The 72,089-nt window shown below is 43.7% G+C and overlaps 1 protein-coding gene, 1 long non-coding RNA gene and 2 pseudogenes across 2 annotated transcripts in view; 3 read left to right on the forward strand and 1 right to left on the reverse strand.

The window, feature by feature from the left end:
- Positions 1–952, forward strand: part of LOC123405846 (F-box protein PP2-B11-like) — a 1,145-nt gene extending 193 nt beyond the window's left edge. The window contains exons 1-3 of the mRNA XM_045099380.1: positions 1–56; positions 196–356; positions 463–952. The exon at positions 1–56 is cut by the window's left edge and continues 193 nt beyond it. Of these exons, the coding sequence (XP_044955315.1) occupies positions 1–56; positions 196–356; positions 463–952 (707 nt within the window). The remainder of the gene's footprint in view (positions 57–195; positions 357–462) is intronic.
- Positions 953–29,330: 28,378 nt separating this feature from the next.
- On the forward strand, positions 29,331–30,661 carry LOC123405847 (annotated as a pseudogene).
- A 13,911-nt stretch (positions 30,662–44,572) lies between these two features.
- On the reverse strand, positions 44,573–46,293 carry LOC123403620. The gene is made up of 5 exons (XR_006611516.1): positions 46,180–46,293; positions 45,636–46,023; positions 45,306–45,551; positions 44,803–44,880; positions 44,573–44,694 (listed from the first exon to the last, which is right to left on the reverse strand). It is a non-coding gene; the product is annotated as an uncharacterized LOC123403620 (long non-coding RNA).
- Positions 46,294–51,702: 5,409 nt separating this feature from the next.
- Positions 51,703–55,951, forward strand: LOC123405848 (annotated as a pseudogene).
- Positions 55,952–72,089: the final 16,138 nt, after the last annotated feature.

Raw genomic sequence — 72,089 nt, forward strand, 5'->3', positions numbered from 1 at the left:
AGGGGCTGTTCCGACGCCTCTCCGACCACCCAGCTCTCCTCCCACACAAGTTAGTGGTACGTTTTGTATATACCGACGAACTCAGCTAGCTACTCAGATGCTGCTTAATTCTCTTTCATCTTCCACGCGATACGTTCTTGCAGTTTAATAAGCTTATTAATTTAATGTCGTTTTCCGCTTAATAACCTCATGCAGAGCATGCAGCTGGACAGGGCTACCGGTGCCGAGCGCTTCACGATTTCGGCGAGGGCGCTGCAGATTCCGCGCTGCAACGGCTTGCACCGGGCCCGTGCATGTTCACTTCCGAACTGCAGCAAAGAAGACAAAAGGTTTCAAGCCGTCTCCAATCTCATGCTGTACAAACTCGTTTATTTTTACCATAGCGAATTTAGCTCTTTTGACTTCGATGCTTTTCGCTGCTGCTGCTGCTACTACTTACGAACTGCGGATTGCAACATGCAGCAGGTTCTTCTCCGAAGCCGCTCAGTTCTGTCGCGTCAATGAGTTGGATATCCGGGCCAAGATACAGAGGAAGATGCTCTCGCAAAACACAACGTATGCAGTATACCTGGTGTTCAAGTTAGCATATGTATACTCTGGGTTCGATTTCCCGCACGAGGTGGCATCCGTTGGCTTTGCCGGGAGGGAGTCGACCCGGCAAGTTTGCGTGCAAGGCTACGTCGACGATGTGGATGGGGCTGACAGTCCGCCTCGGAAACACATCTTTCAAGGTTGCACAGGGGGTCTTAGTCGTGACGCAATTCCTTCCAGAGAGGAAGTTCATTTCCCTCGTGAGAAAGCCGACGGCTGGATGGAGGTGGAGTTGGGTGAGTTCCATAACGAGGAGGATGACGATGGTGGCGAGGTGTCCATCAGCTTCATGGGAGAAAGCAAGTCTGGTCTTATCGTGCTGGGCATTGAGCTCAGAAGTAAGCAACAAAAGCCAACATAATTGTAGCATTAAGTAACGCTTGGGAGTAAAAATATTATCATTATTTGAAATGTCTTTGGTTACATGCATGCATGTGAAGAGGCTAAGAATTTAAGTTACAGTAGTGATTTTTGTTTCCTCTCGTGCTCTAGTATTTTGTTCTCAAAGCAGTTAGGAGAAATTCTTCCTTAGGCCTCGTTTGGTTATCAGGGAATAAATCCCCTAGTGGATACGATGAGCGCGTGGATTCGGTTGTCACCGATCCTGTGGCCAATCCCTCTCGCTACTCCAGTCAATTGTTTGTTCCACGGGTTGAGGGCGATTCCTTTTTCCACCGCGGATTAGAGTGGAACAGGGTGGATTGAGCCGTGGAACATCTACTCGCCAACTAAACCAAACAAGCCTTTTGGCCTCCACCGGGATATATTCCATGTCTAGGCTGATACACGTGGATCGAGATGAGAACCCTGCTGATACACATGGATCAGGCTCGAACCAAACAAGGCCTTAGAAAACATGTGGAGGCTTTAACTCTTTGAGCTTGGCTACAAAGACAAAGATAATGTTGGTTTACTGCTCGCAACACCCTCTTTTCCATAAAAGCAGCGCCAACCACTTGTCAGCGCATACGCCTCGTTCCCCTTCATTTGATGACTCAAGTGAATATGCGTTAGAGTTTCCCATGTCTCCTTACGGCCATGGTGGTACGATGGATCCCGCCCCTTGCCAGGAGAAGGGTGTGTTTTTCTTCCAGCTTGGTTAGGGACTAGAGACTGGGGCTCCACCTGGTGGCGCCTCCTGAGGCTGGTCTGTGCGCACTTATCTTTTGTCTGACATATTCTACTGTCATGTTCGATCCTCAGTCTCACTAAGGTACATCAATATGGGCTTATGCTATAACATTAGGATTTTTTTTCTCTGTTCGATGTAGCCATATAAAATATTCATTACAACCATCCTTTGATGAATCATTAAGAAAGAAAGAAAATCTGAATAAGCTTACAACAAAATCAATTTCAGTGTGTATATATGATATGTTGCTCTACTATCTACAAAATAGAGATGGAAAAGGGGGGAGAGAGAGCTGCCATTAGTTGGAAACCTATATAAGAAAGAAAGGGAGGGACGAACATGAGTGGGAACAATGAAGCTGAGTATAACTGGCCGCTGCTCGAGGTAGACTATGGGCGGAGGTGAAGGCTGAAGACCTAGGAGTGGAAGAGCTACTGCTTCCTGCCGTCGAGCTAATACTACTTCCTGTCGTCGTCCTCATCCATCTCTACGTCTCCTCACTCCACACCACCTTGACAGTGACCTTTTTAGGGAAGAGATCTACATGAATTGGGATGGAATTCAGTTGACCTAAGATATTCCGCAAAACAAAGTGTCAATGAAATTTTTAGAAGAAGAGATGTACAACAAAGTAAGCAGACCTTCTAGAAAAAAACGTCATATACAGGTACGTGATGGTCACAAAAGTGGTGAGTTTTATGTGAGAACAGAACCTCACAATCTATATCAAAAAGATATCTTAACTGGAAATTTAAGCAACACAAGAAGATAACACTTGAGTGCTTATAATTACTTGGGAATTCAGATTCTTACTTTTCTTGTAAGAGGCCCAATATCCTTAATTACTCAGAGCAAATTTAACTTAAACTAAATATCTACAAGTAAGTTCTGGTTGATTTATTTTACAGAAGTTCAGTTCCGCAAAAGTACCGAAGGAAAGGTCTCAAGCTTTTAGCATTCTACAAAGGCCTCATGATTGTGCAAATTACAGCTATAGGAATTGTGTAACCGCAAGCCAAAAGGAGATACAAAGTAACCACCGCCACCTTGTCAAACCCCACTCCCCAGTCCTCTTCATCGCCAGGCCTGGCGTAAGATGGTTAACATCACAAAAGGGCATGGATTCTGCCTTGTTTAGTATCTAAAACATGTAAACAACGAAAGATGGCATAGAGGACGAGAACAAAAATTTCCGCAGGAAAAAGATAGAACCAAAACTCCTTGACAAAATGCAAGTGAAAAAAATAGAACCAAACCTCCTTGACAAAATGCAAGTTACCTTATTTTCAGTTTACTTTGTGGTGTGTAAACCAAATAAAGAGACACAATCACTAGTAGAAAACAGGGCTACCGTTCGTCCCTGGCCAGCCCATTAGTCCCGGACCAATGGGGGGGTATTAGACCCGGTTCAAGAGCCCAGGGGGCCGGCCGGGGCCTCGTGGGCATTGGTCCCGGTTCGTGTGGAACCATTTGTCCCGGTTCGAGCCACGAACCGGGACCAATGGTCCTCGCTGCTGGCTCACAACCTTTAGTTTCGGTTCATGCCACGAACCGGGAGAAATAACTTGCCTACATATATACCCACCGCCGCGGCAGAGCACTCCACAGTGCTCTGTTTTTGTCGAGCCGGCGAGGGGAGGGCATTTGGGTGCTCTAGTTCACCTCCTATGCACATGAGGTGTTCGATGAAATGCCCGAGCCACACTAGTTAAGCTTTCTCCTCTCGAAACTCGACCTCCGAGCTCCATTTTCAACGAGACTTGTCTAGATTTAGCGGTCCGTCACGCCCCGTCCCCGCCCCGTCTTCACAGCCGTTGATCGCCCGCGCCGATCTCGTCGCCGGTACCACCGTGGTGAGCCTCTTGTTCTTATCTTCTTTCTGAAAGAAAAAAATTCTGACTTCAGATAGATACTTGTCTAATTTTCTTACTTTTATTATTCCTTGTTATTATATAGTGCGATGGTTTTGGTATCCGTCCCCGTCGGCCCTCGTCCTGTCTATGATTCAGATGTGGTATATATTATTTTTTCATAACTATTTGGTTCATTTATTGTTTATGACAATTATGATGGCCAACGTGACATATATTTTTAATCTAGGAGGTATGTGAACCGGAAATTCCAACCCACCTAGAAATGCTTCTCGAGAAGTTAACTTTGGTTGAAAAAAAAAATACTTGAAGGAAAAATTGAAAATAATTGAGGATAAGAATATGGAAATGGAGTTGCATGTTGCCGAGGTCATTGACGATCGCAAGATAAAGATCGATGCGATGCGGTTGAAGATGGATGCAATGCGCTTGAAGATGGATGGAATGCGCTTGAAGATTAGGAATATTAGAAAATATGCCATCGATAAAGAGGCTTGGTATCATTATGCTGTTGGGTCAATTGTTACCTTACTTGCGATTTTGATCGCGTTTGTTGTTGCATTTAAATGTTTTACATAGTTGTATATTGTTTTATGAGAGAACTTTATGTATTTATTTTTCAATAATAACATTTGATCACTATTGTGCTTTGGTTTTAATGTCATAATGAACTTGTATTAATTTGGTCATTTCTCTATTTATTTTGTTCTGCAATGGTTTTTTGATATATACTTAATTTCATAATAGAGATGAACCGCCAATGGATGTACGGTGACCGACGCACTTTGTAGTACATTACGAATCGGGACTAATGCCCGAGTCGAAAAGGGTTGTAAATTGATAATGTGGCTTTGAATGTTGCATTTTGAACACAGAAAAACTATGGAGTTCAAATAAGTTCAAAAAAATGAAATCCCTTAGTAACAAACGAGTTTTCGTATGAAACCCTAATACTTCGAAAGAGATTGTCCGTTTTGTACACGAAGTGCATCCAGTTTTTGCCGTAACCCTCTCAACTTTCTCGCACATGCTATGTGGGTGAAATGATGATACCATCCCAACTTGGAACCTTTTCAGAGTTCATTTCAAATGCTTTTCAATTTCATGGTCTTATAGCTCATAATAATCAGTAAATGCATGAAAAATAACAAATGAAGTCAGAAAGGGTTGTAAATTGATGATGTGGCTTTGAATGGTGCATTTTGAACACGGAAAAACTATGGAGTTCAGATAAGTTCAAAAAATGAAATCCCTTTGTAACACATGAGTTTCCGTATGAAACCCTGATACTTCGAAAGAGATTGTCCGTTTTATACACGAAGTGCATCCAGTTTTTTCCGTAACCCTCTCAACTTTCTCGCACATGCTATGTGGGTGAAATGATGATACCATGCCAACTTGGAACCTTTTCAGAGTTCATTTCAAATGCTTTTCAATTTCATGGTCTTATAGCTCAAAATAATTAGTAAATGCATGAAAAATAACAAATGAAGTCAGAAAGGGTTGTAAATTGATGATGTGGCTTTGAATGGTGCATTTTGAACACAGAAAAACTATGGAGTTCAAATAAGTTCAAAAAAATGAATTCCCTTTGTAACAGACGAGTTTCCGTATGAAACCCTGATACTTCCAAAGAGATTGTCCGTTTTGTACACGAAGTGCATCGAGTTTTTGTCGTAACCCTCTCAACTTTCTCGCACATGCTATGTGGGTGAAATGATGATACCATGCCAACTTGGAACCTTTTCAGAGTTCATTTCAAATGCTTTTCAATTTCACGGTCTTATAGCTCAAAATAATTATTAAATGCATGAAAAATAACAAATGAAGTCAGAAAGAGTTGTAAATTGATGATGTGGCTTTGAATGATGCATTTTGAACACAAAAAAATTATGGAGTTCAAATAAGTTCAAAAAATGAAATTCCTTTGTAACAGACGAGTTTCCGGGACTAAAGATCCAGTGAAACCACGTGGCGTGACGCGCAAACACGTGGCGTGCCGCATATGTTATTAGTCCCAGTTCAGGACAAAAACCGGGACTAAAGATCCAGCGAAACCACGTGGCGTGCTGCGCAAACACGTGGCATGCCGCATATGTTATTAGTCCCGGATTTAGATACGAACCGGGACTAAAGGATTGCCTATATAAACCCTCCCCCTCCCACTCCTCTCCTTTGTTTTTGGGTGTGGAGGTGTGAGCATGCATGGCATGCTCTTGCCACTCTAGCTCATGCATATGAGAGAAGAAGAATGTCGGGTGTTGTTATGGGGTCGCTCTTCCTTCTTCTCCTTGTGCTAGATATTTGTTATGCATTAGGGGGAGAAGGAATAGCGGCCATCATCGACGGTCGAAAAATCAGGTGAGGGAGTGTCCACCATATATGAGAGAAACTTTAATAACAAAAAGAATTATCATAAAATAAAATTAATAAGTAATTATAAACAAAATAAAATGAAATAAATAAGTATTTTGTTGTAAGTATAAACAAAACAAAATAAGCTAACTAGCACTTTGAATTTAACTAGAAACAAAACAAAATAAACAAAACAAAAAATAAAAGAAAAAATAATCAGTAAATGCAACTAAAATTATCAAAGTATTTTCTGTTAAAAATCATTAAAAGCAAAAAGAATTTTCGTAAAGAACTTTTTTTGTTAGAAACTTTAATGGCAAAAAGAATTATCATAAAATAAAATAAATAAGTAATTAGAAACAAAAAAATAAAAAAAATAAGTATTTTGTTGTAAGGAGAAACAAAACAAAATAAGCTAACTAAAAAAATAAACAAAACAAAAATAAAGCAAAAAACAAAACAAAAATAATGGAAAAAAAATAAAAAATAGATGTTCCTCTCCACGTTGGAGGTGCGGCGGAGCTTATAAACAGGCTCGGAAGCCCTTCGCTTGGCGAGGTGGGAGTAAATATTCCACCGCACCACGGCCACGGGACGCAACCGGTACCAATGCAAAAAAGAAATAAAATAAATAAAGAAAAAAAGAAAACAAAAAAACTGGAAAAAAATAAAAAAATTGCCACCAATTGTGCCACCACGGCCTGAATACGACTAGAAACCCATCCATGGGCCATGATTCAGGCCCGCAGTAGGCCCAGAAGGCCCATGAGGAAAAGCATTAGCAAGTAGGCCCGTAAGTCTGCAGTGGAGAGGAGCTCGAGAGGGGTGCGGCAGTGGGGCTTGTAAACCACTGCGCGCCCCTCTCAACTAGTGAGGTGGGACTAAACTTTGGCCGCGACGCGGGCAGCACACGGGCCTTTGGTACCGGTTCGTGGCACCAACCGGTACCAATGCCCACCCTTTAGTCTCGGTTGGTGCCACCAACCGGGACCAAAGGCCGCCGCTTCCGGCCCTTTGGGCTGCTGAAAAGTGACCTTTGGTCCCGGTTGGTGGAACCAACCGGGACTAAAGGGGGCATTGGTACCGGTTGGTGCCACGAACCGGTACCAATGGCTTTGCTATATAAGCCAGCAGTTGTGAAAATTTCGTCAGTTTCTTCGATTCCTCCGACGACGCCGCCTGGCTGCCCGAGCTCGCCGTCGTCGCCCCTGCCCCCGACCACGCCGCCGTTGCCCGACCCGACCACGCCATCGTCGCTCCTGCCCCCCGACCATGCCGCGCGCCCTCGCCGTGCCTCTACCGCGCCCCTACCCGCCCCGTCGACGCCGTCGCCGCCCTTTGCCCCGTCGATCGCCATCGCCCCTGCCCCGACCACGCCGCCGTCGCCGCCCTCTACACCGACGTCGGCGCCGTGCCTCTCCTTGGTCAGGCCGGCGCCGCCCACCCTGTCCTCTCCTTTGTTCATATAAATGATGATTTTTTTTACATTTTTATAAAAATGTATATATGTATGTATGTTCTGTGCATATAAAAGTTAAATTTTTAGTACATTTGGGTACATTTTAGGTTAGTTTTATCTATATATGTTCTCTGATTTAGTACATTTTAGGTTAGTTTCATTTTTAGAAAAGTTTTATATATTTAGGTAAAGAAGGAAGAGATGGAAGAAGGAAGAAGAAGAAAAAGTTTTATATATGCAAAAGTTACATTTTTAGAAAAGTATTATATATAGCTAGGAAGATAACGAAGAAGAAGAAAAAGAATGAGAGGAGAAAAAGGAAAATAAGAAGAGGAAGAAAGGAGAAGAAGAGGAGAGGAAGAAGAGGAGAAATAAATAAGAAGAGGAAAAAATAATAAAAAGAAGAGGAGAAGAAGAAAGGAATAGAGGAGAAAGAAGAAAAAAAATAGAATTCTATTTTTTTCTTCTTTCTCCTCTATTCCTTTCTTTTTCTCCTTTTTTTCTTCTTTTTTTCTTCGATTGCTTCTCTTCTATTCCTTTCTTCTTCTCCTCTTTTTATTTTTTCTTTTGTCTTCTTATTTTTTATCGGGTATGTCGTTATCGATATACCCCCTCCCGATCGAACTTCAACACGAGGGGGGGGGGGTACCGATATACCCCCTCCCCGATAACATTATTTTCCCATGTATATGTTGGAATTATGCCCTAGAGGCAATGATAAATATACTTATTATTATAATTCCTGTATCAAGATAATCGTTTATTATCCATGCTATAATTGTATTGAATGAAGACTCATTTACATGTGTGGGTACATAGACAAAACACCGTCCCTAGCAAGCCTCTAGTTGGCTAGCCAGTTGATCAAAGATAGTCAGTGTCTTCTGATTATGAACAAGGTGTTGTTGCTTGATAACTGGATCACGTCATTAGGAGAATCACGTGATGGACTAGACCCAAACTAATAGACATAGCATGTTGATCGTGTCATTTTGTTGCTACTGTTTTCTGCGTGTCAAGTATTTATTCCTATGACCATGAGATCATATAACTCACTGACACCGGAGGAATACTTTGTGTGTATCAAACGTCGCAACGTAACCGGGTGACTACAAAGATGCTCTACAGGTATCTCCGAAGGTGTTCGTTGAGTTAGTATTGATCGAGACTGGGATTTGTCACTCCGTGTGACGGAGAGGTATCTCGGGGCCCACTCGGTAATACAACATCACACACAAGCCTTGCAAGCAATATGACATAGTGTAAGTTGCGGGATCTTGTATTACGGAACGAGTAAAAAGACTTGCCGGTAAAGGAGATTGAAATAGGTATGCGGATACTGACGATCGAATCTCGGGCAAGTAACATACCGAAGGACAAAGGGAATGACATACGGGATTATATGAATCCTTGGCACTAAGGTTCAAACGATAAGATCTTCGTAGAATATGTAGGATCCAATATGGGCATCCAGGTCCCGCTATTGGATATTGACCGAGGAGTCTCTCGGGTCATGTCTACATAGTTCTCGAACCCGCAGGGTCTGCACACTTAAGGTTCGACGTTGTTTTATGCGTATTTGAGTTATATGGTTGGTTACCGAATGTTGTTCGGAGTCCCGGATGAGATCACGGACGTCACAAGGGTTTCCGGAATGGTCCGGAAACGAAGATTGATATATTGGATGACCTCATTTGATTACCGGAAGGTTTTCGGAGTTACCGGGAATGTGCCGCGAATGACGAATGGGTTCTGGGAGTTCACCGGGGGGGGGGGGGCAACCCACTCCGGGGAAGCCCATAGGCCTTGGGGGTGGCACACCAGCCCTTAGTGGGCTGGTGGGACAGCCCAAGAAGGCCCTATGCGCCATAGGAAGAAAATCAAAGAGAAAAAAAAGGAGGAGGTGGGAAAGGGAAGAAGGACTCCACCTTCCAAACCAAGTTGGATTCGGTTTGGAAGGGGAGACCTTCCCCCCTAGGCTCGGCCGAAACCCTTAGGGGTCCTTGGACCCCAAGGCAAGGCTCCCCCTCTTCCCCCTATATATACGGAGGTTTTAGGGCTGATTTGAGACGACTTTTCCACGGCAGCCCGACCACATACCTCCACGGTTTTTCCTCTAGATCGCGTTTCTGCGGAGCTCGGGCGGAGCCCTGCTGAGACAAGATCATCACCAACCTCCGGAGCGCCGTCATGCTGCCGGAGAACTCTTCTACCTCTTCGTCTCTCTTGCTGGATCAAGAAGGCCGAGATCATCGTCGAGCTGTACGTGTGCTGAACGCGGAGGTGCCGTCCGTTCGGCACTAGATCGTAGGACTGATCGCGGGACGGTTCGCGGGGCGGATCGAGGGACGTAAGTGTTGGAGAACGTCGCATGGGAAACAAAAATTTTCCTACGCCCACGAAGACCTAACATGGTGATGTCCATCTACGAGAGGGGATGAGTGATCTACGTACCCTTGTAGATCGTACAGCAGAAGCGTTAGTGAACGCGGTTGATGTAGTGGAACGTCCTCACGTCCCTCGATCCGCCCCGCGAACAATCCCGCGATCAGTCCCACGATCTAGTACCGAACGGACGGCACCTCCGCGTTCAGCACACGTACAGCTCGACGTGATCTCGGCCTTCTTGATCCAGGAAGAGAGACGGAGAGGTAGAAGAGTTCTCCGGCAGCGTGACGGCGCTCCGGAGGTTGGTGATGACCTTGTCACAGCATGGCTCCGCCCGAGCTCCGCAGAAACGCGATCTAGAGGAAAAACCGTGGAGGTATGTGGTCGGGCTGCCGTGGAAAAGTCGTCTCAAATCAGCCCCAATAACTCCGTATATATAGGTGGGAGGGAGGGGACCTTGCCTTGGGGCTCAAGGAGCCCCAAGGGGGTCGGCCGAGTCCAAGGGGGGAAGGCTCCCCCCCAAACCGAGTTGGACTTGGTTTGGTGGGTGGGAGTCCTTCCCTTCCTTCCCACCTCCGTTTTTTTTTTCTTTCTCTTTGATTTTCCTTTGTATGGCGCATACGGCCCTTTTGGGCTGTCCCACCAGTCCACTAAGGGCTGGTGCGCCACCCTTATGGCCTATGGGCTTCCCCGGGGTGGGTTGACCCCCCCCCCCCCGGTGAACTCCCGGAACCCATTCGTCATTCCCGGTACATTCCCGGTAACTCCGAAAACCTTCCGGTAATCAAATGAGGTCATCCTATATATCAATCTTCGTTTCCGGACCATTCCGGAAACCCTCGTGACATCCGTGATCTCATTCGGGACTCCAAACAACATTCGGTAACCAACCATATAACTCAAATACGCATAAAACAACGTCGAACCTTAAGTGTGCAGACCCTGCGGGTTCGAGAACTATGTAGACATGACCCGAGAGACTCCTCGGTCAATATCCAATAGCGGGACCTAGATGCCCATATTGGATCCTACATATTCTACGAAGATCTTATCGTTTGAACCTCAGTGCCAAGGATTCATATAATCCCGTATGTCATTCCCTTTGTCCTTCGGTATGTTACTTGCCCGAGATTCGATCGTCAGTATCCGTATACCTATTTCAATCTCGTTTACCGGCAAGTCTCTTTACTCGTTCCGTAATACAAGATCCCGCAACTTACACTAAGTTACATTGCTTGCAAGGCTTGTGTGTGATGTTGTATTACCGAGTGGGCCCAGAGATACCTCTCCGTCACACGGAGTGACAAATCCTAGTCTTGATCCATACTAACTCAACTAACACCTTCGGAGATACATGTAGAGCATCTTTATAGTCACCCGGTTACGTTGCGACGTTTGATACACACAAAGCATTCCTTCGGTGTCAATGAGTTATATGATCTCATGGTCATAGGAATAAATACTTGACACGCAGAAAACAGTAGCAACAAAATGACACGATCAACATGCTATGTCTATTAGTTTGGGTCTAGTCCATCACGTGATTCTCCTAATGACGTGATCCAGTTATCAAGCAACAACACCTTGTTCATAATCAGAAGACACTGACTATCTTTGATCAACTGGCTAGCCAACTAGAGGCTTGCTAGGGACGGTGTTTTGTCTATGTACCCACACATGTAAATGAGTCTTCATTCAATACAATTATAGCATGGATAATAAACGATTATCTTGATATAGGAATTATAATAATAACTATATTTATTATTGCCTCTAGGGCATAATTCCAACAGTCTCCCACTTGCACTAGAGTCAATAATCTAGCCCTCACATCATCATGTGAATTACATTGTAATAAATCTAACACCCATACAGTTCTGGTGTTGATCATGTTTTGGCCGTGGAAGAGGTCTAGTCAGCGGGTCTGCTACATTCAGATCCGTGTGCACTTTGCATATATTTACGTCCTCTCTCTCGACGTAGTCGCGGATGAGGTTGAAGCGTCGTTTGATGTGTCTGGTCTTCTTGTGAAACCGTGGTTCCTTTGCTAAGGCAATGGCACCCGTGTTGTCACAGAACAAGGTTATTGGATTCTGTGCGCTTCGCACCACTCCAAGATCCGTCATGAACTGCTTCATCCAGACACCCTCCTTAGCCGCCTACGAGGCAGCCATGTACTCCGCTTCACATGTAGAATCTGCTACGACGCTTTGCTTGGAACTGCACCAGCTTACCGCACCCCCATTAAGAACAAATACGTATCCGGTTTGCGACTTAGAGTCGTCCGGATCTGTGTCAAAGCTTGCATCGACGTAACCTTTTACGGCGAGATCTTCGTCACCTCCATACACGAGAAACATCTCCTTAGTCCTTTTCAGGTACTTCAGGATGTTCTTGACCGCTGTCCAGTGATCCACTCCTGGATTACTCTGGAACCTACCTGCCATACTTATGGCCAGGCTAACATCTGGTCTAGTGCACAACATTGCATACATGATAGAACCTATGGCTGAAGCCTAGGGGACGGAGCGCATATGCTCTCTATCTTCATAAGTTGCTGGGCACTGAGTCTTACTCAATCTCGTACCTTGTAAAACTGGCAAGAACCTTTACTTGGACTGTTCCATTTTGAACCTCTTCAAAACTTTATCAAGGTATGTGCTTTGTGAAAGTCCTATCAGGCGTTTTGATCTATCCCTATAGATCTTAATGCCTAGAATGTAAGCAGCTTCTCCTAGGTCCTTCATAGAGAAACTCTTATTCAAGTAATCCTTTATGCTCTCTAAAAACTCTATGTTGTTTCCAATCAGCAATATGTCATCCACATATAATATTAGAAACGCCATAGAGCTCCCACTCACTTTCTTGTAAATACAAGATTCTCCAACCACTTGTATAAACCTAAATGCTTTGATCACCTCATCAAAGCGTTTGTTCCAACTTCGAGATGCTTGCACCAGTCCATAAATGGATCGCTGGAGCTTGCATACCTTGTCAGCATTCTTAGGATCGACAAAACCTTCGGGTTGTATCATATACAACTCTTCCTTAAGGAAACCGTTAATGAACGCCGTTTTGACATCCATCTGCCAGATTTCATAATCGAAAAATGCAGCTATTGCTAACATGATTCTGATGGACTTAAGCATTGCTACGGGTGAGAATGTCTCATCGTAGTCAACTCCTTGAACTTGTGAAAAACCCTTTGCCACAAGTCGAGCTTTATAAACGGTCACATTGCCGTCAGCGTCCGTCTTCCTCTTAAAGATCCATTTGTTCTGAATAGCCTTGCGGCCCTCAGGTAGTACCTCCAAAGTCCACACTTTGTTCTCATACATGGATCCTATCTTGGATTTCATGGCTTCTAGCCATTTGTTGGAATCTGGGCCCACCATTGCTTCTTCATAATTCGCAGGTTCATTGTTGTCTAACAACATGATTGATAAGACGGGATTACCCTACCACTCTGGAGCAGCACGTGGTCTCGTCGACCTGCGTGGTTCGACAGAAACTTGCACTGGAGTTTCATGATCATCATCATTAACTTCCTCCTCAACCGGCGTCGCAACGACAGAGGTTTCCCCTTGCCCCGCGCCACCATCTAGAGGGATAAGAGGTTCGACAACCTCGTCAAGTTCTATCTTCCTCCTACTCAATTCTCTCGAGAGAAACTCCTTCTCGAGAAAAGCTCCGTTTTTAGCAACAAACACTTTGCCCTCGGATTTGAGATAGAAGGTGTACCCAACTGTCTCTTTTGGGTAACCTATGAAGACGCACTTTTCCGCTTTGGGTTCCAGCTTTTCAGGCTGAAGCTTTTTGACATAAGCATCACATCCCCAAACTTTAAGAAACGACAACTTTGGCCTTTTGCCATACCACAATTCGTATGGTGTCGTCTCAACGGATTTTGATGGTGCCCTATTTAAAGTGAATGCAGCTGTTTCTAATGCATAGCCCCAAAACGATAACGGCAAATCAGTAAGAGACATCATAGATCGCACCATCTCTAATAGAGTACGATTACGACGTTCGGACACACCATTACGCTGTGGTGTTCCAGGCGGTGTTAACTGTGAAACAATTCCACATTGTCTTAAGTGAGTACCAAACTCGAAACTCAGATATTCACCCCCACGATCAGACCGCAGGAACTTGATCTTCTTGTTACGATGATTTTCCACTTCACTCTGAAATTGCTTGAACTTTTCAAATGTTTCAGACTTGTGCTTCATCAAGTAGACATAACCATATCTACTCAAATCGTTAGTGAAGGTGAGAAAATAACGATATCCGCCGCGTGCCTCCACGCTCATCGGACCACACACATCGGTATGTATGATTTCCAACAAGTCACTTGCACGCTCCATTGTTCCGGAGAACGGAGTCTTAGTCATCTTGCCCATGAGGCATGGTTCGCACGTGTCAAGTGAATCAAAGTCAAGTGACTCCAAAAGTCCATCAGCATGGAGTTTCTTCATGCGCTTTACACCAATATGACCTAAGCGGCAGTGCCACAAAAATATGGCGCTATCATTGTTAACTCTAACTCTTTTGGTCTCAATGTTATGTATATGCGTATTGCTATCAAGATTCAACATGAACAATCCTCTCACATTTGGTGCATGACCATAAAAGATGTTACTCATAGAAATAGAACAACCATTATTCTCTGACTTAAAAGAGTAACCGTCTCGCAATAAACAAGATCCAGATATAATGTTCATGCTCAACGCAGGCACTAAATAACAATGATTTAAGTTCATCACTAGTCCTGATGGTAATTGAAGTGACACTGTGCCAACGGCGATTGCATCAACCTTGGAACCATTTCCTACGCACATCGTCACTTCATCTTTCGTCAGCCTTCGTCTATTCCGCAGTTCCTGTTTCGAGTTGCAAATATGAGCAACAGAACCGGTATCGAATACCCAGGCACTACTACGAGAGCCGGTTAAGTACACATCAATAACATGTATATCAAATATACCTGATTTTTCTTTGGCCGCCTTCTTATCTGCCAAATACTTGGGGCAATTGCGCTTCCAGTGACCTATACCCTTGCAATAGTAACACTCCGTTTCAGGCTTAGGTCCAGCTTTGGGTTTCTTCGTCGGATTGGCAACAGGCTTGCCGCTCTTCTTCGAATTGCACTTCTTGCCTTTGCCATTTCTCTTGAAACTAGTGGTCTTATTCACCATCAACACTTGATGCTCTTTACGGAGTTCTGACTCTGCGACTTTCAGCATCGCAAACAACTCGCCGGGAGACTTGTTCATCCCTTGCATGTTGTAATTCAACACAAAGCCTTTATAGCTTGGCGGCAGTGATTGAAGGATTCTGTCAGTGATAGCTTCTTGCGGGAGTTCAATCCCCAGCTCAGCTAGACGGTTTGAGTACCCAGACATTTTGAGCACATGTTCACTGACAGACGAGTTTTCCTCCATCTTGCAAGCATAGAATTTATCGGAGGTCTCATACCTCTCGATCCGGGCGTTCTTCTGAAAAATAAACTTCAACTCCTGGAACATCTCAAATGCTCCATGACGCTCAAAGCGACGTTGAAGTCCCGGTTCTAAGCCATACAAGACTGCACATTGAACTATTGAGTAGTCCTCCTTACGTGCTAACCAAGCGTTCTTAACATCCTGATCAGCCGTAGCGGGTGGTTCATCTCCTAGCGCAGCATTAAGGACATAATCCTTCTTCCCAGCTTGTAAGATTAGCTTAAGATTACGAGCCGAGTCTACAAAGTTGCTTCCATCATCTTTCAACTTAGCTTTCTCTAGGAACGTATTAAAATTCAGGATGACTGTCGCGTGAGCCATGATCTACAACACAAATATATTCAAAGTGGACTTTAGACTATGTTCAAGATAATTAGAGTTTAACTTAATCAAATTATTTGCTAAACTCCCACTCAAAAAGTACATCTCTCTAGTCATTTGAGTGGTTCATGATCCACTTACACTAGCTCAAGTCCGATCATCACGTGAGTTGAGTATAGTTTCAGTGGTAAGCATCCCTATGCTAATCATATCATCTATATGATTCATGATCGACCTTTCGGTCTCATGTGTTCCGAGGCCATGTCTGCACATGCTAGGCTCGTCAAGCTTAACCCGAGTGTTCCGCGTGCGCAACTGTTTTGCACCCGTTGTATGTGAACGTTGAGTCTATCACACCCGATCATCACGTGGTGTCTCAAAACGACGAACTGTAGCAACGGTGCACAGTCGGGGAGAAGACAATTTCGTCTTGAAATTTTAGTGAGAGATCACCTCATAATGCTACCGTCGTTCTAAGCAAAATAAGGTGCATAAAAGGATTAACATCACATGCAATTCATAAGTGACATGATATGGCCATCATCACGTGCTTCTTGATCTCCATCACCAAAGCACCGGCACGATCTTCTTGTCACCGGCGCCACGCCATGATCTCCATCAACGTGTTGCCATCGGGGTTGTCGTGCTACTCATGCTATTACTACTAAAGCTACATCCTAGCAAAATAGTAAACACATCTGCAAGCACAAACGTTAGTATAAAGACAACCCTATGGCTCCTGCCGGTTGCCGTACCATCGACGTGCAAGTCGATATTTCTACTACAACATGATCATCTCATACATCCAATATATCACATCACATCGTTGGCCATATCACATCACAAGCATACCCTGCAAAAACAAGTTAGACGTCCTCTAATTTTGTTGTTGCCTGTTTTACGTGGTGACCAAGGGTATCTAGTAGGATCGCATCTTACTTACGCAAACACCACAACGGAGATATATGAGTTTCTATTTAACCTCATCCAAGGACCTCCTCGGTCAAATCCGATTCAACTAAAGTTGGAGAAACCGACACTTGCGAGTCATCTTTGAGCAACGGGGTTACTCGTAATGATGAAACCAGTCTCTCGTAAGCGTACGAGTAATGTCGGTCCAAGCCGCTTCAATCCAACAATACCGCGGAATCAAGAAAAGACTAAGGAGGGCAGCAAAACGCACATCACCGCCCACAAAAACTTTTGTGTTCTACTCGAGAAGACATCTACGCATGAACCTAGCTCATGATGCCACTGTTGGAGAACGTCGCATGGGAAACAAAAATTTTCCTACGCGCACGAAGACCTATCATGGTGATGTCCATCTACGAGAGGGGCTGAGTGATCTACGTACCCTTGTAGATCGTACAGAGAAGCGTTAGTGAATGCGGTTGATGTAGTGGAACGTCCTCACGTCCCTCGATCCGCCCCGCGAACAATCCCGCGATCAGTCCCACGATCTAGTACCGAACGGACGGCACCTCCGCGTTCAGCACACGTACAACTCGACGATGATCTCGGCCTTCTTGATCCAGCAAGAGAGACGGAGAGGTAGAAGAGTTCTCCGGCAGTGTGATGGCGCTCCGGAGGTTGGTGATGACCTTGTCTCAGCAGGGCTCCGCCCGAGCTCCGCAGAAACACGATCTAGAGGAAAAACCGTGGAGGTATGTGGTCGGGCTGCCGTGGAAAAGTCGTCTCAAATCAGCCCCAATACCTCCGTATATATAGGTGGGAGGGAGGGAACCTTGCCTTGGGGCTCAAGGAGCCCCAAGGGGGTCGGCCGAGTCCAAGTGGGGAAGGCTCCCCCCCCATACCGAGTTGGACTTGGTTTGGTGGGTGGGAGTCCTTCCCTTCCTTCCCACCTCCCTTTTTTTTCTTTCTCTTTGATTTTCCTTTGTATGGCGCATAGGGCCCTTTTGGGCTGTCCCACCAGCCCACTAAGGGCTGGTGCTCCACCCTTATGGCCTATGGGCTTCCCCGGGGTGGGTTGACCCCCCCCCCCCGGTGAACTCCCGGAACCCATTCGTCATTCCCGGTACATTCCCGGTAACTCCGAAAACCTTCCGGTAATCAAATGAGGTCATCCTATATATCAATCTTCATTTCCGGACCATTCCGGAAACCCTCGTGACGTCCGTGATCTCATCCGGGACTCCGAACAACATTCGGTAACCAACCATATAACTCAAATACGCATAAAACAACGTCGAACCTTAAGTGTGCAGACCCTGCGGGTTCGAGAACTATGTAGACATGACCCGAGAGACTCCTCGGTCAATATCCAATAGCGGGACCTGGATGCCCATATTGGATCCTACATATTCTACGAAGATCTTATCGTTTGAACCTCAGTGCCAAGGATTCATATAATCCCGTATGTCATTCCCTTTGTCCTTCGGTATGTTACTTGCCCGAGATTCGATCGTCATTATCCGTATACCTATTTCAACCTCGTTTACAGGCAAGTCTCTTTACTCGTTCCGTAATACAAGATCCCGCAACTTACACTAAGTTACATTGCTTGCAAGGCTTGTGTGTGATGTTGTATTACCGAGTGGGCCCAGAGATACCTCTCCGTCACACGGAGTGACAAATCCCAGTCTTGATCCATACTAACTCAACTAACACCTTCGGAGATACCTGTAGAGCATCTTTATAGTCACCCGGTTACGTTGCGACGTTTGATACACACAAAGCATTCCTCCGGTGTCAGTGAGTTATATGATCTCATGGTCATAGGAATAAATACTTGACACGCAGAAAACAGTAGCAACAAAATGACACGATCAACATGCTACGTCTATTAGTTTGGGTCTAGTCCATCACGTGGTTCTCCTAATGACGTGATCCAGTTATCAAGCAACAACACCTTGTTCATAATCAGAAGACACTGACTATCTTTGATCAACTGGCTAGCCAACTAGAGGCTTGCTAGGGACGGTGTTTTGTCTATGTACCCACACATGTAAATGAGTCTTCATTCAATACAATTATAGCATGAATAATAAACGATTATCTTGATATAGGAATTATAATAATAACTATATTTATTATTGCCGCTAGGGCATAATTCCAACAGTAAGGACGTTCCACTACATCAACCGCGTTCACTAACGCTTCTGCTGTATGGTCTACAAGGGTACGTAGATCACACATCCCCTCTCGTAGATGGACATCACCATGATAGGTCTTCGTGCGCGTAGGAAAATTTTTGTTTCCCATGCGACGTTCCCAACAGTGGTATCAGAGCTAGGTCCATGCGTAGATGTCTTCTCGAGTAGAACACAAAAGTTTTTGTGGGCGGTGATGTGCGTTTTGCTGCCCTCCTTAGTCTTTTCTTGATTCCGCGGTATTGTTGGATCGAAGCGGCTCGGACCGACATTACTCGTACGCTTACGAGAGACTGGTTTCATCGCTACGAGTAACTCCATTGCTCAAAGATGACTGGCGGGTGTCAGTTTCTCCAACTTTAGTTGAATCGGATTTGACCGAGGAGGTCCTTGGACAAGGTTAAATAGCAACTCATATATCTCCGTTGTGGTGTTTGCGTAAGTAAGATGCGATCCTACTAGATACCCATGGTCACCACGTAAAAATATGCAACAACAAAATTAGAGGACGTCTAACTTGTTTTTGGAGGGTATGCTTGTGATGTGATATGGCCAACGATGTGATGTGATATATTGGATGTATGAGATGATCATGTTTTAATAGATAATATCGACTTGCACGTCGATGGTACGGCAACCGGCAGGAGCCATGGTTGTCTTTATACTAATGTTTGTGCTTGCAGATGCGTTTACTATTTTGCTAGGATGTAGCTTTAGTAGTAATAGCATGAGTAGCACGACAACCCCGATGGCGACACGTTGATGGAGATCATGGTGTGGCGCCGGTGACAAGAAGATCGTGCCGGTGCTTTGGTGATGGAGATCAAGGAGCACGTGATGATGGCCATATCATGTCACTTATGAATTGCATGTGATGTTAATCCTTTTATGCACCTTATTTTGCTTAGAACGACGGTAGCATTATGAGGTGATGTCTCACTAAAATTTCAAGATGAAATTGTGTTCTCCTCGATTGTGCACCGTTGCTATAGTTCGTCGTTTCGAGACACCACGTGATGATCGGGTGTGATAGACTCAACGTTCACATACAACGGGTGCAAAACAGTTGCGCACGCGGAACACTCGGGTTAAGCTTGACGAGCCTAGCATGTGCAGACACGGCCTCGGAACACATGAGACCGAAAGGTCGATCATGAATCATATAGATGATATGATTAGCATAGGGATGCTTACCACTAAAACTATACTCAACTCACGTGATGATCGGACTTGAGCTAGTGTAAGTGGATCATGAACCACTCAAATGACTAGAGAGATGTACTTTTTGAGTGGGAGTTTAGCAAATAATTTGATTAAGTTAAACTCTAATTATCTTGAACATAGTCTAAGTCCACTTTGAATATATTTGTGTTGTAGATCATGGCTCACGCGACAGTCATCCTGAATTTTAATACGTTCCTAGAGAAAGCTAAGTTGAAAGATGATGGAAGCAACTTTGTAGACTGGGCTCGTAATCTTAAGCTAATCTTACAAGCTGGGAAGAAGGATTATGTCCTTAATGCTGCGCTAGGAGATGAACCACCCGCTACGGCTGATCAGGATGTTAAGAACGCTTGGTTAGCACGTAAGGAGGACTACGCAGTAGTTCAATGTGCAGTCTTGTATGGCTTAGAACCGGGACTTCAACGTCGCTTTGAGCGTCATGGAGCATTTGAGATGTTCCAGGAGTTGAAGTTTATCTTTCAGAAGAACTCCCGGATCGAGAGGTATGAGACCTCCGATAAATTCTATACTTGCAAGATGGAGGAGAACTCGTCTGCCAGTGAACATGTGCTCAAAATGTCTGGGTACTCAAACCGTCTAGCTGAGCTGGGGATTGAACTCCCGCAAGAGGCTATCAGTGACAGAATCCTTCAATCACTGCCACCAAGCTATAAAGGCTTTGTGTTGAACTACAACATGCAAGGGATGAACAAGTCACCCGGCGAGTTGTTTGCGATACTGAAAGTCGCAGAGTGTGAACTCCGTAAAGAACATCAAGTGTTGATGGTGAATAAGACCACTAGTTTCAAGAGAAATGGCAAAGGAAAGAAGGGTAAATCAAAGAAGAGCGGCAATCTTGTTGCCAATCCAATGAAGAAACCCAAAGCTGGACCTAAGCCTGAAACAGAGTGTTACTATTGCAAGGGTATGGGTCACTGGAAGCGCAATTGCCCAAGTATCTAGCTGATAAGAAGGCGGCGAAAGAAAAAACAGGTTTATTCGATATACATGTTATTGATGTGTACTTAACCGGCTCTTGTAGTAGTGCCTGGGTATTCGATACCGGTTCTGTTGCTCATATTTGCAACTCGAAACAGGAACTGCGGAATAGACGAAGGCTGGCGAAAGATGAAGTGACGATGCGCGTAGGAAATGGTTCCAAGGTTGATGCAATCGCCGTCGGCACAGTTTCACTTCAGTTACCATCAGGATTAGTTATGAACTTGAATCATTGTTATTTAGTGCCTGCGTTGAGCATGAACATTATATCTGGATCTTGTTTATTGCGAGACGGTTACTCTTTTAAGTCAGAGAATAATGGTTGTTCTATTTCTATGAGTAACATCTTTTATGGTCATGCACCCAATGTGAGAGGATTGTTCATATTGAATCTTGATAGCGATACACACATACATAACATTGAGACCAAAAGAGTTAGAGTTAACAATGATAGCGCCATATTTTTGTGGCACTGCCGCTTAGGTCATATTGGTGTAAAGCGCATGAAGAAACTCCATGCCGATGGACTTTTGGAGTCACTTGACTTTGATTCACTTGACACGTGCGAACCATGCCTCATGGGCAAGATGACTAAAACTCCGTTCTCCGGAACAATGGAGCGTGCAAGTGACTTGTTGGAAATCATACATACCGATGTGTGTGGTCCGATGAGCATAGAGGCACGCGGCGGATATCGTTATTTTCTCACCTTCACTGACGATTTGAGTAGATATGGTTATGTCTACTTAATGAAGCACAAGTCTGAAACATTTAAAAAGTTCAAGCAATTTCAGAGTGAAGTTGAAAATCATCGTAACAAGAAGATCAAGTTCCTACGGTCTGATCGTGGGGGTGAATATCTGAGTTTCGAGTTTGGTGCTCACTTAGGACAATGTGGAATTGTTTCACAGTTGACACCGCCTGGAACACCACAACGTAATGGTGTGTCCGAACATCGTAATCGTACTTTATTAGAGATGGTGCGATCTATGATGTCTCTTACCGATTTGCCGTTATCGTTTTGGGGTTATGCATTAGAAACAGCTGCATTCACTTTAAATAGGGCACCGTCAAAATCCGTTGAGACGACACCATACGAACTGTGGTATGGCAAAAGGCCAAAGTTGTCGTTTCTTAAAGTTTGGGGATGTGATGCTTATGTCAAAAAGCTTCAGCCTGAAAAGATGGAACCCAAAGCGGAAAAGTGCATCTTCATAGGTTACCCAAAAGAGACAGTTGGGTACACCTTCTATCTCAAATCCGAGGGCAAAGTGTTTGTTGCTAAAAACGGAGCTTTTCTCAAGAAGGAGTTTCTCTCGAGAGAATGGAGTGGGAGGAAGATAGAACTTGACGAGGTTCTCGAACCTCTCATCCCTCTGGATGGTGGCGCAGGGCAAGGGGAAACCTCTGTCGTTGCGACGCCGGTTGAGGAGGAAGTTAATGATGATGATCATGAAACTCCGGTTCAAGTTTCTGTCGAACCACGCAGGTCGACGAGACCACGTGCTGCTCCAGAGTGGTACGGTAATCCCGTCTTGTCAATCATGTTGTTAGACAACAATGAACCTGCAAATTATGAAGAAGCAATGGTGGGCCCAGATTCCAACAAATGGCTAGAAGCCATGAAGTCTGAGATAGGATCCATGTATGAGAACAAAGTGTGGACTTTGGAAGTACTACCTGAGGGCCGCAAGGCTATTCAGAACAAATGGATTTTTAAGAGGAAGACAGACGCTGACGGCAATGTGACCGTTTATAAAGCTCGACTTGTGGCAAAGGGTTTTTTTCACAAGTTCAAGTTGTTGACTATAATGAGACATTCTCACCCGTAGCGATGCTTAAGTCCGTCAGAATCATGTTAGCAATAGCTGCATTTTTCGATTCTGAAATCTGGCAGATGGATGTCAAAACGGTGTTCCTTAACGGTTTCCTTAAGGAAGAGTTGTATATGATGTGACCCGAAGGTTTTGTCGATCTTAAGAACGCTAACAAGGTGTGCAAGCTCCAGCGATCCATTTATGGACTGGTGCAAGCATCTTGGAGTTGGAACAAACGCTTTGATGAGGTGATCAAAGCATTTGGGTTTATACAAGTGGTTGGAGAATCTTGTATTTACAAGAAAGTGAGTGGGAGCTCTGTGGCGTTTCTAATATTATATGTGGATGACATATTGCTGATTGGAAACAACGTAGAGTTTTTGGAGAGCATAAAGGATTACTTGAATAAAAGTTTCTCTATGAAGGACCTAGGAGAAGCTGCTTACATTCTAGGCATTAAGATCTACAGGGATAAATCAAAACGCCTGATAGGACTTTCACAGAGCACATACCTTGATAAAGTTTTGAAGAGGTTCAAAATGGAACAGTCCAAGAAAGGGTTCTTGCCAGTTTTACAAGGTACGAGATTGAGTAAGACTCAGTGCCCAGCAACTGATGAGGATAGAGAGCATATGCGCACCGTCCCCTATGCTTCAGCCATAGGTTCTATCATGTATGCAATGCTGTGCACTAGACCGGACGTTAGCCTGGCCATAAGTATGGCAGGTAGGTTCCAGAGTAATCCAGGAGTGGATCACTGGACGGCGGTCAAGAATATCCTGAAGTACCTGAAAAGGACTAAGGAGATGTTTCTCGTGTATGGAGGTGACGAAGAGCTCGCCGTAAAAGGTTACGTCGATGCAAGCTTTGACACAGATCCGGACGACTCTAAGTCGCAAACCGGATACGTATTTATTCTTAATGGGGGTGCGGTAAGCTTGTGCAGTTCCAAGCAAAGCGTCGTAGCAGATTCTACATGTGAAGCGGAGTACATGGCTGCCTCGGAGGCGGCTAAGGAGGGTGTCTGGATGAAGCAATTCATGACGGATCTTGGAGTGGTGCCAAGCGCACTGAATCCAATAACCTTGTTCTGTGACAACACGGGTGCCATTGCCTTAGCAAAGGAACCACGGTTTCACAAGAAGTCCAGACAAATCAAACGACGCTTCAACCTCATCCGCGACTACGTCGATGGAGGGGACGTAAATATATGCAAAGTGCACACGGATCTGAATGTAGCAGACCCGCTGACTAAACCTCTTCCACGGGCAAAGCATTATCAACACCAGAACTGTATGGGTGTTAGATTTATTACAATGTAATTCGCATGATGATGTGAGGACTAGATTATTGACTCTAGTGCAAGTGGGAGACTGTTGGAATTATGCCCTAGAGGCAATGATAAATGTAGTTATTATTATAATTCCTCTATCAAGATAATCGTTTATTATCCATGCTATAATTGTATTGAATGAAGACTCATTTACATGTGTGGATACATAGACAAAACATTGTCCCTAGCAAGCCTCTAGTTGGCTAGCCAGTTGATCAAAGATAGTCAGTGTCTTCTGATTATGAACAAGGTGTTGTTGCTTGATAACTGGATCACGTCATTAGGAGAATCACGTGATGGACTAGACCCAAACTAATAGACGTAGCATGTTGATCGTGTCATTTTGTTGCTACTGTTTTCTGCGTGTCAAGTATTTGTTCCTATGACCATGAGATCATATAACTCACTAACACCGGAGGAATACTTTGTTTGTATCAAACGTCGCAACGTAACTGGCTGACTATAAAGATGCTCTACAGGTATCTTCGAAGGTGTTCGTTGAGTTAGTATGGATCGAGACTGGGATTTGTCACTCCGTGTGACGGAGAGGTATCTCGGGGCCCACTCGGTAATACAACATCACACACAAGCCTTGCAAGCAATGTGACTTAGTGTAAGTTGCGGGATCTTGTATTACGGAACGAGTCAAGAGACTTGCCGGTAAACGAGATTGAAATAGGTATGCGGATACTGACGATCGAATCTCGGGCAAGTAACATACCGAAGGACAAAGGGAATGACATACGGGATTATATGAATCCTTGGCACTGAGGTTCAAACGATAAGATCTTCATAGAATATGTATGATCCAATATGGGCATCCAGGTCCCGCTATTGGATATTGACCGAGGAGTCTCTCGGGTCATGTCTACATAGTTCTCGAACCCGCAGGGTCTGCACACTTAAGGTTCGACGTTGTTTTATGCGTATTTGAGTTATATGGTTGGTTACCGAATGTTGTTCGGAGTCCCGGATGAGATCGCGGACGTCACGAGGGTTTCCGGAATGGTCCAGAAACGAAGATTGATATATAGGATGACCTCATTTGATTACCGGAAGGTTTTTGGAGTTACCGGGAATGTGCCGGGAATGACGAATGGGTTCCGGGAGTTCACCGGGGGGGGCAACCCACTCCGGGGAAGCCCATAGGCCTTGGGGGTGGCACACCAGCCCTTAGTGGGCTGGTGGGACAGCCCAAGAAGGCCCTATGCGCCATAGGAAGAAAATCAAAGAGAAAAGAAAAAAAAAGGAGGAGGTGGGAAAGGGAAGAAGGACTCCACCTTCCAAACCAAGTTGGATTCGGTTTGGAAGGGGAGACCTTCCCCCTTGGCTTGGCCGAAACCCTTAGGGGTCCTTGGACCCCAAGGCAAGGCTCCCCCTCTTCCCCCTATATATACGGAGGTTTTAGGGCTGATTTGAGACGACTTTTCCACCCACCAAACCAAGTCCAACTCGGTTTGGGGGGGGAGCCTTCCCCACTTGGACTCGGCCGACCCCCTTGGGGCTCCTTGAGCCCCAAGGCAAGGTTCCCTCCCTCCCACCTATATATACGGAGGTATTGGGGCTGATTTGAGACGACTTTTCCACGGCAGCCCGACCACATACCTCCACGGTTTTTCCTCTAGATCGCGTTTCTGCGGAGCTCGGGCGGAGCCCTGCTGAGACAAGATCATCATCAACCTCCGGAGCGCCGTCACGCTGCCGGAGAACTCTTCTACCTCTCCGTCTCTCTTGCTAGACCAAGAAGGCCGAGATCATCGTCGAGCTGTACGTGTGCTGAATGCGGAGGTGCCGTCCGTTCGGCACTAGATCGTAGGACTGATCGCGGGATGGTTCGCGGGGCGGATCGAGGGACGTGAGGACGTTCCACTACATCAACCGCGTTCACTAACGCTTCTGCTGTACGGTCTACAAGGGTACGTAGATCACACATCCCCTCTCGTAGATGGACATCACCATGATAGGTCTTCGTGCGCGTAGGAAAATTTTTGTTTCCCATGCGACGTTCCCCAACAGTATATGTCTGTCGCGTCGTTGTCGATATAACCCCCTCCCGGATAACTTCGACATGAGGGGCGGTCGATATATATACCCACTCTCGACCGTGATAAATTATACCACGGGAGCACCCCCTCGGCCCTCTCGCTCGACCAAAACTCTCGAGGACACCCAAACCCTAGAGAAAAAACGATGTTGGTCTCCTACCCCCTCCCGCCGCGCCCCTACCCGACAAACTCTCTCGAGGCCACCCAAATTTACCAAGTTAAAAGAGCGTTGTCATCGAGGCCACCCCAAACCCTTGAAGCGTTGTCTAGGCCACCCCAAACCCTAGAGAAGCACCGTCGAGGCCACTAACATGATTCCTTATTGTGATTAGCTAGCTAGTTCTACGTTTGCCACTAATATATATCCATCCGTACCATGTTAGAATAATAATTGACATGTTGTAAATATTTGCAGAAACTATGGATCACTCCCGAGACGAAGAGGAAGAAGCGATGTTGGGGGAGATAATCGCACAAGGAAGTGGTGTCATTGCATCGTTTCTCAGAGACACCGACGCTACAAGAAATATGCTCATACACGACGTTTTTAAGACGTCGTTGATGAATTCGTCATAAATCTATGACGATTTCATCCGAGATTGTCGTAAACCGTTTGAGGGGATCAAATCTGCATATAAATTACGACGATGTGAGTCAAAAATGTCGTAACTGCATAAGATGAGATCGTCATAAATTTTACGACAATTATAAAAATGTCGTAACATGTTCTAACTATGTTGACATGTTACTCGTGGGTCCATTCTATGTCACGCGTCAAACCGGCCTAGTTTGTGAAGAAACCTACTATTCTATCATTCCAAAAATTATCATAAATAGTTTGGATCATATATTGCTCAAATATGTGAAAACCCTTCCTTTCATTGTTCAAAAATAATTGAGCAATATTCATTCTCCTATTATGTTCAGAATAGCACTTTGTGAAGGAAGTGCTATTTCCATTTTTTTGATTGCCCTCAAAATTGTCGTGCACTCTTTTTTTCATTTTTTTCCTATCCAAATCATTGCCTCATGAAAACTTACGTAATCATTTGCCTAGTAAATCTTTCTCAGCAAATTTCCAAAATTTGTGTTTAGCTGACAGCTTTGTGAAGGAATTACTAGCTAGGAATATCGTGATGAGTTGAATTTTTTCCATATCTTCTATATGCCAAAACCATAGCTCTCCACCAAATTTCAGCCCCATTTAACAATCCATTTGAGCTCAGCATCCAATCTTTGTTTTTGGTAATATTTTCAGTTTATGAAGAAACTACATTTTATATTGCTTTATAGTTGATGAAAATTTACCACGAAATAAAACTAACCATATAACTTAACTCCACGAAATAAAATTTGACCTGCTTCCAGTTGAATCGGCAGAAAGTTTTGTTTTTCACGAGAGGTGAATAAAAGCTTTTGACACCCAACTATTTGGTCAATTGTATATTAAATATGTACTAGTATTTTAGAAAATTGATGGAGTCCAATTTTGCAACAAATATTGGTAGGTTCTTAAAAAAACTCATTTTTGCCACTCGGAAAATAATTAAAAATAGCTAGAAAGATGAGAAATGCATACAAATTGGTACTCATCCGTCAAATGTGATCTAACACTAGTGAAATTTTGTGTGATGCCCTTTGCAAATTTTTTTAATAGATACTTCACAAAATTCCTCTATTTTAAGTACTTCGGAACTATTTTAAATCACTGATATTTCGAACCAATCAGAACTCTTTCCACAGATCGATGACATGGCGCCCATCCATCCATCCAGCTCACCATCTCACATCCATCCATCCATGTATCTACAAGAAAAAAACATGGAAAAAAGATAACCCACCCGCAGCCAAACCCTAGCTCAGACCCCTCCCCCATCGCACCCTTTCTCCCTCGTCCCCATCTACTCGCCGCCGCCACCTCCTCCTTGTCCCCGCCTCCCTCCCGATCTAGTCCTCTCTCCCGATCGATGGCCTCCGCGACGCCGTCGCCAAGCTCGACGAGATCAGGTGCCCCGCCCCGACCCCCCTTGCCTCCCTCCACCGGATCTAGTGGCCAGTAGGCGCCGAGTCCGCTTCCGCTCAACTTTTTTCTGCTCTGTTTTGTCGGTGGTGATGCAGCGATAACGAGAAGACCGGGTTCATCAGCCTCGTCTCCCGCTACCTTAGGTGATAATGCGAATCTTCCCGGCCTCCATGATCTCGTCGCGTCTATGCTGTTGCTCTCTCGCGCGTGGGTGGGTGGTTTCTGATGGTTGTGTTGTGATGTGTTGTGCGTCCTACAGCGGTGTGGCGGAGTAGATCGAGTGGAGCAAGATCCAGACCCCCACCGATGAGGTCGTGGTGCCCTATGACACCCTCGCGCCCCCTCCCGAAGGTATCATCTCGTCTGAAATGCTTCTTCCTGTCCTCGATTCGGATTCGTCTCGAATTTTCAGTCTGTTTGTGTGTGTGGGTGTGGAAACTGAACGCTGGATCGTGTGTGTGCTGCAGATCTCGACGCCATGAAGGCCCTGCTCGACAAGCTCGTGGTGCTCAAGCTCAACGGAGGCCTCGGAACCACCATGGGCCGACGCGGCCGCCGAGGAGACCCTCGCCGCCGCACCCTCGACGCGCCGCCCGCCGGAGCGCCGGCCGGGTAGAAGCTCGCCGGATTCCATGGACCACGACATGCAAGCACGCGACACCGTGAACACTCCCTCCCTCTCGCTTCTGCATCGAGTTGTAGTTTTAGTAGATACTAGCACTGAAGAAGAGCGGCGACACGTCGTCGCTGCGCCCGTGACAGATGTGGTCTGTAATTTGTACTGGTCCTTGCAAGTCTTTGTATTTATTTACGGAGTTTCCTGCTATGTGATTTACCTTTGCATGTGTTTGGCTGTGTGATGCGTGGTTTGATCTGTGGATACATTAGTCAGTGCCATGTGCCAGCATCTGAAACGGGTTAACATCTCTCTTCTCGTAGTAGAGTAATCAATCATGCCAGCATCTGAAACGGGTTAACAAATACGAGCTTGCACTGTTCTCTGTTTTGTGATAATAGCATAACATACAGCTCGGCATAAACATCAACAGGGTTAGCTGAATAGTTGTTGTTACATCTGCAAATGTCACCATGAGTGGAATTTACTTATGATGTCAATGTGTTTCTTACTCAAGTTGATATTTTTCTTCGTTTTGCTTCATGTGCTGTTCAAACATCAGGAATTCGCATCCGAGAAGGCTACTACGGATACACTTCCCACCATCTCTTCTGCCGCCGACTCGAGCTCCTGACCACAAGAAGGGAAGGCATCGCGCAGGAGCACCATCGCCCTCGCCGTTCATCGCTCCGCCTGAGGCATCACCATCGCCATCGCTAGCCCCTCCACAAAGGCCAGGCCTGTGCCTTCTGCTCCACAGCCAAGCCATGATCCTCGGGTTGATTCCCCAGCCCATGTTGTGCATAAGCATTCCTGGAGAGCCTACGGTTTGGACACGGCAGGTGGTGCGGCCTTCCTTGTCATGACTACGACATTTGTTGTGTACTGCCGGGCGAAGAAAGTCGGTACTGTGAGGCCTTGGGTAACATGGCTAAGCGGGCAACTGCAGCGAGCCTTCATGACAGGTATCCTTCATTGTATGTGTGCATATCTGTTATCATATATTTTGTTCTTTGGTTGCACATTAACACATGATCAATCATTCTTCCAGGTGTGCCTTCGCTGAAACGATCAGAGCTGGAGGCAGCCTCCGAGGATTTCAGCAATATAATTGATTCTACGGCTAACTGCATGTTGTATAAGGGAACATTATCAAGCGGAGTTGAAATAGCAGTTGTGTCAAGTTTAATATCATCTATGAATGTTTGGTCAAAAGCATGTGAATCTTAGTACAGGAAAAAGGTAATCTGCCATTAACCTCCTTATATGCACACTTTTTTCTTTTGCGAAATACACATTAACTGAAATGGCTGTGGTCTCGTATCTCAAGTTTATCGAAAGTGGGCCACAAGAACTTTATAAACCTGCTTGGCTACTGTGAAGAAGAAAATCCTTTCACCAGAGCTGTGGTGTTTGAATATGCACCAAATGGGACTCTTTTCGAGCATCTCCATGGTAAGTGTGTACATAATATATCCTTTTAGTTTTCTCTCTGTCAACAGAATGATTCCTATAATGTTCAGACACCACTTCAACAATTGCAGTATTTGATAATGCTTTTGATTATGTTGCAGTTAGAGAAGCTGAGAACTTGGACTGGATGGCCCGACTTAGAATATCGATGGGGATAGCGTACTGCCTCGAGCAAATGCACAAGCTGAATCCACCCGTCGTGACGTGGAGCTTCAGCTCAACTACTATCTACCTCACCGATGATTTTGCCGCAAAGGTCTCTGATCTTGATTTCTGGAACGACACCAAGGGATCGGATTCCGTCACCGACGACTGCACCATGCTGGACATAGAGAGTATCGTGCATCGGTATGGCAGTGGTTGTATTTTGCCGAATAAAAGACAGCAAAACTGCAGGTAGATAAACAACCACAGTTTCATACAGAAGCCCATACAGTTTCAGTGAACTATATATATCTCGAGTCACACACACACACACACACACACACATTTCAGTCAACTATATATATCTCGAGTCACACACACACACACACACATTTCTTGTCTCTGTCTAGAATGAACATGCGCTTGTACATGAATATGAACTCGGATGTATGTGCATGCATTGGTGCAGTTCATGGAAGACATGTCTGCATCGGCTAAAAAGTTAGAAGAATAGATAAAAGGGGTAAAGAATGGTACAGTACAACAAACAAATCTACAACACGGCAGTGAAATAGGTCTCTATATGTCCTAGGAAGCTACACTCTAGCTTCCAGATCCTTCAATGAAAGCATGGCTTCCAGTTAGTGAAGCATAAGTCATACGTAGATATTTTTATATATGCCTTTACCGATAAACTCTGTCTGAAAATCCCCTGCAAGTAGTACAGCTCTAGTATTTGAGTACCGAGTTTAATCGGGCAAATATGATGTGTATGTCAGCATTGTAATCTAGCTATTCAGAATTTCAGAAATCTATCTGACATGTTCACTACCAGATATGTAGAGGTTTCTAAAGGACAATTTCTTACTATCGGCAAACAATAAGAATATGAGAAACCATTAAATTTTAGTAAGGACACTCTAACTGATTTTGAGGATAGAGGAGCCTCTGATACTGTCCATATTTTGCTGCCTCGAATATAAGAATTTGCACATTCCATAACTAGGTCATCATTCCATAACAATATAAGAATTATTTCTAATGAATTAATACATTTTTGTTGCTAAACAAAACTAGGGTAGAGGATCCGTTTGCTAAACAAAACTTATATTTCCAATGAATTAATACATTTTTTTTTCAAAAAAGGGGTGCTTTATTACTTAAAAGGTTTAAGTATTACATGGTTTTAGAGATTAATCTCTAGAGGGAGCACATATGGTGGTTGCCTGAACCGAGCCGTCTCTAGTTAGTTGAATGTGAGCGCCTACCAAATCTCCCAATTGAATTGGAACGCACATAAATAACAGTAGTACTAGTATTTTGCTGTAGGGAAAGGGGAAGGATAATAGAAATAAATGAACCTGGTTCTTGACATGAAGAATGGAAAAACTGACCTTATGTCTCGATTTTCAATCAATTATCTAGAACTGAAGACTAGTGGGACTTGAAGTCTCCCCAATAGTGGCTTTGTTGGTTTCTGGTTTGGTGGTGTTTGATTCTATCCATTTTATAGGATGCCTACATAGCATACACTTGATGTCTCAGTAGTACTACCTCTGTACAAAAATATAATGCATATGTACGGGGGGAGTAGTTATTTATTTGTTACTATTATCATTTAGTGATATTCAATCAATCACTTTGTTATCCTCTCACTGTCCTACTTAACACTGCCTCTGTTTCCTACTCAAAAAGCACGGGAAAACAGTGTTTGCATTTTTAAAGGACGGGTAGAAGGCACTCAAGACAAGTATTGCCAGTGACACGACGCTGTAATGACCCCATGGAGTATGGTGAGTAACAGATGATATCCTTTCTCCATCTAAAAGTTTTCCTTTTTTTCTTCTTCTAGTAGAACAGAAGTAACATATGCATACTCAACTTGTATCCGCCCTTCATTTATACAGGTATCCCATCATACAATGACCCCTTGAACTCTTGGTGTATATGCCATGCTGTTATAGCTTTCTTTTAGATGAAAGCAAATTCACAAATATCTAGATTTGGCAAAGACAGGATAAACGTGAGCAAATACATATGAAATTAGCTGTTCATTACGGTCTAATGTTTTTTGTTTTGTCTCTTTTTCTATTGCTAGGGAAGTGATGAGAAGATGTCGATGATGCCTACTTGGGACATTCAAATCAACACAACATAAAAATTTCTGAACCTATGTCTCACAGGAGAGTGGAATGAACTCCATTCTTAGCAGATGTGTCATTGTCTTGTTGTGCAATTTTGTCCGTTTTTGCTATATTATGTAAGGAAATGTATTCATGAGATGAGTTATTGTGTTATGTAAATCTGGGAGATGTATTATGTGATGTTATATGATGGGTGATTTTAATTTGACTTGAGTTTTCTTGATTTGAATATGAAATAGTGTTGGATTTAATACTGGACAAATAATTGGGCTGAAAAGGCATAACAAATAGAAACGAAACCAAAAATATAAAAAGGCCAAAACTGAATTGGACCAAACGTATTTGGGCATTAAAAGGCCACGACCCAAATTATAATGACAAAAACAATTCAAAAAAAAATACAAAACTGGTTGTAAATAGGCTAAGGCCCAAAAAGAAGCCCAATAAGAAAAAGCCCCAAAAAATAAAACCAACCCATGTGATCAATTGAAATGGGTTGGGCTGATTTCAGCCATGACGTTTTGATTTCGTCGTATTTTAATCACGTAGGACTGCCACGTAGGACTGGGTTTGATTGTCAACGACGATTTAAGATCGTCATAAAGGTTACGACAATCCAGGAATCGTCGTAAAAGTTACGACGATTTTGATCAAAACGTCGCTGCTGTTCATTTGTGACGCTCCGTTTTTGACGCTTGGTTTTTCGTCGTGAGATCGTCGTAAATTAAAAACCGTGACGATGTAGCGACGAAAAAATAGCGGCGTGTATTAGCATATTCCTTGTAGTGCGATGGTCTGGAAGGACCGGGTGAAGAAGAGGGCTATGTTCATGATGATCTGGAAGGACCGGGTGAAGAAGAGGGCGTTCATGATGATATGGAAGGACCGGGTGAAGAAGAGGGTGTTCATGACGGCTCCGTTGACCGAACCGAGTCCGGCGAGGTATATATATATTAGTTAAGCCCGTGCTGACTAGTTAATTGATGCATTCCTTGTTTTCATATGTACACATATTAAATAACTCTCGTCTTTCTTCTTTTTTCTCTAGCCCTCCGGATCGACCTCAACTTCAGTAAAGAAACGAGGCCCGAAGAAAAAGTTGCGCTCGGATGAAAGGTTTGAGATCACAGCAATCGTGTGCGATGGCAAGCCGATTGAACCCATCCGGACAAGGGATGCATTTCGTGCTCAGTGCGGGGTTCTTGTTAGGGACAAGATCCCGATCAGTATCCAGCAATGGTTAAAGCCAAAGAAGGAAGACCCTGAGGTGCCGACGTCTTATGTCTCCGATAAACAGAAAGAAGATCTTTGGACAACGCTTAAGGAAAATTTCACCCTACCGCCAGAGGAGGATACAGAGAAGCCAGTTAAAGAGGAATTGATCAAGTCTCATGCTCTTAAGAAGATGGTAGAACTATTCAGGAGGTGGAAGAATGAGCTGAAACGTTTGTCGACAAAGAAGAGACACCAGAATTCACGGACCGGTTTGAGAAGATCAGAGATCAATGGCCCGCATCTGTGGCCCACAAGACATCGGAAAAGAGTAAGAAGATGTCAGCGACAAACAAGAAAAATGCTGCGAAGAAGAAGCATCACCATCGCACGGGGTCAGGTGGTTACCTCAAAGCCCAACCTCTGTGGGACAAGGCTGAGAATGACCTGATTGCTAAAGGGGTCGAACCAGAGACATTGAGATGGCCAGACCGTTGCCGGACTTGGTTCTTCGGGGTTGGCGGAACCTTGGACCATGTATCAGGGGAGTGCGTTTGGACGGAAGAGCAACTGCGAATACTCGTCAGGAACCTTCAGCACTATATCGCCGCAGCACAGGAAGGGGCGTTCATTCCAGACAGAGAGAATGACGAGCTCACAATGGCCCTCGGGAATCCTGAGCACCCTGGACGGACACGAGGCACGCCAGGCTCCCTTTCGTGGAAGGTTGGGTTTCCGGACGCACGGGGTTACAAAACCCAGGAGAGGAGGAAGAAAGCGAAGCATAACCAACTGCAGGCGCTGCACGAAAGGGTACAAGGGCTAGAGGAACGAGAAGCAGAACGCACCAAACGACCTGCCGAAGCTTCCCCTAAAGCTACTCCGCCATCTCAGCGGAGAAGCAGCGAGGCTTCCACCGAGCAGACTCAGCAGCTGGAGCCTGTCTTCACGTGCTACCCCGTGGATGCTATCACAGAGTCTCAACATTGCTACCTTATGACGCAATGGATGACATTCAAAGTCAAGGTGGCTGTTGGCTCTGTTATACCTAATGAACCTGGCTCAACCTACCACGGCCAGCCGATTCCAGAAGGATATGCTAGGGTGATGGTGGATCAAATAACGGAAGGATTTCAGGACCTTGAGCTTGACCACCCTATGGGTGAAGGGGAGATTCGGCTGGGTTCTTCTCTGAAGACTCCATGCCTATGGCGGAAGGAGCTCATCCACCTTCCGAACTGGACGCTTCCGCCTCCTCCTCCTCCTCCGGCGAGTCAGGGCCCGCCTCCTCGTCCGCCTCCTTCGGCGAGTGATCAGGGCACTCAGCCTCCTTCTCCGACGTGTGACAGCACTCTGCCTCCTTCTCCGCCTGCGCCGACGCGCCCGAGCAGCGAGCTGCCTCCTCCTTCTCTGCCTCGTCAACAAGGGCTCAAGAGACCCGCCGCCGCTCCGGCTCCTCCGGCGCGTAGTCCTTCTCCTCCGCCTGGTAAGAAAGGAAAGACAGTCGCAGCCGCTCCGTCTGCTCCGACGTGTAGCAGTACAGCCAGAGGCAGGCAATACAAATACGGTCCTTCTCTGAAGCCTCTAGAGAAGTTACCATACGAGAGGAGCCCGGAGAAAAACGAGAAGATCGTGGAAGCCGAAGTGAAGAACTTCTTTGAAGGGGTGAAAGCAAAAAAACATCCACCTCCGGAGGAGAAGATAGATCCGGTAAAAGCAAAGCATACTCTGGCTGCCCTGAAGAAATCACCAAAGTCTCCGATGAAAGGCAACTATGAGCGCATTATTACAAAGTCATTTATCGAAGCGCAGCGGTCGGGAAGTACTGTGAGTGATCAAAGGTTAGCAGAACGACGAGCTGGGAAAAAAGTTGCCCAGCTCGGTGAACAAGCGAACGAATCGTTCCCCTCACTCAAGGTGTCTAGCGATATCGTCGCTAATCATCCGGGGATCTTGTTGCCCGGTACCAATCCTGCAGATTACCTGCCCGATGATGCACATTTTGATTTATTGGAGGTGTACAAACACAAATACGTGTACGGGAAGCCTCTCGTCAAAGATGAAAGATCTCTAACAACGATGTTGCGAAGATTCCATGATTGGTACATGAAAACTTGCAAAGAGTCTGGGGGAGTAATATTTTGACGCTAGGAGTTAGAAAGGAGCATGACCTCGTTGGACTTGAACTGTTGATGGTTCCATTTGAGGAGTTCTTCCCGTTTTTCAATCTAAAGGCCCTCGATAAATTAATGATCACTTGCTACTGTCTGTAAGTAGTACTACTTCTGTCATTAAGTCTCTATATATAGGTCAGCTCTTTCATTGCATGTATTTTTAATTATCCTCACTATATTATATGCAGATTGAAGATCGTCGAATTGAAGAAAAGACAAATCGGTGGTATTGGGTTCATTAACACAAATCTCGTAGATGCATTTATGATTAAATCTCAGGCCAAAGATACCGAGGCCAACCTGTTACAATCGTTTGTATTGAATCAAAACAAAGCTATAATACTCTTCCCTTACGCACTACAAGAAATTCGTGCAATCATGACGCTCCATTTTGGTCACTGGAAGGTCACTGTTATTGTTTTATGACCATGTTATGACCAAATATAGGAGGTCAACAGTTGGCCGTCAAGAATGTAGAAACTTGACCTTTATAATATTTTGGTCATTAGATCTATGACGAAAATGCTTTGGTCGTTAAATGTATGACCAAAATTTTGGTCATGGCCATGTGCCTAAACCACGTAGGATCTTACATGGCAAGATGACGTGGCACAGGTGAACCACATAGGATATGACATGGCATGTTGAGGTGTCGCTTGTGGTGACATGTAATCTGATATGGCATGGATATTCCTTGATCGATTCTACATGGGCCAGGCCTAATATTTTGGCCCATTAATTTTTAAGGCCATATTCATTTCGACCCAGTTATATGGTTAAACCCCATTTATTTTTACAGCCATTATCTGTTCGGCGCATTTATTTGGTCAAATAATGTCCATAATCTATTCCGACCAATAATTTGGTTTACATAGTCTAATTGAATTAGTTCTTGGCCTTATTTTGCATGGTTTGAGTGCAGAAAAGCATGTTCAGTTAAAACCAATTATTTACACACAAAACTGAAATAATTTACAATTGTATTGTATCACCGAAAATACAATAACATCGTCCCTCAACTACGGGCTTGATGACTTGGTCTCAACATGACCAACATGCACACAAATAGCATCAATCTTGTACACGTCCAATCTTCTTGAGGTATGAAGAGACTTCCTTAACAATTAGAACATCATAATGGGCCTTCGAGTACTTGGGAGTGGTGTCATCTATGCCAAAAGAACATATATCCATTAGAACACCTCACATGCTCAAACCAGTCAAAACAGTTGGATATTGAACAAAAAGTAAGTTCACACTGATGCAAGTAAAACATACTCAGATGAAAATGTAGTTAACAAGGTTTGTAAAGCAGTAGTGACAATGGATTGTGTTGACCTATTACAGTAAGAGAAAATGTAAGAGCAATTATAATGTGCAACACGAAACATACAACACAACATTTCAACAATAAAAGGCCGAAATTTAATTAAGATGCTAGATTACGTATACCTACACCTAAACATACATCAACTCAAAGCCATGCTAGATTATGTATACCTACGCCTAAACATACATCAACTAAATACCAAATAAAAATTGGACAAATTCATGCGATTTTCAACCATGTCAAAAAAAACATAACTGTTAATTCAGTCCAACTTTTTTAGAATTAATTTGCTTAAACGGAAAATTGAACATTGAAAAGCAAGAACTAAATCTGAATAACAGGTATAAATAGATCTACATCCAAATTTGTTTTATTACAAACTATTAATAAGCATATACAAACTACTATTAACTATATAGTCGCCAACCCATGCATTCGCACGATCTAGTTTTATAATTTTTTTTATCTTTTTCACTTTATATTTTACATGTATGTTATATAAAATATTATCCATAGTGCAACCCGTGTACTAAGCTTTTATATAAGATTTTTCTTGCAACCAACAATCGAAAGATATGTCAATATATTGGAACACGCTACCAAAGCCATGAAAGTAACTTGGAACATGAAAGTAACTTGGAACATGGGAAAACACAAATACATACGAGTGACTAAGTAAATTAATGTAATTTCATCCATTAATTTGTCATTTTTGTTGTTGAAAGAAAAACATGAAAACTTGTTAGGCTTCGATAGAAATGACTCAACAGATAGATGGTGAAATATTTATTTTGAATAATACTAAAAGGAGACCTTATGAAAATTTTGGAGGCAATGCCATCAACATGAGGCGGCAATCCAATTTACGTTTTAACTAAACAAAACAACTTATAAAGGATTTACGCTTGGATATGTGGTATTATTTTTATTTCATGTGATGATTACTAATTAGCCTCTGGTTGAGTATCTCCTTTTATATTAAATTTAAGAGATTTCCTGTGTCTATAGGACATGTAGAATGAAGTTGATATATGCCCATCTTCCTTGAAAAAGTAGACAATATAGTGGCAGGAAAACATGAATAAAGAACATATTTAGAGTAGTGTGATGACCATATTGCATTTGCTTTGCTGCTAGCTGAGAGCGTCTTCTCGTGTGCTTGTCTATTCCTGCAGGAAAGACACACATTATAGGCTATGCATAAAAGCAATATGGATGTATGTGCATATGCAATTTACGCATGTAGCCACATAGCGGGTCGACAGATAATTAGCAGATTTTTCTTCAACATATTTACACTTTTCAATATAAAATAAAAGTATTTGAAAACTTGCATGGTAGGAGCTACCTGGAAAGACACACATTACAGGAAAGACACCTTCCAATGGCACTTGCAGCAACAATTTGTCGCTAAAGGAAATTAGCAAGTGAGTGGGCATGGGGAGAGGGAGGAGCTACCTGCAGAGAGCCATTGCCAGCAGCAGGGACCTTGTGTGGTCTACTGCGTCACCTTCTGATGGGCGTCCATAGGCGCCCTCTGCGTCGGGTAGTCGAATCGTTGATGCTGCTGCTGTACATAGACTCCGCCACCTGTGAGGAAGCACGACAAGGCCACACCGGAGGAAGGCGTCAACGAGGCAATCATATCACAAAAAGCACCAACACTACATCCAACAAGAAAATAGTACTTCTCAGGATACAATGAATCATATACTTGATAACACAAGGATTAATACGTTGGATAATGAAAATAGTTACGGATATAGAAATAATAAAAATAATAGGTCATGCAATCTACAAAACCAACTAAATTAGCTAGAAAAAGGTAACGATCTGATGCACTTATACTGTATAGCAGAGAACTAGATTTACACCAAATATATTGATACACACTGAGTATGTTATCAGGTTGATGAACCTGGTCCAATTCAGAGATTCCATCCTAACACTACCCCTTTTCACAGCAACAATCTGATTATTCTCTAGTTTCAAACACAAAATAAAAAACACAGCATGCCTGCACAGCGGAGTTTCAGTGGGCGGTAGCAGTCAATGTAGAAGGAAATAACAATAATGGACAGGGGCAATACTTCGAGGGGTTGTATGGATACATAGTTTTTGACAAACCAGTTTCTGCTAATCATTTTCAGTCAATGTAGAAGGACGTATTTACCTAAAACTATGTTTGTTGGACATAACAAATACTTGGATAAGTAAATCATGGTTTTCTTAAAACTGAAAATGTGAGTATATGAAAAACTCGCACTCACACCAGGCTGGAACGGGAACGGTTGCCCCTGCTAGGTCACATTCGCACTCAGACAAGGGTAGAATTGATCATACAGTAGCAGCATCGGCATTAACAGGGACTAACACGCCTCCCTGTATACACACGCATGCCGACCCAAAAATACTATACCCACGAAGATCTATTGTTATACAAACCTTAGCAGAAGGGAGATGTTGTCGTATGGCTTCTAGGCTGGCAACTAGCGGATGGAGTCGGGCAGGATCTAATGGAGGTCCGTACCTTCATCCGTGTCGTCCTCCGGCACTACGGCCGAATCAACCACCCCTTGGGCACGCCCCGGAATCGCCACATGAGGTAGGAGCGCCCCCATCCTTGCTGCAAATGACGTCAAGGTGGACGCACTCCCAGCATCGAAGTCAAAACATTGTGGACGGGGAGTCGCCGATGTCGCCGTGGACGAGGTCGACTCTAGAGGATGCTACCATCGTGGATCTAGGACCAGCTCAATAGCTGGCTTACTTCATCCTCCCAACCGGCCGCCGGATCTGAGGCCAGAGGCGCTCGGAGTTGAGGTAGAAAGAGAGAGACGGGGCGGCGGCGGCGGCCGCGAGCTACAATTGGTTTTTGTGTGGGGCGACGTTTGTTTTAGGGTTTGAGAATAGCATTGGTATATATACTCCACTATATGGGCCTAATGGATCAGCATATATTGCATAAGTTATTTTTAAGAGAATAGTGTTAAAAAATGCATATATTAATTACTCCTAATATTGAATACGTCTCTTGAATACGAAAGACTATAGAACAAACAAGTAAGATAACAAAAAGATCCACCACAATCTATAGCAAAAAAGAATTGGACCTACCATATATTTTTTGCATTTTTCATTTTTTGAGTGGTCAAAATGAGTTTTTTGTAAAGAACCTATAATATCATGAGTTTTTTTGTAAATGGAATACGACAAATGTATTAAAAAAGTGTTCTCTGAAAAGAGTTATCATGTATGAAGATTCATTATTTCAAGGCAAATAACTACTGTTATGGCAACATTCATGACATAGTTTGTTCAAATAACATCTTATTTTGCACAAGGGTGCATCTTGGAACGGAAAACAATATGGCCTAAGAAAGTTTCATTTTCTTTGAACGGAAAATTTATTTTCCATTTTTTCAGTTACCAAAATGAGTTTTTTTTGTGAAGGACCTACATTATATTTGTTGAAAAATTGAACCAAATAAATAGAAATTTAAGTTGGGCTCACATAGGTGATTGGATTGATTTGCAATTTTGATGAGGATGATAAGCTGGGCATATGAAAGAACTATACAAATTGCATACCATATGGATAAATAAAAATGCTACTTCCTTCACATTGCTCTCAAGTGAACTGAAAATTGGGAAAAATAATGAGGCAGATTGGTTACATTAAAATGAGCTAAAATTTGGTGGAGGGAGGTTCTGTGGGTAGTGTCATGCCCTGGTAAAATTTCAGCAATTATAAAGGAATATAAAATATAGTTGCTTCACAAACTAAAAATATTACCAGAAACAAAGATTGGACTGTGAGCTTAGATGTATTGTTAGATGGAGACCAAATTTTGCGGAGAGCTGAGATTTGGGCATATAGAATATCTGGCAAAAAATCTGATCATTAGGAGATGCGTAGCTAGTACTTCCTTCACAAAGCTTCTAGCTGAATAGAAACTTTGGAATTTTTCTAAGGATGATTTAATAGGAAAATAGAGCTAAATGTTTTCATGAGGCAATGATTTGGGTACGAAAGAGTGCCCAAAAATATTGAGGGCAATTAAGAAAATATAAATTCCAACCTATCAACGCATTTATACTTTGTGGCCTTGTCGACACCTATACAAGCCACATAGGCGCAACTTTTGAGTTGTCTGCGCAGTCACCTCTAAATAAGCCTATGACCTTCTTAGTTTTGTCATGGAGGACCTACAATGCGGGCATAAATAGAGCTACCCATGCCAGTGACCATTTTGTGCAATGCGATTATGACTTTCTTGATAGAGATGGTCAAAAATTTCTAGGGTTTGGACCCTTTTAGAAACCTCATGACCTTTTTGTAAATTTTAGTCATAGATCTATGACCAATTCAACCGCCATCATTTTTGGGGGTCATAAATGAGCTTATTTCTTGTAGTGACGAATTCCAGTGAGTGTTATTGTCTTGTGCACATTCGCTTTCCCTTATTAGTCAAGGTTATAGTAATGTAATTGATGAGTTATGCATGCGTGCACAGCTTTCACTATATTCTCCTAGAGATTAAGCTTGAGCAGGGACTAGTAACCGTCTTAGACTCGAGATGAAAAGATCCCAACGAGTATGCGGACATGACTGAAATTCTAGAGAAGTAAGTTAAATCGATCATTATCGCACCATATCGGCAACTTTGTTCATTTCCTAATATCAAGTAATTGTTTTATTTGTCTGACAGGGTTTGGAAAAAATTCACCGCAAAAACTCCAGGACTGCCGAAGAAGCTGCAATTTAGACACCCAAAAGTAAGTACTATAGTAGCATGTTCCACGCATCTCCTAGTGATTCAAGCGCTAGTTTCATCAATACCATTTAGCATGCTTGCTAACTATCAGTTTGATTGACCTCTATTTCTTGTAAAGTGGTTGTGGCAGGAACAAGGGAATGATTACTGTGGATACTACATTTGCGAGTCCATCCGCCACGTGACCTGTGAGCGGGGCTACTCTGACAAACAATATGACGTGCGTAAATAATAATATTCACAATTTTATTTTATTACCATCATTTGTGTTCATTTTCATTTATTCATATATATGTATTGACCCCTTCTTCAAATTAGATATATCGGATGCGGAATGAACTCCTACCAGCAGATCGCATGCGAGGAATTCAAGAGGAATTGGCGGCATTCTTTCTTGACCACGTGATCGCTAAAGACGGAGAATACCATGTGAACCCTAATGAGTTGAATTTTAATTAGGAGATTATATTGTAAGAGATAATTATATTGTATATATGTAGCCAGTAGCGTCGGATAGATATACGAGAACTTGTTGTTCGATCAATCTCTCAGAAAAGGGGAGGTGGTCGATATCACTTCTCTTTGTATGCATATGTTCATGGCGATCTTCTGTTTCCTTCATTTGCTTACTAGCTAGCGTGTCTAGTCCTCTCTATACATATAGTATGCAGCGTTGACCAAGCACGGAGATAAGAGAGGACACTTCTCTCTATTCATTAGCTAGCTAACACAATATATGAAACACCTAAATTAACCCCCCCCCCCAAAACCCCCTAAACCCCCCTTTAAAAAAACCATCACCTGAAATGCTGACGCGTGGATGCCTTTCGGTCCCGGTTGGTGTCACCAACCGGGACTAAAGGCCCCCCTGCCCGGGCTCGCCGCACCGGCCACGTGGAGGCCCATCTGTCTCGGTTCGTGTAAGAACCGGGACTAAAGGCCAAGGGCATTAGTAACGACCTTTTAGTCCCGGTTCCGAAACCGGGACAGAAGGCCCTTACGAACCGGGACAAAATGCCCTTTTTTTACTAGTGAATACACAGAAGATTAACATGTACTCCATTCGTTCCTAAATATAAGTCTTTTTAGAGATCCCACTAGCGGATTATATACAAATGTATATAGACATACTTTAGAGTATAGATTCACACATTTTGCTCCGTACATAGTTACTAGTGGAATCTCTAAAAAGACTTATATTTAAGAACAAATGGAGTATAAACTAAATAGTTTCATCTGCCTAATGCAAAGTCGAACATTATTTCTATATTTAGCTACATCTCCCACATTCAATAACAAACTTATGCACACATAAGCCTCGGTCTGCAACTTAGCTAGGATAATAGTACAACCATCGTTCTTAGTCTCTCAAAAAGGCAAACAAAAACATATAGACTGATCCATGCATCTAATAGTTAACCATGCATCAACTTAACATCACACGCACGGAAGCAGTTCATACATGCACAAATACGACATGGAACAACAAGCAAGCAAGGCATTGCAACGGTAGCAAGTATCAATCATGGTGCCCGTATCAGAGGTAGAGTAGGACTCTATAGAGTTTTGTTCTTTGTTTTCTATAGAGTCTAGTTTGCTTATCGATGGCCTATAGTTGGTGAGGTCTCTTCTAAAAGTGATGTCAAGTTGCTGCTACAGACAATGTTGAAGAAATAAAATAAAATTTTAGTGGATGAAAACACCAAATCAAGTTTTTTGTTTTGTTTTGAAACAGAGGTAACCACAAGATTACACTATGGAAAGGTAAAGGAACAAGGAGGTCCAAATTCAGAGTTGAAGTTACGAAATAAGAAACTAACTTAAGTTGTTACTGTTATTAAAACTTTTGTTGACAATTCTCGGGAGCTCCACTTACTGATGAGAATTTATTCATCCCAGGTAGTAAAGTCTGAGTTGCATTAGCAGTATAGTCGACAGAGGGTCGTCCCTCGTAAAATGATAACCTTGTCAGCTAAGTAGGTTGCCATGATGAAATGATGCTCAACAACAAATGCAGTTTTCTTTGCATGAAGGATGGATCTTTTGATGACCTTTGAGGCAACAATATGTTGAGAGATGCACTTGGTTCATCGATCAGATATATATCTGCAGGCTGAACAACAACTTCAAAGCTAGGATCCATAAGCTGTTAATATTAACATTCTTAGTATGAATAAACACAAGCATATAATTGGCATGCTTGAAGTTATGTGCATACATGGACGAAGAACCAAGTGAAGGCGGAAAATATGTAAAATACATAAAATATGCAAAAGGCATATAGCCGAGCAAAGAGCAGTACATATGGATAGTAGGACATACATATAGTATCCATATAAACAATTTTACAAAAAACATTGCAAGTAGTATTAGATATATGCAAAATAAAATGCCCTGAAGTCCTGAATCTTTTGAACACCATAGAACATGGAAACTATATATATATATATATATATATATATATATATATATATATATATATATATTATTCTTTTCAAGAAAATCGATTTCATAAACCAACATCGACTCTCTACAGAAACTCCTTCAAAATCAACACAGAGATCCTATTGCCACAATCCTACCCTCCCAAATGACGTGCCGAAGAATCCGATTAGCGACCCCAACATCATTTTCTATCCAAATTTCGTTAGCTGTCACACATCCACAAAATCCACCGGATTAGCATACACATTCCAAAAAGAAGAGAGTATTGCATTTGTTGTAGTTGAAAAGAGATCATAAGCATCCTAATAAGTTACCTAGAGATAATCTGATTAGATGTGTTTTAAACATCCATGTTGGCCCGTGTCTTGATCAGCACCTACCAGAAGTAGCCCCTGCCACCACACAATACTCACAAAGGAAGTTGTAACGTTCTGATATAAAAAACATAAGAATTAAGAAAAAAAGCTATAAGCTCTATTCTAGCATCTGACCTAAACATGAACCTAAGCACTTGTAAACATAGACCTCAACTGCTCTATTCAAACATGCTGTCTGGATAAGCTCGAAAAACTAAACCCTACAGGTTGAAAACATAGCAGATTCAACCACTTGCTCTAATTTCTATGCTCTAATTATTACTCTTTTTTTTGTTAACAATTCACATTACCAATGACCACTTGCTTCCTCTATCCATTGTAAAACCTCTTCTACACGACAACCGTTTCATCATCTAATCGTTCAAGACCAATCATATCAGAAGCCAAGAGTTTATTACAATGCTAGCACTGGCAAAGGATAAGTGAGCAGAATCTCATACCGTTACGCGAATGGATCAGTCGTTCATTGCCTGGGGGGCTGGGCACAGACTGCCACCCGACGCGGAGCTGAATGACCTACTTGAGCGTCGGCGACGCCACCTCCATCGTCCACTTGTCATACTACTTCTCTGGCCTGAAGCACACTCAGCGCCCGGGCCGTCGACCACGTACGACATCGCCCCGTGCAGGAACGCGTCGCCCTCCAACCTAATCCACCCGGCCACCGTCTCTTCTCTATCGATAGCCTGCATCATCATTCATCAGTAGCTGTAACTGAGATATATGCAGAATGCTTAGCCTCATATCATATTGTCTGAAGATGCAGGTACCTTCTCCGACATGTACTTGAAGACCGTCTTCTTGTGTCCTCCTTCGTATATGTTGCATTGGGACACAATTTGTGAATGGAGGTATTGATTGATTCAGTAGAAATTGATGATCTCCTCCAGGTAAGTGTTGCCAGTTGCAAGCATTTGAATTTTGGAACAGTGCATTCAAATGAGCTACCTGAGATTCGACGCTGGCATAGACAACATATATTCCCCAGTCCCTAGTGTAGTTGTTGAGGGGTGGACCTTGCCGAAGTGCAGGCGCGGGTGCCTCAGCCGCGTGCCGTCGAAGAAGCAATGGTGGATGGTGACACTGATGCACCTGCTGTCAACGTGTGTGGGGTCTGCGCCGATGATCATCGTCTTGTCATGCCTTGCAAGGTGGCATCTGCACAAAAAATGCAGTCACATACAGACACACATGTTCATCAGCACAATTATCAAACGAAATGAGTGAAGAACTGAAGATTGCGCGATGCTGCACACAGAAATTCGACGACGGACACGGAACTGAAGATTCCAGAGTGGGTGACGGGAGGGGGACCTTGGAGGGAAGTGACGTGGTAGGCGGCGCCGTGGAGGCCCTCGATGGCGTGGCGGCCGAAGCCCCCGGCAGCGGCGGCGAGCGCGCAGAGGGTGTGGTCCGCGTCGGCGTAGGGCATCCGCGGCTGCGGGGGGGGGGGGGGGGGGGCAGTGGGCCTCCGTCGTCACCGTCCCTGGCCCCATCTCCGTGTCCATGTCGGGGCACGGGAGGTAGGATGCTCTGGCGGTAGTAGCCGAAGGAGGAGGAGGAGGCGGGGGTCGGAGGAGGGAAGCAACAGGAGCAGAGGGGATCGGGGGAGGGAGCGGTGGTGGCAAGGATGCGGACGGGAATGGCTAGGTTTTTTCTCGCGATGACAAAACGATAAAACGAAACGAAAGCCACCCCCAGTCCATTGTGTCCACATGGATGCAACCAGGAAGCGCCCCTTCTGCGTACGTTAATGTGTTCGATTGTGTCGTGCTTAGAAAGACGGGGAAGTGTCGGCTTTATGAAGATGGAATAAGGTTCTTCCCGTTCAATATCCCCGTTCCGGCAATGCGTCGAGTATTGTCGGAGGACGTGTGAAGATGTGTCTCTAACGTATCTCACATGATTCACTCGTTGTTAGTCTATGGTGGATGCTCTTAGATTTGGTCTTTGTCCATATGTATTCACGTATCTACAGATTGGATCCTTCCGATTTACACTTATATTCTCGAACGACGAGTGTTTTTATGGTGTGCTGGTCCTCTGGGTCCTCAACCCGACGACTTCCCGAGCTGGTTTTCCATTCTCCTTTTGTGTTGCATTCCTTTTTCTTGGTCCTAGGCCTCGGGGATTATTGAACTAAATTGAGCCACTGGGTGGAATTGCCTGTTGATCCACACTTGCGGAGCTGCAAGTGGCTACCTATGACTTGGTACTAGCCACTTTGGACATGGCACGATACATTAGAGTCCGGGTTAGAGATACGCCAACTCTCGATTTAGGTGTCGACTCATAGGCTCGTCGTTTCGACTTATTTGTGATTAATAAGAGGGTTGTGTCGTTACAAATCTTCTAGTTCCAATCCATCAAATGGGCACTTGTAATGAGTAGAATCCAGCTGGACAATGGGTCAGTTGAGCAGCCCTCCAGGGTAATATTTTCAAAAAGTGATGTTCGTGTTTAAGGATGACTTAAAACTTAATGGTGGTTCATAACACAACATTAACAACATAGCTAAAATTTACCAATATATTGACTTTCTCTTTTTCACGTGATTATACAGAGGGGATGATAAAATAGTGTCATGATTACACAACAGTAGATGAATAGATGATTAGCTTATGATCCATCCCACATATGCTTTCTCATCTTAAATCTGTAGGCGTAGGCGAAATATGTTGCTTAGTGCTTGTAGTTACACCACTTAACCATTCCATACCTATAGCTATTGTTAGTGCTAGTATCTTTGATAATAAGACTTATTGAGTACTTTGTACTCACCCTTGCTACAACAAACACTTACATGTATAGTGATGAACGATGCTAGCTAGGTTGCCCTTTAGACAACGGTCTAGTCTAGGCAGGGCTACTGACGCCATTTGTTTTACTTTGTGCCTTCTTAAAGCTATTTGCATTCTTACAAGTGTAAGATCTATATCACTTCTGTTGTATGAGTTGGATCTTTGTCGGAAGACCTTGCTTGCATAGGGCTTACTGGAAAAAAATAAGCCCATCTTTCTCAAAAAGGAATAGAGGGTGCACCCCCAAAAGAACCCCATTTCTAATAAATTATGTCAAAAAGACATCAGAAAAATAACAATAAGAGAGTAGGGTGAACAAGATTCTAAACAAATACCACAAGTGACAGAACCAACGATGATGAAGAGATAAGGGGTGAAGTGTATATTTTTTATTATTCTAATTCTTATTTATTGATTTATTATCTAATTTATTTAGATCCATATTCATTTTCATTTGCAAATACAACCTCTCTTTCATTTTTCAACCATAGTTGATAAAACCACATTCTTAGAGGCACGGGCCCTTTTCTTGTGTTGAAAATTGGTTTCTAAAGAAGAGCCCAACTCATGGATATCAAAAAAGCTTGGGAGGGATTTTGAAGCCTTTGTACGATATGCGGTGAGAGTCGCACATACGGTAAGGAGGGGATTTTGTAAATCCGTGTAGTGTGATGGTTGGGCCTACCCATCCTATTTGTTCCATGATCTATGGGTCTACTAGAGCTACCCACTTCGATCAATCAGACAAGATTTTAACCGGATACAAAATCAGACAAGTTTGCTTACTTAACAAGGTTGAGTTAAGGGGGCAGCTCGTGCCCTAATTAATTGGGCTTCAGGTGGCTATACATAAAAAATAAAACTCGCTTTCTATCAAGGCCTGTTTTGTCCTAAACTGCTCCAGAATGTTATTTGTCTCATAGGAAGATTTAAAAAAAAGGAAGAGTACAATTGAAGATTTTGATGCCAAACACCCGAACATACAAAATAGCCTTGTTCTCATTCTTACATTTGCTTGTTTCTATATATCCGTTGAGTGTGTTGTAATGTAATTATTTCAATCCATGTTTTTGCGAGGGAAGGATTATGTATTTGAGAATGCTAACTTCCGGTCGACTAGAAGTTAGCGACAAATCCGCATATGATCTAAATGTCGTCCATTTCGGATCAAACGGTCGCCGCCTGAAGTGAACACCAACTTCAGATGGAGAAAAAGAAAGGAGGCGAGCAAGGATGGGATTCGAACAGCCGACCTCCTGCATGTACATCATCACACTTATCATCCTACCTAGACTTTGCTGTTGTCAAAACAGCACACACTCTAAATGTAATGCATATTGGCTCTTTGTTTAAAGATTAAAAATCTGAACGAGTTGCTAATTTTATGGCGCATTTGGTGGAAAGATTTTCGAAGATGCTGAAGTCCATGCCAATTTACATACCCCGGGGTGGGTGAGTTGTTGATTACATACCCCGATAACTTTCATGTAAATACATGGTAATACACGCCCATCGTGGCTGATAACTCACGCGAAAACATCGTGATAACTTTTGACCCAAGAAAAAAGTTGTTGAGAAACATACACGGATAACTTATATGAAAAAAATAACATGGTAATATACACACAATAGAGCAGATAATTTACTTGGCCGAAGTGTGGTAATTTTTTGACGAGAGAAAAAGTTGTTGAACCACCTTTCCCTCGTAACTAATGTCTACTAGCATGGTAATCTATGCACATCAACGTTGATAGCTTACTTAGCTAAGACATGATAACTATTTTTGACTTTCGGACGGGGGGTGTTGAAAAATCACATGGTAAATCACATGGCGGGCAAGAATGGGATTCGAACAACGAAAAACCAGAAAAAATAATAAAGATCGGTCCCAAGTCATTAGTCCCGGTTGACGACCCGGGACTAAAGGCCCTTACCAACCGGGAAAAAAGCCTTGTTTTCTAAATGGAGGGAGTAACAAATTTATTACTATATAATTATTTTGGAACTGATGCAAAAAGAATGTAAGTTGTCGTACCAAACTTTTCAACCTCATTTTTCGAGCAAACAAAATGCCAGAAGAATAGAGACGGAGTATATTAGTACCAATCTTCGAGAACAAGGATGATGTTCAGAGTTTTACTACCTTCTATGGAATTAAATTGATGAGCCATACAATGAAGCTATGAGAGAGAGTCATTAAGCATCGCTTAAGAAGAATGACAAGCGTGACCAAAAATCAGTTTAGTTTCATGCCTGGGAGGTCGACTGTGGAAGCCATTTTCTTGGTACGACAACTTATGGAGAGATATAGGGAGCAAAAGAAGGACTTGCATATGGTGTTCATTGATTTGGAGAAGGCCTATGATAAGGTACCGCAGAATGTTATGTGGTGGGCCTTGGAGAAACACAAAGTCCTAGCAAAGTATATTACCCTCATCAAGGACATGTACGATAATATTGTGACAAGTGTTCGAACAAGTGATGGCAACACTGATGACTTCCCGATTAAGATAGGACTGCATCAGGGGTCAGCTTTGAGACCTTATATTTTTGCCTTGGTGATGGATGAGGTCACAAGGGATATACAAGGAGATATCCTATGGTGTATGATCTTTGTGAACGATGTGGTGCTAGTCGATGATAGTCGTACGGGGGTCAACAGAAAGTTGGAGTTATGGAGGCAGACCTTAAAATCGAACGGTTTTAGACTTAGTAGGACTAAAACCAAGTACATAAGGTGCACTTTCAGTACTACTAAGCACGAGAAGGAGGGGTATGTTAGCCTTGATGGGTAGGTGGTACCTCAGAAGGACACCTTCCGTTATTTGGGGTCAATGTTGTAGAAGAATGGGGATATCGATGAAGATGTGAACCATCGAATTAAAGCCGGATGGATGAAGTGGAGCCAAACTTCTGGCATTCTCTGTGACAAGAGGGTGCCACAAAAGCTAAAAGACAAGTTCTATAGGACGGCGGTTGGACCCGCAATGTTGTATGACGCTGAGTATTGGCCGACTAACAGACGGCATGTGCAATAGCTAGGTGTGGCGGAGATGCGCATATTGAGATGGATGTGTCGCCACACAAGGAAGGACCGGATCCGGAATGATGATATACGAGATAGATTTGGGGTAGCGCCAATTAAATAGAAGCTTGTCCAAGATGGTCTAAGATGGTTTGGGCATATTCAGCATAGGCCTCCAGAAGCCCAAGTGCATAGCGGACGGCTAAAGCATGCTGATAATATCAAGAGAGATCGGGATAGACCGAACTTGACATGGGAAGAGTCCGCAAAGTGATATGTAAAGGATTGGAGCATCACCAAAGAACTAGCCATAAACAGGGGTGCGTGGAAGCTTGCTATCCATGTGTCAGAATCATGAGTTGGTTGCGAGATCTTATGGGTTTCACCTCTAGCCTACCTTGGGGACTAAAGGCTTTGTTGTTGTTGTTGTTCTATAATTATTTTCGAACAGAGGGAGTAACAAAGTTTTAAAGCAGCGACACTTATTTTAGAATAGAGGGAGTAACAAACTTAATAGCATATAATTCAGTTTCAATCAATGTTTTAAGTAGTTTGTTTTGAGCCCTTCAATTGGTCATAGTCCTCTATATCATTTTAACTCATTAGTGGTTCTTGTGGCTTTCTCCGTTATATGACCACCACGATTTAATCACATGTCCCTATGTACGTTTTCGACAGGTTCTCACAAGAAGGTGACCGCAGTTACAACATACTAGAGATGCGTGCCAAGATACAGAGAAACAAGCTCTCTCAGAACACAACCTACATTGCATACATGGTGTTCAAGCTAGGACCTGGATTAAACAGGCTCCATTTCCCGTTTCAAGAGGCTTTATTTGGCGTTGCTGGGAGCTAGTCGACCCGACGGGTTTGCTTGCAAGGCTATGTTGAGGACGGTGACGGGACGATGAGCCGGCTCGGAAACACATTATGCCAGGTTATTATCGTAATCGTGACGCAGACCCTCCCATAGAGGATGTCATTTACCCTCATTAGAAAGCCGATGACTGGATGGAGGTGGTGCTTGGTGAGTACCATAATGAGGGAGGTGACAGTGAGGTCTCCATCAACTTGACTGAGACGACGAAATCCAAGAATAACCTTATTGTGTGGGTCATTGTGATAAGAAGTAAGCAACCAAGTCCAATAAGACGGTAGCATATTTTACCATATACCATGTGGGAGCAGAAAGAGGAATTTATTGGACTAATTTGTGTTACACAGAAAAAATCCAAAACTCCAATAAGACAATGCCTGATATTTTTCCGAATGTGGTTAGATGTATTTTTTAGGAAATCAGAAAGAGACTAGGAGTTGTGTATTTTCTGAGATCCCTCATAAAGAGAGGAATGAAACTGATTCATTACATAACATCATTGCAAATAGTACGTTTGCCTTGAGATGAGAATGTTACATGTAGGCATTTATAGTACCTTCGTTAAGCAACGGGGGCGTGGACTATGACTAAGACCACCTGGGCAAGTTGCATGAGAGCTACAAAACATGCCAATAAACCACAAGCAAGTGATAAGCGCATTGCCCCGTTTGGCCAGTCAACCCTCGACCATTGTTTATTAACAAGCACCACTACAAAAAAAATGTGCCGCCATTGCCTCCGGTGCCCTTCGCGTTTGATCTTACTCACGTCACCGAGGAGGCCTTTTGTACCGCCGCCATATCCCGTGCCCTCCATGCCACCGCCAACTTCGACAACATCTGGTCCTGCTTTCTGCCCCATGAACTTCCACGGATCGTGAGAGGCGAGCTTTCCCTCTCGCCACTGTCGTCCAAGAATTGTCCAGCTGATTTCCTACTTCCGGTGAAGAAACAGAAAATATCATCGATCATAGTACAGATCTCCTCCTCGCGCGCCTCGTTCACGTGGTTCCTTTGCCTATAAGGCTCGCAACCCTCTTCCCTGCCTAATATAACACGCGGTTCCTTAGCAACTATATTTTCTCGTTTAGACCGTGCGGTGCTAATTTTTAGGATCGTGATTGTATTTGATATACTGTCGTATAACACAGATGAGGCATCCATGGATGTACGGTGATCGACGCACAACCGCTTACAGAAAAGGCGTGCATTCTTTTCGAGATGCAGCCGATGCGAACAAGCATGGTGGTGGCTATATGTTTTGTCCATCTGTTGAATGTCGTAATGAGAAGGATTACACTTCCTCAAGAGTCATTCAGAGCCACCTGCTTCGGTCCGGTTTTATGTCGGGCTATAATGTTTGGACCAAGCACGGAGAAAGAGGGGTTATGATGGAAGACGACGATGAAGAAGAAGAGAACGATGATGACAACTACCGATCTATGTTCCCTGAGTATGCTGATACCGCAATGGAAGACAATGAAGAAGAAGATCAGGATGAAGAACGGGAACCAAATGAGCCCGCTGATGATCTTGGCCGGGTCATTTCTGATGCACGGCGAGGTTGCGACACAGAAAAGGAGAGGTTGCAGTTCGAGCAGATGTTACAGGACCACAACAAATTGTTGTACCCAACTTGTGAAGATGGCCAGAAGAAGTTGGGTAGCACACTGGAATTGCTAAAGTGGAAGGCAGAGACCGGTGTGACTGACTCGTCATTCGGAAAGTTGCTGGTACTGATGAAGAAGATGCTTCCAAGAAAGAACGAATTGCCCGCCAGCACGTACGAAACAAAGAAACTTGTCTGCCCTCTAGGATTAGACGTGTAGAAGATACATGCATGCCCTAATGACTCCATCCTGTACCGCGGTGAAAAGTACGAGAATATGGATAAATGTCCGGTATGCACTGCATTGCGGTATAAGATCAGAAAAGATGACCCTGGTGATATTGAGGGCGAGCCACCCAGGAAGAGGGTTCCTGCCAAGGTGATGTGATATGCTCCTATAATACCACGGTTGAAACGTCTGTTCAGAAATAAAGATCATGCGAAGTTGTTGCGATAGCACATGGAAGATCGTATGAAAGACGATAAGTTGAGGCACACCGCTGATGGTCGGCGGTGGAGGAAAATCGAGAGAGAGTTCCCGAAATTTGCAGCTGACGCAAGGAACTTATGGTTAGGTCTGAATACAGATGGCATGAATCCTTTTGGGGAGCAGAGTTGCAGTCACAGCACCTGGCCCGTTACTCTATGTATCTACAACCTTCCTCCTTGGTTGTGCATGAAGCGAAAGTTCATTATGATGCCAATGTTTATCCAAGGTCCAAAGCAACCCGGCAACGATATTGATGTGTACCTAAGGCCATTAGTTGATGAACTTTTACAGCTTATATGAAAACTAATTCCCGAACACCAAACGAGGCATCACGTTAATCTCCCGAACACCAAACGAGGCATCACGTTAATCTCCCGAACACTAAACAAGGCATCACGTTAATCTCCCGAACACCTAAATCCTAAAATCCTAAAACCCAAAAATAAACAAAATCTGAAACTCTTTAGTCCCGGTCCGTATAACGAACCGGGACTAAAGGGCCTGCCCCTGAGGACGCTACGAGGCGCCCACGTAGAGCACCTTTAGTCCCGGCTTGGAACAGGGCCGGAACTAAAGGTTAGGCCTTTAGTCCCGCCCTTTAGTCCCGGTTGATAAACCGGAACTAAAGCCCATTACGGACCGGGGCTAAAGGCTCCGTCCCCACTAGTGGAAGAAGACGGCAGTGAGATCTTGCGCCTGCCGGGGGAGCTCCTCGCGCGTTGATCATCTCCCTCACCTCGCCGCCGGACGCCGGACGTTGTGCTGCCGTCTCCCACGACTTCCTGGCCGCTGCGGACTCTGATGCCGTCTGGTCCTGCTTCCTACCCAAGGATCTCCCAGGGTTCGCCGAAGGTGTGCTTCTCCGCGTGCCGCCATCCAAAAAGGGCATGTTCCGATGCCTCTCGGAGAAACGGGCGCTTCTCCCATGCAAGCTTGTGGTACGTACAATACAGATCCCATGTATATGACCCCAACCCAAATACTTAGGGTACTTGCTTCCTTTTCTACTCGTTCAAAATTCAGAATCAAACGATCTACCGTTCTTTTGTGCAGAGCATGTGGCTGGACAAAAATACAGGGGCCAAGTGCTATATGCTCTCGGCGAGGTCGCTGCATATTTCGTGGGGTGACACAATAGATTACTGGGAATGGATCAAGCTCCCTTCTGATGAGATCGAAGCAAACAACAGGTAGGTTCGTGCTAATTAATTGGGCCTATTAATTTAGTTACCTATCGTCTCTGGTCTGAACCGATGGTGCTGTTCCATGTGTTAGTACTAAGTAGTAACCATACCATACACTCGCATTTGCGACAGCTTCCGTGAAGCAGCTCAACTTCGGGAAGTTTGGTGGCTGTTAATCCGTGGCGAAATACATAGCACAATGCTCTGCGGCAACTCCATGTATGCTGCATACCTGGTGTTCAAGCTAGCCCATGGGTTCGCCAGGCTGGATTTCCCGTTTCAAGATGCATCAATCAGTGTAGCTGGAGGCAATGACTTGACACGACAAGTTTGCCTCCAAGCCTACATGGAGGATGGGGATGCCCGGGTGCCTTGGAAACATATCTTGAGGGCAATAACTTGGGAAAGACGGTCGGGTCATGCGCTTCATCGTGAAATTCCTCTCACAGATGATGTCATGGTCCCACGCAAAAGGGCCGACGGTTGGATGGAGGTTGAGCTGGGCGAGTTCTATACTGGGGAAGGCTCTTACGGTGAGGTGTCTGTGACCCTAAAGGAAACAGAAGGAGGAGTTTTGAAAAGAGGTCTTATTGTGTGGGGTATCGAGATTAGAACTAAACAATGATATTGATGAGCTTGTTGAGTTTAATTAAAAACCGTCATAGACTCCATTCTAGACAACAATAATATTAGGGAAACGTTACCTTTCAACCGACTGATTCTGCTCTCGCATCCACCGCCTCCTTTGTTTGCCACGTGGCCGGGCGTACGAGCCGTGACCCTTTTCGTGAAACAACTCCATTGTTTCAGGACGTTGTTCCTGCAGCTTGAAAGTAGTTGCAGAAGGAGGAACCCAGGCATGGCGACGACGACTTCCATCGGAAGCAAGCCAAGAGCTCGCCGGCCGCCCTGCCGCCAAGAGCTCGCCGGCAGCCCTGTCGGCCGCCCCGCCGCCTAGAGCTCGCCGGCCACCACGCCGCCAAGAGCTCGTCGGCGCCTTCTCTCCAGTCTGGCAAGCAACGGGACCACGCCGCCTCCCGTGATCGGATCCCGCCGCCGGGGGAGCTTCCCTGCTCGCTAGGTAGTGCTTCTGCAACTTGACCTTTGTTGCAAAAATTCCTGAAACACGACCTTTGTTGCAAAAAATTCTCCCGCAAAACGAAGAAAAAAAAATCCTGCAACAAGCAAATTGTTTCTGAAACTCGACCGTTGTTTCAGGAATTAACGGGTCCAAAGTTTATTTCTTGCAACAAAGCGAAAGTTTCTGCAACTCGAGCGTCATTTCAGGAATTAAGTACAGGAGCGGATCGGACGCTACGCGCGAGATCTAACGGCTGTCGAGGCGGTGAATGTTTAATAAATATCCACCGATAGATGCGTAGCAGCCCCCATAATATTATGACTATGTTAAATGATGTTCGTGATGATATATTTTTTAATTATGTCTTTTAGTTAGATGATGGTGAAAATGATTGTGCACATCGCTTAATGCAGAGAGGACCATTAGTGATGCGATTGCCAAGGTTGATGCGATCGTCATTGGCATTCATGCTCGCTCTTCGATTACCATCGGGATTAGTGATGAATCTGAATAATTGTTATTTAGTACCTACGTTGAGCATGAACATTATATCTAGATCTTGTTTATTGCGAGACGGTTACTCATTTAAATCAGAGAATAATTGTTGTTCTATTTATATGAGTAATATCTTTTATGGTCATGCACCCAATGTGAAGAATTTATTCTTATTGAATCTCGATAGTGATAGCACACATGTTCATAACATTGATGCCAAAAGATGTAAAGTTAATAATGATAGTACCACTTTCTTTTGGCACTGTCGCGTAGGTCATATTGGTGCAAAACGCATGAAGAAGCTCCATGCTGATGGTTTTTAGAGTCACTTGATTTTGAATCGCTTGACACATGTGAACCATGTCTCATGGTCAAGATGACTAAGACCCTGTTTTCCGAAATAATGGAGCGAGCAAGTGACTTATTAGAAATCATACGTACTGATGTGTGCGGTCCAATGAGCATTGAGGTCCGTACTGGGTATCGTTATTTTTTCACCTTCACTGATGACTTAAGTAGATATGGGTATATTTGCTTAATGAAACATAAGTCTGAAACGTTTAAAAAGTTCAAGCAATTTTAGAGTGAAGATGAGAATCATCGTAACAACAATATTAAATTCCTACAATCCAATCTGGGAAGAGAATATCAGAGTTATGAGTTTGGCGCTCACCTAAGACAATGTGAAATTGGTTCACAGTTGACGCCACCTCGAACACCACAACGTAATGGTGTGTTCGAACGTTGTAGTCATACTTTATTGGATATACCAAAATGGTCCGTGCGTTGCAACGGGAGAAAAAAACATAATCTTCAATGATGATGACCACATTATGTTCACACATCATTGCTTGATTTTGAAATTTTGTACACAATGCAAGAAAATGTTTTCTTTCTTTTAAATTTATTCACAAGTTGAAGCAATCTTTACATTTTCAAAAAAATATATCATGGTTATCAAAAATCTTCGTAACTCAAAGAATTATTCTTAATTTCAAGAATTTTTTTTAGAAAACATACAATAATAATCCGATCCATCCAACAGTTAATTCTTCAAAAATCCGGCGCCTTTTTACAAACATTTACTAAAAATCATGAATATTTTTTATATTTCAAACGGGTTTAAATATTTTCTTTTGAATTGACGACAAATTCTAGAAAAGGCGAACATAATTTTTACTTTATATTCACAAACATTTTTGAAACACATGAAGTTTTTCTGAATAAACAAACATTCTTATAAGCCAGTAATATATTTATTAAATTCACGAATATTGTTTTGGAGTTTGCAAAAAAATAATAAATCCGGCGCCTTTTTTGAATCCACAAACATTTTATGTTTTCGTCAACATTTTAATTCAAAGTTCCTATTTTTTAATATGCAAATGCTTTTGTAACAATTTTACAAATATGAGAACAATTTTAAAATCGAGAACATTTTTTAAAATTTACAAACATTTACTAAAATTCGTGAATATTTTTTATATTTCAAACGGGTTTAAATATTTTCTTTTTGAATTGGCGACCAATTCTAGAAAAGACGAACATAATTTTTTATGTTTTAGGATTTTACTTTAAATTCACAAACTTTTTGAGACGCATGAAGTTTTTCTGAATAAACAAACATTTTTATAATTCAGTAATGTATTTATTAAATTCATGGACATGTTTTTGGAATTTGCAAAAAAATATAAAAATTCGGCGCCTTTTTTGTATCGGCGAACATTTTATGTTTTCGTCAACATTTTAATTCAAAATTCCTATTTTTTAATATGCAAATGTTTTTTTAATTCTAAACTATTTAAATTAGAAGTAAACAAAATTGGAACGGAAAAATTTAAATAAAAAAAGAAACTATCAAAACAGGCATTAGCTATTTTTAAAATTTTAGCAGATTTTTTAAATGCATTAACATATTTTGGATAGCTTTTTGTTAAATGCTTTTAGTAATTTTTAATACATGGAGTTTGATTTGAAATCATGGACTTTTCTTATTTTAGAAACATTTTTTCAAACTTGTAAACATTTTATTGTATATACGAGCATTTTTTACAAAAACTCCGAACAGTTTTTGAAGTCACAAACATTTTATTTTTTAAAATATGTTGATTTAAAATTTTATGTTTATTAAAATTTTAAAGGTTATTTGAAGTTTAAATTATTTGAAATAAAAAAATAAAATGGAACTGAAGATAAATAAATAAACAGAACTAAAAAAACTGACGCCTGTGCAAGGGCCGGCCCATACAGCGTGCTGGATATTCTATCAGGGTGCAGAGCGTAATATAGGAGGTTTTTTACATGGGCCGGCCCAGTCCAAGATTTTTCGCTATGTGAAACGTTTTCTATTACTTACTGGTGGCATGGTGGGTAATTTATGCAAACTTCAAGGGCAATTTCCATGACGTACCACACAAGCAATAGGTGCTTTATTAATAGGTAAAGATGGTGCGTTCTATGATGTCTCTTGCCGATTTGTCGTTATTTTTTTGAGGTTATTTTGTAGAAACAGCTGCATTCAATTTATTAGGGCACCACCAAAATCCGTTGAGACAACGTTGTATGAATTGTGGTTTGGCAACAAACACTACAAAGATACCCCTAGTAAAGCAACACAAATTCTACAACATTTTAACTATATGTTGTAAAATTTACAATAGATACGCATATAAGCAGTGCAACATATGTGTTGTAAATTTGCACCTGCTGACCCTATTCGTGTGACATATGACAAAAAAACAGAAAAAAGGAAAATGACAAAGAAATACACGTGAGGAACAGAACCCCCGATTCCCCATCATCTCTCCCAAATCCCCGCCAACAACCGCCTCGTCTTCCTCCGACCCACCTCGCCGCCAGCACCCCCTCCCCTCCTCCCACCTCAAAGCTCATGAGGCTGTCGGATCCTTAGCATCCCCCACCCACCGATGCCCCTCCTCTCTCTCCCTCTCTTCACGCGGCTCGTCAATGAGGCACCTACGGCGGCTGATTCATGCGAAGTCTAGTGAATCCTACCACGACGAAGCACAGCCGCAGTCCCCTCGCACCGAAAGCCCTCCCGTATGGTAAGATCTAGCGCACCAAAGACCACCCGGAAGCCTCCCTCTCATGGCTACGGCTTCGGGCATCTTCTCCGGTGTCGGTGGCCATGTCAGCCTCTTTTCCACGTGCTTGCACTGACAGTCATCTCTTGTTACCTAGGTTGGCGCTTCGAGGATATCATGATTTTGTTTCTTTTGTTGGGATGGATAGTAGCTTATTCCAGATTGTAATTGTAGTTTGTTATTGTTACAGAAATTGTTTGGAAGTTGCTGGAGGCAAAACTGCTTGCACATGTTTGGGGTGGCGATCACGGCGATGTGTGCTCTTGTCGCTTTTCCTCTTCCCACTGAAGCGGACAATATGGTAAACATTGGGATAAAGTTTCATACCTCCCTGCTATTGACTGTTCTTTCTTGTTATGCTTGTTTTTGCATATACATCCTATCCTGTTTTTTATGAATAGTGAGTTCGTTTTTACCCTGTGAGAAGATCCGAGTAAGACCAAGAATCGATGTGGTTGGAATTCATGTTAGATTCACAGAAGTAGTCTATGATTTTTGTTGTGCGAGATTTGTGCCTAACTTGGACCATCTTCACATGTATTCCGTGTTGATCAAGTGTTGATGATGTGCTGATCCGTCAAGTTGAGATTTAGTTTTTTCATGACCATGCTGATATGCGTTGATCCTGTCGATAACTTGTTGTCTTATCCTTGATTGTACTCTAATAGATGTGAAGTGCATGTATGTTCTCTTTGTTTACACTTCTGTATAAACCAAGGCATGTTTCCTAAGCTACTTTTATTCTAGTTTTTTGTAGTACTCCTGAAAGTATTTATAACAATTTACTCCTGTAAATATTTTGTCCCTTTGTCGATTGTCTAAATGCACAAGCAATACCTGAAATTAGCCTTTTTGGATTGTAACGGTCTTAGATGAAGCAGCTGAAGTTGACACTCGCACAATGTTTCTTGCAATTAAGTGAACATTCGACTTCAGTTGTGCCATTTTAGGTTTCAGTCCATTGGTTGCAAAAGAATTTGTATGTGTGAGATCAGGTTATCTACATGGTGATGTATGCACTCGGATACAAGATGTCGGTGACTTGCTGCATTTCAAAGTGCGATGTGATGTTATGTGAATCGTATACTTATAATACTACAGGAATGCCATAGATCGGCTACTGTGTTTGGTAAAAATTAGGACAGTCTAAATGCAGTGAATGCCATTTTCCTTGCTGCATCTTTCCTTTTAATTATTTTCTGAAAGTATTAGGTGGGACTAGAGCGCATGGGGAGTGCCCATGTTCTTATCAGTCTTGTTTTCCTTTTTTTGAGATTTAGGATAATTTGGTTAAGGTAGTTGGGCAAAAGTGCAACACTGCTTTCTGATATATGGTTCAAAGCTTTGAGCTACTACATCAGAATTTTCCTCTCCATATTTGAACTCATCCAAACTTACAAATTTCTTGGATGTTTATACCATTCAGATTCTTCTTTCAAATTAGTTTGGTTATTTGTAGTCAATATGGGTGGGCGCGGCAAAACACACCTTCATGTTCTTGTATATATATTTACTCTCTGGTTCGTTCATCATGATGCGTGTGCATAAGGATAAATATCTAACTAACTCGGGGATAAATTCATTGAGTCACACGTAAAGTTTTCAAGATAGCAAGTAAGACACATATAACCTGAGGAATATAGGTGGCTCTTATTTTATTAAGTAGGAATGGAACTTGATGAAGCTTTACTTGTGTTACGCTGTTCTAGAGATGCATGCGACACCTGTAACCTTTTCCGCTTGGTTTTACAGCTGCACACACCAACTCGATGCTGGGGGGAGGCTATAAAGCAAGTTGACTTCATCGAACAAGTCATGGATGACGACATAGAAGGTATACTCTCTCCCCTCCCCCTACCATGCTACTGCTTGTTGTGTTCACGGCCATTGAGTACTGCTATCCATGCAAAATTATATGATTTGGGGTTGTAGGTTTTAGTGGATTTATTAGGAAAAAAATTAAATTACTTGGTTCACATAGAAAAGTATGACTGCAGGTGTACAGAATTAGCAGCATATCTCTAGGCTGGTGATAACCATGCAAAATTTGTTTCTGTGAATTTGAGCTGTAGGTTTGTTCCAAAGCATGGTCAACAATGTAGGTTTGTCTATTTTGTGTCGGATGACTAAAACCAACTAGAGCTAAATGTTTTCGTTTAGTTTTAGGTGACTAAAACCATTCTAGTTCAGTTTGCTAACTAACTGGTGATCCAAAATTCAAACTTGATGGTGTTGAAATTACAAATGAATTCTAGGCAGTGCATGTTGATAAGGCACGTGAGAATACTGAAGATATGGTACGGAGTCGCAAAAACTGCAATACTCTTGGTAATGCGGAAAAACAAAGATTGCATGGCCATCAACCTCTATGTGTGTCTAATATCATGCCTCTGTCATTACTTGCATCACTAATGAACCGTGTGTTAACAATTTTTTCTACTTTCTTTGTAGATTCACAAGATATATGGTTGAATATATGGGTGCATGGCAAGTATACTACAATGATGATGATAATGTTCTGGTTCATGATGATGATGATGGATGCTTTCTATTTTAGTTAAGTTGTAGGGAGGTTGTTCTGGTTGGATGATGCCCCTTGGTTAAGTTTTAGTTAAGTTGTAGGGATGTTGACGGATGCTTTAAGTTTAAGTTTCATTGTCAAGAAAATATTTAGATTATGCATCACACGTGGGTGATGTACCTCCTGTAATATCCACTATTGTAATCCAACAATATTATCCAATATAGGTTTTCTTCCTCTCGAGTATATTCTCTTATTTTTTCCTTACTTGATATACATAATTATCACCATTATGTGGAGCATTGGTTTAATTGTTGGCAATGTAATAGTTCAAAAAAAATTGTTGGCAATGTATAAAATATTATTGTAGTGCCCTAGATGTAAACCTTGCCATATTTGGAACCTAACTCATGTGGGTCCACCTTGTCATGCTATGAGAGAGCCCATGCTCATTATTTCTTGTGATGTCACCTTATCATTTTTCTCTTCCTTTGCATGCATGCATTCCTTATCATGCCATGTGTTCTTGTTGTTGCATTGTGTTCTTGTGATTTCATGTGTTGCCTTGTGATGATGTTGCATGTGGTGTATAGCTTGTGTGGAGTGGTGCTTGTGATAGTAAATGCTTAGGTTTCAAAACCATCTCCACCCCTCCTCTCTATTTCTCCTATGTCAAGATTCCCTTCTCCCTTCCCTCTTTTAAAAAAATGCCCATGGTTTAGCAGGTTTTGTGTGGGATATGGAGTGTGCGTTTGCTATTTTTAAAACATGTTTTGAGGGGCATATAATTACAAAACAGACCAAGTTAATTCTGTTTTGTAAAAATATTTACTTGCTCCTAAATTCTTGTTCTTATTTTTATTGATTAGGTATTGATTTTCCATGACCAGGGAAGTGCTAGCTTATTTTTTTTCTCTTGTAGTTTACCTTGTGCATTTCTTCCTTCTCTGGTAATTCCTGTTAAAAGCAAAATACCAGTGAGTTGTTTTATCTCTATCCGGCGCCTAAGTGGGCTTCCTCCCGCTCTGGTGGCCCATCTTCTCTTCCTCTTCGCAGCGCAGGAGCCCAGCTAGCGGCGCATCTCCTTCTTCCCCGACGTCATGCATGTACGATCTGCTGGCAGCCTCCCGATCAGCATGAGCTTGATCCAGCGGTTCAAGCTCGTTCCCCGAGGCTCTTATAACACTCCTCTCCCTCCCCAGGCAGCTAGGGTTCCTCCTCTCCCTCCTCTTCTTCCTCCCGCGCCGCCAGAGAGCTTGAGGTCGCTCCCAACGCCATGACCAGCTCCGGGTCGAGCTCGTCGCCGGCGTAGCTACCACCTCGTCGCCTCCCCGCAACTGCGCAAGCAAGAGGACCCAGGAGGGGTTCCATTTTTGCGCGGAGCCGGATCCGGGGCTTCTTCCTCGACGTCCCCGACAAGCACCTTCTTCCTCGGCCAGCGGCTTTTACCTGCAGCAGTAGACGCGCTTCTTCTTCTTCCACGTCGGGCGCCTCTCCTCTGGACGCAAGGTGAGCGAGACCGTGCCTTCCCCCCTCCTCGTTTCCTCTTCGGTAGTGGCGCTGAGCCTCCTGCTCGAGGCTTGCCGAGGTTGCACCGGTAGGCTGTGTAGCTGTTTTTCTGCTAGTTGGCGCAGGCAGGGTAGATATCCACGTTCGTGGTGAAGTAGTCGCGGCCTTGCCGAGATGGCCCCGTGGCTGTGTGCGTAGTTGTAGTAGGGTCCTCCTTCTCCTCATTTTGCTTCGGCCTTCCGGTGGCGCAGCAGCAGCTACAGCACGACGAGGTAGCCGGCGGTCACCCTGTCGCTGTGCTCCTCTGTCGAAGCAAGCAGTAGCTTTGATGATATATGTGTGCGTGACGGTTCTCTGTAGGCGTGGTTTGCAGGAGAGTAAAGGTAGCAGGGGCTCCCTCCCCCTCGTAGCGCCATCCCAGATCGGTAGGTCGCCCTCGGGTGGCGCGGCGGTAGCAGCTGTTCGCTCCGGCGTCTTCTCTGTCGCCGGCGCTCAGAGGTGTTGCAGGGACGGCGAGAGCGATGGCTTTCCTTGTTTCAGGTTCCTCCCCTGTTAGTAAACGTTTCGTAGCCCAGTGGTAACTAGCGTGGCGTGCCTGATGGAGGGCGCGGGTTCGATTCCCCCTCGGCACTCTTTTGGTTTTGCTGGTTTAAATTGCACAATAGCAACAGGGACAGGTTACCCTGTTTACTTCCCCTACCCTGTCAACACAGTGGCAGTGGTGTAGTGGCTAGGTGTTGTGGCTGTGTACCAGAGGTACTGGGTTCGATTCCCAGGAGCCCTGATGCATATTTCTTTTTTTTTTTGCTTTTCTTTTATTTTTGTTACTTCTTTTTCTTATGCATAGACATCAAGGTGGCCTTTTAAGTTCTTTTCCTGCTAGTGTAGACGGGTGCAGGTTGTATTTGTGTGTGTGTTTTGCACACACTAGAATAGTGATATATGTGTGTTTGTGGCTTAAGTGATATGTGTGTGTATGTGATCTTGCTAGTTTATGTTGATGGTGTGATTGCAAGTAGGCATGAGTGCAAAGGAGTTGTAAGTGAAGTTGATGGTGTAGGTTGGAGATGTGTTTGTAGTGAGTGCACACCACATGTGTTACCTACTAGAAGTGTTTGAGAGGTGATGCTTCCATGTCACTTGCATAGTAGTTTCCCCCCTCATGTTGTTCTTGGGGTTAAGAGCTTGTGATGGGGTTGTGGTGATGATATATGTGTGTGTGTGGAACTTCCCACCTTGCAAAACTATGCACCTTCACATGTCCATATGTGAGAGGGCATGGTGTTGTGTGTGTGGGGTGACTTGTGAGAAGTAATTGTGTTGTTGATGTGCATGACACAAACATGGGGTTCAAACCCCCATGTCACTTTGTCATTGTGCACATGAACACAACCTTTGTAGTTGTTGTCTTAGTAGGAACTATATGAAATGATGCACTAATTACTAGGCATGATTTGGAGTAGTTTCCTCTTCCTTAGTTTGTGGCCACTTGATCCAAGTAAGTGCTCACATGTTATATATGATTTTGGGGTAGGATCTCCCAAGGAATCTAGTGGTGAAGTTTGTTTTTCCATTAGGATACTTTATGGAGTTGACATATTCAGTTTTGTTGCAAGTTTGTTCTTTGATTCCATGGAATAGGTGGAGCCCAAGGGCATGAGTTTTTGTGTGATAGTAGTAGGGGTTTTTCTCTATACCACAGTGGTGTCAATTATCTCTTGGTGTTATGTGTGTGCAAACTATGCCTAGACAAAGTGGGCATGTGGCTGAAAAATTTCAGATTAGTGAAATCTGAAATTCCACTAAGTCTGGGATTCTGGAAACATTTTCTTCCCCTATAGATGAGGATGTGCTGGTCATTATGTTGAGAACTAGCCTTAGTTCAGTGCTAGGATTTTGAACCTGGTATGTTGGTGAAGCTCCCTGGCAAATTTAAAATCATTTGGAGTCCAGTAGATTGTGTTTTCAGTGCTGTAAAAAAGCTTCAGAACAGAGACAGAAACTCAGGTGCAGGAATTTTCACCAAGTCCGTGAGATCTTATGGTTTTGGGAAAGTTTGTGGCCTTGTATCTTCTAGAGTTTAATTCCTTTTGCTGTGATTCTTGCTGGTACTTGTAGTGTTCTTGGTGGGCAACATCCACATATATTATTTGTCATGTTTGGAGACCTGTAGCTATGTTGCATGTAGCTCCCAAAGAGTTAAGATGCAGATTATGGCAGATTATGTAGTTTAGTCATTTTGGTCAATGTGTGTGCTTAGTTGATGTTGTGGTGTTCTTCCTTGCTCCAATCCATTCATGTTCGGTTGTTACTTGTCTTGGCAACCTGGGAATACCAGATTTGTGCCAATTGTGAGTGTGGTGTTGATTCTTCCACGTAGAGCTTCATATCTTGTTTCATTGATTCCCATTGATCCGTAGCTCCGTTTGCAATGTTCTTTACATGGTTTTGCACCGTTTTCACGAGCCGCATCTGTTCATGTCATTCTCATGCATGTCAAAATAGCTTAGTGTACAGTGCTGTCCAGAAACTTGCAGTAGTTTATTTTGCTTGTGCTAGTGATAGAAATAGTGGTGCATGCTCAATTTTCATCTCATGCATCATGTGATTGTTGCATCTTGTGGTGCTGCTGTTCATTGGCTGTTATTCTTATGTTGGGTAGCACCAGGCTCGGAGAACGAATACGTGGAGTCAGGAGAGTACGTGCAGGACGAACCAGAACCATTCCAAGCTGAGGATATCACAGGCAAGATGATATGACCTTGATTCCATCTCTAGACTTGTTATGTTAGTTTCGTTTCCATGTCATATTGCTCGCTGCCTACCACTGAATTAAATTGCCTCTTGAAATGCCATGAGCCCAAACACCGTTCTCCTTCCTAGCAAAACTTGTGTGGCTAAGTAGGCTTGCTCAGCTACTAATGTTAGCATTGCTAGTTGCAGGTGCTTTGCCTCATGTGACAACATGAGCTTGATATCATTATCTTAAATTCTGTTATTTAATTAATGCACCTATATACTTGGTAAATGAAGGGAGGCCTAGCCTTTTGCCGGGTGCTTTGTTCCGTTATTGCCGCCTTAGTTACCGGTTACCGGTGTTTGATTCCATAATGATCGCTCCTAACACATTCGGGGTTGTTATGGGGACCCCCTTGATAAATCACGTAGTGCTAAGGCTTGTCCGGCAGGACCCAACATTGGTGTTAATTTGCTAATAACTTAATAATAATCTACATAGGGAGTAGCTACCCCGAGGATCTTTAATCAACAACCCGGGCCAGTGCTCCTCATGAGTGTTGCTCCAAACTGGTCTGCCTGCGGGGCCACCACAAGGAAACTTGAGGTTTGGTACATGTAGCTAGTTCCATCCGGCGTGTCCTGAGACTGAGATACGCGGCTCTTATCGGGGTCATCGACACGTCGGGAGGTCCTGCTAGCCTTGCCTTACCTTAGCGGTATATCTTGCGTATAGGAATCCCAGTGAAGCTTTGGTTTCCCCCAGAGTTGAGGTTTTCCTCTAAGGAGTCCGACGAGATCACGAGATTCGTGATGGAGGATGCCTTTGCGGCCTGTGTTCGTTTGTGATGGACTAGTTGGAGCACCCCTGCAGGGTTTAATCTTTCGGAAAGTCGTGCCCGCGGTTATGTGGCAACTTGGAATATTTTGTTAACATCCGGTATTAGAGAACTTAAACATAAACTAATAAAACTGTCAACTGTGTGCATAACCGTGACTGTCCCTTCGAAGATCTCTCTTCGATCGGGAACACGGTGGGGTTATGAATGCCGTAGGTAGGTGTTCAGGATCACTTAGTGATCAAGTAATCCAGACCGCTAGCGTAGCCCACCTTCACTTCTATTTTGCGTAAGTTAGCCACTTAATCAAGCATAGGTTGCTGCAGCCTGATACACTCCACCCTTACCCTACCCAATAACATGACTAGTTCTGGCACCAAGGTCTTAGATTGCTGAGTCCTTGTGGCTCACGGATTCCTCCGAAACTCCCAGCAGGTACAGGTATCCCAGAGACAGATGATCCCGACGGCACCGAGCTGGCGTGGCAGTACGACGAGGTGACAGACCGCCTCTACGTGAACTTTCGGACTGAGGCGTGGTCGTGATCGTGGGCCTGCAACAGGGTAGCGTAGCATTTTCCATGTTTTGTAGTCCGTAGCGGAACTACCTTGATTGTCTCTGTGTTGTACTCTGAGTTATTAATAAGAAGACAGTTGAATCCCGAATTGTCTACTTTTATTATTATTTGTGCTATGTTACTTGCTTGCGAAACGCTTAGATGCGCTTCTTTCCTATTCGGGGGCCTCGACCCCCAGATCGGAAATGACCGCATCTTGGTCGTTACAAGTTGGTAATCAAAGCCTTACGACCATAGGAGCCTTTGTGTGATCGTACTTGGCCGAGTCGAGTCTAGAAAATGTTTTGAGTATTAGTTATATCGGAGAGTAGGATTCTTTTTTCTCCTCTTCTATGCTCTGGTGAGGTACCCGTCTTAGGAAATCTCTAACTCTACTTTTCTCGCTCAAATTTTTTTTAGGATCACGCGGGTATTTGTGAAATCTATATGATTTCGATGTGACGGAATCATGTCCTGGTGCCTCCTATCTGCTTTAAGTATCAGGGGAGTTGAGCTCCAGGGATTATCGCGCACATCACCATCATTCAGATTTCTGAGTATCTAAGAACGGAGGGTGTTCATTATTGCTTCAATACGGGTAGTGGTGAGATAACCCCGATGCCCCCAGTACTGGTGTAGATTGTTCGGGAGTATTACCACACTTTGTATCGTTGTGATCACGAGGATCTGTTGTAGATGAAGGTTCGATATGCTGGTTGTGTGTTGAAGGATGTGATATAGGTGACAGATTAGTTTACGAGTTGTGTGAAAATACTCCTTGTATCCGTGTACCAGATTGCATGACCAGTTATTTCGGGAATTCATAGGTGGGATATCTAGTAGTATCTTATAGGACTATCTTCCTGCAGACGCTTGATTGAGGTTTGGGAAATCTCGGTCATATGTTTGTTCCGAGCAGTTCTAGCTCACGCTTGTTTGCAGTGGTCCGTATCGGAATTTTGTCGTCTGTTACTTTGAGGATGCACTCTTGCTATGTTGTTCGAGTGCAATGCTAAATTCTATTCAGATATTCTGTCTTTTGATTCAGCAATATCTTCAATTATTCTGTGGACTAATATGCTGTCCGTCTTCAGGATGGCTCCACTGACTCGTCAGACCCCAGCGCGTGAGGATATGCCGCCTCCACCTCCTCCTCCTCCTCCGCCGCCGCCTCCTCCTGCAGAGGCCTGGCAGGCGATGATGGCAGCTACTAATGCAAACACTCAGATGCTGTTGTAGTTGATCCAGGAGAGAACCAATCATCAGCAGGGCAATTTCCAGCAGGGTGGCAATCACTTCGCCAATCTGAGTCAGTTCCTGTCAAACCAGCCTAAGACGTTCACTTCTTGCGACCAGCCGTTTGATGCGGAAGATTGGATCCGTGATATGAACAAGCATTTCGAGTGTAGCAATGTGCGTCCGGAGGACTATGTCAAGTTTGCAACGTTTCAGTTGAAGGGGCAGGCTTCTATTTGGTGGCAACAGCTTAAGGACTCCAGAGGTGGCAGGGTGTTGTCTTGGGACGAGTTTTGTCGTGACTTCAGGTCCCACTACATTCCTTCCAGTTTTGTTGAGGAGATGCGTGAGAAGTTCAGGCATTTGAAGCAGGGCAGCAATCCTGTGTACAAGTACAATGTCGAGTTCCACGAGCTGGCCCGTTACGCGTTGCAGGATGTCCCGGATCAGAAGAGCAAGATCTATCAGTTCAGGGGTGGCTTAAAGGAGGATTTGCAGTTAGCGCTTGCTTTGCACGATCCTGAGGAGTTTGATAAGTTCTACAACTTGGCTCTCAGAGCAGAGGCAGCCTTGCTCAGGGTGGAGAACTCCAAGAAGCGCTTCAGAGATTCGAGCTCTTCCTCGACTGAGATGGTTCAGAAGCAACAGAGGTTTTGGGTTTCTCCTCCTCCTCCTCGACACTCGCAGCAGCTGAAGCACTCAGGTGGACGTGGTTCTTCCCACCCACCCAACCCTGGCTTCCAGCAGAGATACCAGCACCAGAAGAAAGGGCCTCCTCAGACTCAGTTCCCGCAGCCAGCAGATGTCACTTGTCACAAATGTGGGCAGAAGGGTCACTATGCCAACAAATATACTTCTCAGCTCCGTCTGCCGCCTCCTCCTCCAGGCAAACCTCCAAGCAACGCTCTTGTCAAATTCAACCCCAGATCAGCTCGAGTCAACATGGTGAATGCAACTGAGGCAGAAAATTCATCAGATGTGATCATGGGTAACCTCCTCGTCAATGATATTCCTGCTAAAGTGTTATTTGATTCTGGTGCTTCGCATTCCTTCATCTCATACCCCTTTGCATTTGGTAATAATATTGCGACCGAGTTCCTTCCCAAGTCATTGCAAGTTGTGTCTCTGGGTATGCGGATGAGCTCTCAGTTGTTCGTCCCAGATGTTTCTGTCAAGATGGGCAATTATGCTTTTCTGGCATCTCCTATTGTCTTGGGCAAGTCCGACATCGACTTGATTCTTGGTATGGACTGGTTGGCCATGAACAAGGCGTCAATTGATTGTGAAGCTAAAGAAGTGAAGCTTACCCACTCTTCGGAGGATGTGATTATATTTGCGGCGCGCGATGACACAATCCGTTTGTTATCCTTGAATGAAAAGGGTGAGATCAATCCTATTGAGCAAGTTCCAGTAGTCTGCGAATATCAAGATGTGTTTCCTGAAGAGCTGCCAGGCATGCCTCCGCACCGTGAAGTTGAGTTTGTCATTGAGCTTGAGCCAGGCACAGAGCCAGTGTGCAAACGGCCGTACAAGCTGGGTCCAGAAGAGTTGAAGGAACTCAAGAGGCAACTCGATGAGCAGGAGCGTTTGGGTTTGATCAGACCAAGCTCGTCTCCGTGGGGATGTGGTGTTCTATTTGTCAAGAAGAAGGATGGTTCCGACCGGCTGTGTGTCGATTACCGCCCATTGAACAAGAAGACAATCAAGAACAAATATCCACTTCCAAACATAAATGAGTTGTTCGAACAGTTGAAAGGTGCTAAAGTATTCTCCAAGCTTGATCTCAGAATGGGCTATCATCAGATTCGCATTCGCGAGGAAGACATACCGAAGACGACATTCAGGACCAGTTTTGGCTCGTATGAGTATACGGTCATGTCTTTTGGTCTGGCTAATTCTCCTCCGACTTTTTGTCGATTGATGAACTATATTTTCTCACCATACAAGAATGAATTTGTCTTGCTCTATCTCGACGACATTCTGGTCTTTTCTGAGGATGAGGAAGAACATGAGAAACATCTCAGGTTGGTGCTTGATAAACTGAAAGAATACAAGCTGTATGCCAAGTTTTCCAAGTGCGAGTTCTGGCTGAAAGAAGTGGTTTATCTTGGGCATATTATCTCTGCCGAGGGCCTTAAGGTTGACCCGTCCAAGGTTCAAGCCATTGTTGAATGGGAACCTCCGCAGAATGTGAAGCAGCTTTGAAGCTTTCTCGGTCTTGCCGGATATTGCAGAAGATTCGTTGAGAACTTCTCCAAAATTGCCAAGCCGCTCTCTAGTCTTCTTCAGAAGGGTGTCAAGTATGCAGTGGCGGAGACAGGGGGCGAGCAGGGGCCTGGCCCCCCCCCAACGACCAGCTTACACATGAAGTATTGCTACGTATATACCTGTACTTGGCTTGTTGCCCCCATCAGCAGTACTGCCAAGCACTTTGTGAAAGTACAGGTACCGAGCTGTCTTTCATAAGTGCATAATTAACTATACATAGGATTAGTCGCCGAGCCGTCCGTCATTCCAGTGTTCCAGACTTCAATTTAATTGCCGCACTGCTGCCTCGGCTCCTCATATGCTTCAGTGCTTACAGCTTGCCATTCTTCAGAGTAGTCAAGTGAGTGCACTGTGCACGGCCACACTGGTACGAGGAAGCGGGCACAAGGGTCAAGGGACAAGAAGAGATCAAGAGAAGGAGCTCGATCGGCGACACAGCCGGCCGCCGGATGGTGGGTGGGTTTAACTAGCTAAGCACTGCTGCTTCTTCAATATTCAGAGTTTCAGACTCCAGTCGCGTCTGTGGTCTGCTCGCCTCGCCGCTCCGTCTGCTTGACCTCGCCGCTCCGTCTGCTTGACCTCGCCGCTCCGTCTGCTCACGGCTCGCCGGTGTCTGCTCGCCCCGCGGCCTCGTCGCTCCGTCTGCTCACGGATCGCCGGCCCATCACCCTGCTCTGCTCGGCTGTCCGAGGTGCCGATTCTGTCTGCATAATATTCAGGTATATGGCTGCACTTTCTATAATTCTATTTGCTGCAATTCCTGTACTTTTTTAGCTCACCACTGTTGAACTTCAGGCAGCAACTATGAAAAGAAAAGCAGGGCCAAACAACATTAAGATTAATGCTTTTTTTAAGCCGATTACTTCAAGTTCAGTTAGTGAGGCGGATCTAAGT

This window comes from Hordeum vulgare, chromosome 6H (assembly GCF_904849725.1).
Source record: "Hordeum vulgare subsp. vulgare chromosome 6H, MorexV3_pseudomolecules_assembly, whole genome shotgun sequence".
NCBI classification, from domain to species: Eukaryota; Viridiplantae; Streptophyta; class Magnoliopsida; order Poales; family Poaceae; genus Hordeum; species Hordeum vulgare.